Genomic DNA, 72,089 nt, shown 5'->3' on the forward strand with positions numbered 1-72,089 from the left:
AGTGGTGAATAATTTAATTTGTATAAGTTTTTTATGTCATTATCAACTCTTATACCTAAATATTTTATACCATTTGCCGGCCATCTAAATTGAGTTATTAATCGACATTGACTATAATCTCCTTTAGTAAGAGGTAAAATTTCACTTTTATCCCAATTTATTTTATGACCTGATATTTTCCCATATTCTTCTAATCTATAAGATAATTTGCATAATGAATGTAATAGATCTGTTAAATAAAGTAGAACATCATCAGCAAATAAGTTAATCTTGTATTCTTCCTGATTAACTCTGAAACCCTTAATATCTGGGTCCTATTTCTTTATTAAACACTGATTATAAAATAATAGCAAAAATCTTATCTAATAGATTATCTAAATGCTTACCAGAATTAGTGCATATGGATCAAACAGGATTTATCAAAAATAGACAATTGGCAGATAATGTAACCTGGTTATTTAGTATAATCCACAGCGCAAGAGAGGGAGGAAACGAGTGTGGCAGTTGCTTTAGATGCAGAAAAAGCATTTGATAGATTGGAATGGGATTTTTTATTTAAGGTATTGGAAAAATATGGATTAGGAACATCATTTATAAAATGGATTAAAACCTTAAATACTAATCCCAAAGCTAAAGTAGTGACAAATGGTCAAATTTCAACATCATTTCAGTTAACAAGATCAACTAGGCAAGGTTGTCCATTATCACCTGCTTTGTTTGTGTTGGCAATAGAGCCACTAGCTGAATTAATTAGAATGAACCCTTCCTATAGTAATCAAAAAGTGAACATATACTGTATTTCATAACCTGACTGATAGAGTGAAGACTCATTGAAACAGAACCTTTTTCTCCATGTGCATTGCTTTTGTAACCATTCATTCAACATCTTAAGCTGCAATAAATTCTCCATTGAAGAATTTCTTTGAACACTTTGATTGCCTCTACATTTTTTCTCCTGTTTCATAGAAGTTATAGATGAATGCTTAAATTCAGAACTAGGTTCAAAGCCAGAGTTAAGTCTACTAAAGCAGCTGCAATTGAATTTTCATCTGTATTCTGGAGATCAGTCTTTTATTGCAGAAGAATTCAAAGTAATCATGGAGCATTGACAATCCAGTGCTCGCTTTCTGCCAGTCAAATGTTCCAGATACTCAGCCTCCAGAAAGGATCAGATCTCCCACTAGGAATATTGAAGAGCCAGCTGGCCTGCTTCACTACCAGACTGGCTGCTCAGAGCCTGCTCGGTGCTAAATCTTTTCTCTGGTGTCAACATCAAGCACTCCCAAAGCAAGCAATAGAAAAAATTCTCACACTGGCCCTCCTTGTCCTGAATCTTGGATATATTTTGTGATTAGGTTATGTTTCTGGCTAGCACGGATAAAAGCAAGAATTTCAAGAAATGGATGCAAGAGCTTCTACTTAAGGTTTGACAGATGTTCAACAGCAAATTCTCATCTTTCATGATTAAGTACAAAGTACAAGCTGTTCTCTGCAGTTTTGATAGCAATATAGAGTTGCCTTTTCTGTTTTTTTCTGATGCGCTGCCTGATACAGAGGATGTTTTATTTCCAAAGAATTATGAGGCTGTTGAGAAGGTCCATGCAAGATCTGCAGACTTTACCACCAGTGGGTTGTTCGGAAAGTTCTGTGTTTCTCAAACCAATTTCCACTTGACCTCCACGTGTCAGCCTTCTCTGAGAGGTGATTCTTGGGACATGGAAAGTGATTCATGTTTTTCTTGGTATTATTATGAACCTTGGTTGTCAAAAAGCAGTGTGGTGTTAGAGGGAAGGTTATTTAACCCTGTACCAAAGATTCACTGGAAAGTTTAGCAAGGTCGTCACTTGTCACAGTGAAGGTGCAGCAACGATGAGATACTGCTATTTCTGAACAGGACAAATTACTATCAACATTGAACCATGCAAAGTAGTTACCAGGTATTCTGATAACTTTAATGAGTGACCCTCTCAACACCTATCAACACTATTAAAACTTAAAACTTAAGATAATGTGGATTACAGAAATTGAAGAAAAATACTTGCATTTATTGATTGCTTTAACACATGTATCGACAAAATTTAAAACTTTTTACTAAGAAATAGCCAAAATGGTGTTGCTTTCAGAAAGAGTTCAGTGATTGAGTTGATTATGCCTGATTTTCAAGTAAGCTAACATTTTACAATTCTGCACTCAATATTCAAAGCAAATAAGGATTAAATTAGTTAGAATCAGAATCAGGCTATTATCACTGACAAATGCTCTCACATATGTTGTTTTGAGGCAGCAGTACAGTACTGTACATGAAAAAATGTTACCAGTTACAATTGTCATGGATGAGGATTTAATTTCTTTTCTGAAGAACAGCAATGCATCTCTGCAGCACAATCATAAACCTATTTTCTTGCAGAGAAGTAGCTGGTCATCGGAAATGTTGCAGCATTACAAGCAGGACTAGATTTAATGTAGCCAGTGTTTCAATGTCTGGTATGACTATCTAAGGAGCTCTTTAGTTCGCCCCATCTCTGCAACCCCCCCCCCCAGAAAACTTCTTTCCACCCTGCCTCATTAACTCTTCCTTCCTATGCAGTACAATGTTTCCAGAAACAAGGCCACACCATAATCACAATTATTTTGTGATGTGATGCCATTGGCTTTTTGCAGTCACTATATATTCTGATCTAACATGCTTGTAATTGCAAATTCAAGAACTTTCTCCATTTAACGCAAACAAAAATGCTGCAGAATCTAGATTCATCACATCGATAAGGGAGCCAATGGGGTTCACTCATCTGCCTGCAGTCTTTAATGGATGTTGCAAAGACCATGAAAAGAAAGGAGGCTCCAAGCTTCTTTACACCGTGACTCGGAGAGATATGGCAGAACCTATTAGACATACCCGCTCTTTCTTTTCCATCCTACTGCAGAACAAGTCCCTGAAGAGCTTTCATGAGAGGGAAATCTCCTCCAAGGAAGTAATGTCCTGTTTCTTACCTTTCCCAAGTACCCGCATAGTAACATATTCCCTGGTTGGTGCACCTGTGAATTACAGCTAGCCAGTTTCAGTTTCTCAGCATAAATTACTAACAGCAGGTAATAGTGATGCTGGAAAATGCTAGAACTTAGCAATAAGCACAAGAAGCTGACTTCTAGCTTGCATATGCAACAATGCCTTCAAGTATACAAGCACCTCCCCTAGGACTTGGGAGACTGGAATAGAGGCCTGTTACATCAGTCAGAGTTGAAAGCAGCTCAGAAAGACTGCTATCCAAATCCTGGGCTTTCATATGCTATGAAATTACAGATGGCTTAGAAAAGTGCTAGAGACCAATATGGAACAGGTAGGTGGATGAAATCACTTCATTACAGTGTAATCTACAGAGACTATGTGTGGGAACTGTAACAAAGCAGTTATTATATCGTCTGCTGGGGAAACATTAATGGACATCCTCACAGAGAACAAGAATCTGAGAGGCATTGGTTAGCTAAAGGCTCTGAAGCTGTTTCCCTCATAGGAGAGCCTCATAACAGAAGCTGTTTCCCTCATAGGAGTGTAATAATTCTGTGATAAGGAATCAATAAATTATAATTTATACAGGCATTTTTCAACAATGTGTTGAGCAAAATTATTTTTTGCTTAATTCTGTTCACCTTCAATCTATATTTATGACCCTCAGGCCTCTACCCCTCCACCAAGAGAACAGCCTCGAGACCCCTCATAATTTTACACTATTTTACGAAGCCACTCCTCAGCCTTCTCTGAAGAAAACAATTCAGATTCTCTAGTCTATCCTAATCACAGCCTGGGAACCATCTTCATTGATTTTTTCTGTTTGGAGTCTTACATCCTTGCTGTAATGTGATGAACAAAATTGCACACAAATGCAAATTGAGTTGAACTTGCTTCTATTCCGTGTTCCTATGTTTTTATGAACCATCAGATTGTCCACTGTAAGGGGAAGCAAAGGGTAAAGGGGAGATGTAATCACATTCTGATATTTATCAATTTCTCATGTACATAGTTGTAGCGGGTAGAATGACATAACCACTTGTGCCTATTCACACCTACAGTCGGTGGCCACTTCATTAGGTACACCTGTACACCAGCTCGTTAATGCAAATATCAAATCATTGGCTGCAAATCAACACATAAAAGCATGCAGATATGGTCAAGAGATTCAGTTGTTGTTCAGATAATGCCTCATAATGGGGAGGAAATGTGATTGAAGTGACTTTGTGAAACGATTGTTGGCGCCAGGTGGGGTGGTTTGAGTATCTCAGAAACAGCTAATTTCCTGGGATTTTTACTTATAACAGTCTCTAGAGTTTACAGAGAACGGTGTGCAAAAAAAAACAAAAAAAAATCCAGTGAGCAGCAGTTCTGTGGGTGAAAATGCCTTGTTGGTGAGAGAGGTGAGAGGAGAATGGCCAGACTGGTTCCAGCTGACAGAAAGGCGACAGTAACTCAGAAAAACATACATTGCCACGATGGTGAGCAGAAGAGCATCTCTGAATGCACAACACCTTGAACCTTGAAGAGGGTGGGCTACAGCAGCAAAAGACAATGAACATACAGAAATATACTCATTGGCTACTTCATTAGGTACAGGAGGCATCTAATAAAGTGGCCACTTGGTGTATTAGCATGCACACAGATTTAAATAGCACCATATAGGGATGAGTTCAATCTGTCACTGATATTTTCTGAAGTGTTGTAACCTTCATATTTACTTTGATAAAATGTGACTTACCTTGAGCCCTGTAGACTTAGATCTTTTACTTCTGCAATACAACATGCAACCCTTCTTGTGATCTAGACTGGAAATATATCTTTTGTGAATCATTCTAAAGGCATTAAGACTTGTAACAAATCATTAAGCTCATTCAAGACACAGTGAATAACAGCATAACAGGCCTGTTAAATTCAAATTAAGAGAATGGATGCTGCAAGATTAAATGATCCTTTGAACACCAAACTGCTCTCATTATGCATTAGACATCATCATAGATGCTCTAAAATATAATTTACATTGCAATCTAGTTGAATTTATTACACTGTTTTAAAGCATTCCCCTACACGGCCGGTTGAACCTAAACCTTTAAATTGTTGGCGGTAAGTTTAAATATTTCTTTTTATTCCAGGCATACTATAGGTAGAGTTTCAGTATTTTGTTGTTATTTATGACCTGACTGTATTACCTCAGTTTTAAATCACAAAAAGACAGTTCTCTGAATGAACCTTATTCAATGCATTTACAGTTCTCCCTTTTGAAAAAGCCAGGAATCTGACCCAGATTTTAGTAAAGCTGTCCAGCACACCCATTTCAAAAGCTTTATTCCCAATTTAGCTTGGTAATCAGCTCTGCTGAATTCAAATGAAGAGTTGATGCAGCAAATCCAAAACTGGATGATCACTTGGATACCGAACTGCTCTTAATGTCTGCAACAAAAACTTTAATCAATATGTCCAAAGTATAATTTACATCTGTAAGCTGTGCAAAATTTCTATTTCAATTGGGAGCTGAATGTGCTCTTGAACACATTTTAATGCAGCTTCACTCTGAGGGAGCTAGACCCTGAAATTCTGAAATGTGACACACATTGAAAGACTTTGCATTGAAGTTAAGTTGTTCCCTTTTTATTCGAAGCACGTTTTAAGTGTAGAGGCGGGGCCAAGACATACACACATGCTGCACTCTTCTAACACTGTGGGGTTCAGAATCAGATTTAGAATCAGATTCAATATCATTGATGTTGTGATATTTGTTGTTTTACAGCAGAGTACAGTGCAATACATATACTATAAATTACAATAAGAAATATTTTATTTATTTATATATACAAAGTAATGCAAAAATAGAGAAGCAGTGTTTATGTGTTAGTTCATTCAATTCAATTCAGGTTTAATTGCTATTCAACCATGCATGAACACTCACCAATACAGCCCATGAGACAGCATTCCTCTGGAGCCAAGGTGCAGAACACATGTACCGATAGTGACACTGCACAAAGCACACATAGCACGTACAAAATAGCAAGCACGTAAAGGTATCAGTAAGATACAGCCACACAATAAGAAAGTCTAGACTCGATCCTCAGAAATCTGTAGTCGACCACAATAGAGCTTGTCTTCTGCCGAGTAATCACTGGGGGCAGCACCGAGTCTAGCCTGGACGCTGTGCCACACTGCCCCCGGTGGTGATCGCCAGCTCTGACGCCTCTCTCCGATGCTTGCAGCTGTAAGCAGGTGACACTGCAGCTTGAGGCCTTGTCTTTGCACGTACAAGATAGCAAACAATATAGGTTATCAGTAAAGTACAACCGCACAAACATATATATATATAGTCAGATATCTGATGTTGGTGGGGAAGAAGCTGTTCCTAAAACACTGAGTTTCAGTATGCAGGTTAATACAGATCTCGTATTGAATACAAATTAAGGCACATTTTACATCGGCCAGAAATACTGACTGAAACTGAAATCTTTCGTGAGATTGCCTACAAATGAAGTCCAAATTTCAAAGATTCTGCTTCTACTCTGTTGATTTCAATATCAGAGTAGGTGACTGGAAATATTTGGCCCTGTGGAATTCAGTAGAAGTCTCAGCTGGGTGACACACGCTCCAAATTTGCACAGAAGTTGACAATGGGACTGAAGCTGTACACCATTGACTTGAATAAGTATTTATTTTTAATCAAGCACACTTTGCATGTTAAGTAAATAAGACACAACAAAGCCAAACACTAACAGGACAGAAAGCACATGGGGATGAACTCTTTCTCCTTCTCACACAAATACACAGAACTTTTAACTTAAGAAGAATCTGACTTTAAATTTGGCACGTCAATTATGAACAAAACAATTCTCAATGTTTCAGTTTGTTGCTGCAGTAAGATCAGACACTACATAAAAGTAACATTTGGAGGGAGTGCCAGCTTTTTGGTGGAGCAATTATTCACTTAGAGAAATGCAAAACATTTTGGAAGGGGTTTCTTTATGTTGAAGCAACTACGATAAAAACCCCTGTATTTCTGATATTAAGTACTCTTCAGTCTCATTGAATCCAAACGGCCTGTAACGAATGCATTGTGCTGGAGTGAAAGCAATTCTTGTTTTCGAAGAATTCAAAACAGAATAGAAGTGATAAAGCATGTTTCCCAAATCCCAACCTCTCACAGGACTAATATGTGATGATGAGGGGTAAGATGAAGGAAGTATAAACACTGATTAAACATTTACCTATACCTACTGGTAACCAGATCAGCATTCAGAAATCAGAATATGGTTTTGCCCAAGGGTAGGGAAACATAATGCTACAACTAGAGAATAATGAATGAGGTTTCCTATAAGCCTCACAATAGCATTAGAAAGGGTAAGATGCCTCCCAACATAGAATATACATATAGGAAAAATAATTCAAAAGCCATCCCTCCAGAGTTATTTTGGTCTTCTGAGATCTCTACCACAATAAATCAAAAACATTTTCATTAATGATTCACAGCCCTGCTCAAAAGTTATTTTTCCATTTTCTAATGAGTTTGGTCATTTCTAGTCAAAATACTGCTCATATCAGTCATAGATTTCATACAGGAAAATATTTCTTCAACAGCAATCCAAAACAATAGGTACACTTGAGTGTTACCTTTCTAAATCAAGTTGCACATACAGTATCTCTTCACGCTTTGCTTACTGTCACGTTTTAACTCAATAAAAATTCTGATCTCATGACAGTATCTGCTCTCATTACAGGACAGCTGCAACAGCAATTATTGTTTTAAATGTCTTAATCTGGAGGCTGTTCAGGCATTACCTAGATCTGGTGTAATCTGCCAGAACAAGAACCTTGTTCATTTCAAAGACGCTGTTTCCCTTATTAACTTTTATGTTCCTTCAGAAACATTCTAAGTATGCGTCAATAATATTTGACTAGAGTGAGCTATCAAGGATAAAAGAGGAAACGTGAGGCCGGAGTTGGGGGAGGTAGCAGAGGTCCTTAATGAATACTTTGCTTCAGTATTCACCAATGAGAGGGACCATAATGAATGTGAGGACGGTATAAAGCAGGCTGATAGGCTGGAGGATGTGCTGGAACCTTTGAAAAGCATTAGGACAAGTAAGTCCCCAGGGCCAGAAGGGACATGGGTTCCATAGGAAGTGATAAAAAAGAGATTGTGGTGCCTTTGGCAATGATCTTTGTGTCCTCATTGGCTACAGGAGTTGTCCCAGAGGATTGAAGAATGGCAAATGATATTCCTTGCTTCAAGAAAGGTATTAGGGATAATCCTGGGAATTAACATAGAATAGTACAGCACATCATAGGCCCTTCAGCCCACAATGTTGTGGCGACCCTGAAACCCTGCCTCCCATATAACCCATAGAACATAGAATAGTACAAGAATTATAGATTCCTTAATCAGAGAGTCTTATATCAGTGCTGGGAAAACTGTTGGAGAGGATTCTTAGAAACAGAGAAACATAGAAACATAGAAAATAGGTGCAGGAGTTAGCCATTCGGTCCTTTGAGCCTGCACCGCCATGCAGTATGATCATGGCTGATCATCCAACTCAGAACCCTGTACCTGCTTTCTCTCCATACCACCCGATCCCTTTAGCCACAAGGGCCATATCTAACTTCCTCTTAATTATAGCCAATGAACCGGCCTCAACTGTTTCCTGTGGTAGAGAATTCCACAGATTCACCACTTTCTGTGTGAAGAAGTTTTTCCTCATCTCAGTCCTAAAAGGCTTCCCCTTTATCCTTAAACTGTGACCCCGCATTCTGGATTTCCCCAACATTTGAAAAAATCTTCCTGCATCTAGCCTGTTCAATCCCTTTAGAATTTTATACGTTTCAATAAGACCCCCCCTCAATCTTCTAAATTCCAGTGAGTATAAGCCTAGTCGATCCAGTCTTTCTTCATATGAAAGTCCTGCCATCCCAGGAATCAATCTGGTGAACCTTCTCTATACTCCCTCTATGGCAAGAATGTCTTTCCTCAGATTAGGGGACCAAAACTGCACACAATACTCTAGGCGTGGTCTCACCAAGGCCTTGTACAACTGCAGTAGAACTTCCCTGCTCCTGTACTCAAATCCTTTTGCTATGAATGCCAACATACCATTTGCCTTTTTCACCGCCTGCTGTACCTGCATGCCCACCTTCAATGACTGGTGTACAATGACACCCAGGCCTCGTTGGACCTCCCCTTTTCCTAATCGGCCACCATTCAGATAATAATCTGTTTTCCTGTTCTTGCAACCAAAGTGGATAACCTCACATTTATGCTCATTAAATTGCATCTGCCATGAATTTGCCCACTCGCCTAACCTATCCAAGTCACCCTGCATCCTCTTAGCATCCTCCTCACAGCTAACACCACCACCCAGTTTCGTGTCATCCACAAACTTGGAGATGCTGCATTTAATTCCCTTGTCTAAATCATTAATATATATTCTAAACAACTGGGGTCCCAGCACTGAGCCTTGCGGTACCCCACTAGTCAATGCCTGCCATCCTGAAAAGGTCCCATTTACTCCCACTCTTTGCTTCCTGTCTGCCAACCAATTCTCTATCCACATCAATACCATACCCCCAATACCGTGTGCTTTAAGTTTGCACACTAATCTCCTGTGTGGGACCTTGTCAAAAGCCTTTTGAAAATCTAAATATACCACATCCACTGGCTCTCCCCTATCCACTCTACTAGTTACATCTTCAAAAAATTCTATAAGATTCATCAGACATGATTTTCCTGTCACAAATCCATGCTGACTTTGTCCGATGATTTCACCTCTTTCCAAATGTGCTGTTATCACATCTTTGATAACTGACTCTAGCATTTTGCCCACCACCGATGTCAGACTAACAGGTCTATAATTCCCCGGTTTTTCTCTCCCTCCTTTTTTAAAAAGTGGGGTTACATTAGCCACCCTCCAATTCTCAGGAACTAATCCAGAATCTAAGGAGCTTTGAAAAATTATCACTAATGCATCCACTATTTCTTGGGCTACTTCCTTAAGCACTCTGGGATGCAGACCATCTGGCCCTGGGGATTTATCTGCCATTAATCCCTTCAATTTACCTAACACCACTTCCCTACTAACATGTATTTCCCTCAGTTCCTCCATCTCACTAGACCCTCAGTCCCTTACTATTTCCGGAAGATTATTTATGTCCTCCTTAGTGAAGAGAGAAGCAAAGTAGTTATTCAATTGGTCTTCCATGTCTTTGTTCCCTATGATCAATTCACCTGTTTGTAAGGGACCTACATTTGTCTTGACCAATCTTTTTCTTTTCACATTAGAGACAAGATTTATGAACATTTGGAGAAGCATACTCTGATTAGGGACAGTCAGCATGGCTTTGTGAGGGGAGGGTCATGACTCACAGCCCTGACTGATTTTTTTCTTGAGGAACTGACAAAACTAATCGATGAAAGTAGATCAGTGGATCAAAGTTTTAAAAAAAGGCTCAAAGATTAATTTATTATCAAAGTATGAAATTCTTCTCCGGATGATCATGAAACCAAGAAAGGCAGCACAATCCTCAACTATATGTGGCATACATGGCTTTTAATAAGATATTTGACAAAGCTGAATGGTGGGCTCATTCAGAAAGTGAGGAGGCATGGGATTCAGGGAAATTTGGCTGTGTGGATTTGGAATTGGCTTGCCCACAGAAAGCAGAGGGGGTAATAGGCGGAGTGTTTTCTGCCTGGAGGTCGTGACCAGTTGTGTTCCGCAGGAATCTGTTCTGAGACCCCTGATCTTTGTGATGTTTATAAATGACTAGTGGAAGGATAACTTAGTTAGTTTGCAGATGACACAAAGGTTGATGGTTTTGTGGATAATACACAAGCTTATTGTAGGTTACTACAGAACAGGCAGAACTAGGCTGAGAAATGGCAGGTGAGTTCAATCTGCAAAAGTGTGACATTATCATTTTGGAAGATTGAACTTGATGGCAGGGTACAGGGTTAATGACAGGATTCTTATAGCAATGGGGGGAGGGAGGAATCTTGGGGCCCTTGCCCATAGATTCCTCAAAGTTGTCACACAAGTTGGCAGAGTGTTTAAGAAGGTGTCTGGTGTGTTGGTCCTCATTAGTCAGGGCACTGAGTTCAAGAGCTGTGAGGTAATGTTGCAGCTTAGACTACGCTTTAAGTATTGTGTTCAATTCTGGTCCCTTATTATAGGAAGAATGTGGAAGCTATAGAGATGGTGCAGAGGAGATTTACCAGGATGCTTCTTGCATTAGAGAGCACATCTTATGAGGGCAAGTTGGGAGGGCTGGGGCTTTTCTCTTTGGAGTGACGGAGGATGAGCAGTGACTTGATAAAGGTGTATGAGATGATAAGAGGCATAAACAGAGTGGACAGCCAATGACATTCAAAGGCAGAAATGGCTCATACAAGAGGGCATAATACATGGTGGTAGATTCATCAGGGACTTTTAAGGGATGTTTCGACAGGCATGTGAATGTGTGGAAAATGGAGGGATGTGGACACTGTGGATTAGTTTAGTTGGCCATTTGATTATTAATTTATGTAGTTCAGCACAACACGATGGGCCAAACAGCCTATTCCTGTGCAGTCCTGTTACATGTTCTATGTTCTATAGTTGTAAGGTGCTTGCAGGAAAGTATAAGGGGAATATCAGAGGTAGGCTTTTTACACAGAGAGTGGGGGGTGTTCCACAGGAATATTCCAATACGGTAGTGAGACCAGGTCAATTGATTATGGCAGAAGTAGAAAGCCATTGAAAAGGTGCAATATTTCTCTTGACATCTGTCTTGAGGTCAGATTTCAGTTTATTTTTGTTGACTGAAATAAATAGAACTGCTGAGCATATCATCTCTGCTCCTTCAATCTGCCAAATATTTTATCAACGATTCCTCAATGCTTCCATCTTTTCGCCATTTTCTTTGTCTTCAAACTTCACTTCAGGGACAACAATTTATTTCCCTGCCCTAGGGAGCTCTGAAGTAAATTAGACTATTTTAGGGAAATAGATTCCTCAGAATTGGTGGAGCATGGAGTGGCAAACCACATAAAACAAATTTGTTCTTTTCAAAACGAAAGGATAGTTGAAACATGCTTTAATTTAGTTTTTTTTAATTTAGTGATACAGCACAGAACAGTCACGCTGCCCAGCAACCCAGTAAATTAACTCTACTTTAATCATGGGACAACTTACAATGACCAATTAGCCTCCTAACTGGTATGTCTTTGGACTGCCGGAGGAAACCAGAGCACCCGGATGACATCCACGCGCGCATGTTTGGACTTTTTCAAAGGAATAAACCTCAAACACAATAATAGAAATACAAAAGTAAATTAAATCACTTACGAAACTGCTCACAATTATATTTAGTCTATTTAATGGGATTTCAAGTGCCTATTAAAACATATGGAATATTGCAAAGTCTGGATAACTGTAACAATGCAGAATGAGGGACCCTCAGTTGAAGCTGTATTTGTAATTCAAACAGAACATTCAGGCACTAGGACCATAGGGGAATCCTTTCAAGCCCATCTTAGGGAAACTGTGATTTCAAATGCAAACTCCCACACAGCTAGCAAGGATCAAGTATTCCAACAAAGCTAGAGTTCACGAGCACAGAAATAGAGAGATTCCAGCAGTCTGGACCCAGCACAGTACGCCACATCTAGCTCCAGAGGCAGAGGACTTTTCCGGATGTCTTCACCGCAAGCAGTATTGGCTTTAAGACAGGAGAAATTTGATTTGTGAAATGGAAATTGTTTTGAATTTAAATCTTATCACACACAAACTGGAGTTAAGCAAAGAACAGTGATTCTGTTCCCTTTAAGTTTGAGGTAAGGAATTTTGATTTGTTGTGCTGTTGAATGCAGTGCATGCATTGAGGATCAAAATATGGATCACAGTCACTCGTTTGCAACATCTGTTGTTAATGCTTAACACAGCTGAATTCTGAGAACAATCAAAAACTATTTACTAAAAGAAAATGGCAATAGTATTCAGATTAATTTAAAAGTTGAGGAAGAAATTTCCACTTTTTGTTCCTGGAAATTATTAAGGTATGCTAACATGAAACCATTAATTAAGACAAAATTATCCACTTGAAAAGATCAGGTGAATAACCACAGTCCATTGAGGAAGGTATCTATGATAACTAAATATGTAGAACAGAAGATGATAACTGAAGTTGCTTTTAGATTGCAAAAAATATAAATAATATTGAGGAAAATATCAACTGAAGAGGAATGAATATTTTCTAAACATAAAATTACTGATTTTCTAAATTGTATTGTTGACTCCAGATGTCATTCTATATGGATCAAACATGTTTCAGTTATGTAAATGAAAAAAAAGCTGACTGATAGTTGAATACCAAGATAATACTTTTATTTTCTTTTAACAGTTTGGTTAGGAATTTGATCCATTTGAATTTGGAACCAAATGAGAGATTTAGACCTTTGATCCATCAAAATCCATACAACACAATTGAATGTAAAATGAGTTGCCTGAATCTCCAGATAATATTTGTGGTTGCAATGAATGTCATATTGCTTACAGTTCATGCCAATAATCATTACTCTCCATGAAGGGTGCTGGTTTCGTGGCTCTTTTCATTCTTTTAATTATGTATCAATATTGTGAGAGACTCTCTTTTTTTTTGTTACCCTGCGAGTTCTACTTTCTCTGATTAAAAAAAATTCTGGAGAAAGGAAATGCACATCTGCATCTGGAAAAAAAACTGGATTAACTCATTCAAAACTTCATCACAAATTCCACTGCTGAGCACAATCTAAAATGATAATGGTGCGCATCTCCCAGTTTTTCTGTGTTAGTTTACAAGAGAATTGATTGATAACATTCTGTCCAATTAGCTTATACTGAATGCTACTATTATTTCTTTCTGACTAAAGAAATAAAAAGAAGTTAATTCTCCCGTTAAAGAAAACTACTTGGTAAACATTTTGTTGATCACTTGGAGTCACGTTTGTTCAGCTTTTGCAAAAACTGACAAGTAGTAACTCTGACCTTTCCTCCTCGCATTAAGAAGGTTGTTGTCCCCTTCTCCGTGAGGAGGCTGCCCTTCACATTACAGGAGAACTGTTGACTTGTGGTTGAACTTGAGAGGAAGGAGCTTATATGTGGGAAATTTCAAGTTTCCAGACTATTTAAGTAACAGAATATCCTGAAACTTCAGAGTGTAACGTAGCCATGTTGGCACTATCCATATGCCTGCTTGTGACTGAGAACAGGGCTGGCTGGGTGAACATGCAGGATGAGGCTGCTGATTCTATCTCCTGTTCATTATTCTCCCCTCCCTTCTGATTACACTGATGCCAATAGCAATATAACGATGCCCAAATTTCCATTCTTTGTGTATAAGCCTAAATAACAAGCAATGGCGAGCCATTGGCAATGGAATGCAGTATAGTTTATATCATCCGACAGCCACAATCACGCACTATTCAGGCAGAGTCAGTTGAAGGTGACCTGAACTGACAACACAGGTAGATCTCTTCTCAGCGCAGGTACATTGAGCTCAGGTCATAGCTTCCTAGTGCTTCTCCAAACCAATATCAACTGATTCAGTGGAGACTGAAAGCATTTCTGTACAACATGACTCAGTATCCGGTGATGCTTTGACCTACTGAGACATCAGCTGTTGATAATTGCTTTCCAAGTATTATTTCCTGGATTTCTCTCTGGCCTCTGATTTTCATGTGCAACATGGTAACTGCAGCTGAGGATGCAGGAGGATGTCTTGTACCGGAGCTCTGTTGAGGCTCTCCTGCAGAGCTGTTTGGATGTGAGCAGTTCCAGCCTAGCGACAACTCTGACCAATCTACTTCCTCTCTCCTGCTGGGATAGGGCCTGGTGTGCACTGAGATCCTCCAGCTTGAATATAAACACATGACTCTGTTATCTGACAGCATAACAACCAGTTTCAAAGTAAGTTTATTATCAGAGTACATATATGTCACCATACACAACCCTGAAATTAATTTTCTTGCAGACATCTACAGTAAATCCAAAGAACACAATAGAATCAGTGAAAGACCACACTAAATAGGATGGACAAACAACCAATGTGCAAAAGACCACAAACTGTGCAAATACAGGTGAAATAAATAAATAAGCAATAAATATCGAGAATATGAGATGAAGGGTCTTGAAAGTAAGTCCACAGGTTGTGGGAACAGTTCAGTGATGGGGCAAGTGAAGCTGAGGGAAGTTATCCCTTCTACTTCAAAAACCTGATGGTTGAGGGGTAATAACTATTACTGAACCTGATGGTGTGAGTCCTGAGGCTCCTGTACCTTTTTCATGATGGCAGTGGTGAGAAGGGAGCTTGGCCTGGATAGTGGGAGTCCTTGATAATAGATGTTGGTCTCTTCTGCCAGTGCTCAATGTAGATGTGTGCAATGGTGGGGAGGGCTTTACCCATGATGGAATGGGCCATAGCTATTACTTTATGTAGTCTTTTCCATTCAAGGGCATTGGTGATTCCATACCAGGCCATGAAGCAACCAGCCATTATACTCTCCACCACAGAACGATAGAAGTTTTTCAAAGATTTAGATGTCATCTTCACAAGCCTCTAAAGATGTAGAGGCACTGCAGTGTTTTCTTCATAATAGCATTTAGGTGCTGGTCGCAGGAACAGATCCTCATTATGTGCTGTGTCATGATAGAATAACACCGAATAGTTTAAAGTTGCTGACCCTTCAACCAGATTTTTAATCTCCCTCTGATATGCTGTTTCGTCACCACATTTGATTCTCTCAGTGACAGTGGTGTCATCAGCAAACTTAAATATGGCATTGGAACTGTGCTTAGTCTCAGCCTCACAGTCATCAGTGTAAAGTGAGTATAGCAGGGGACTAAACACACAGCCTTCGTCCACAATGGACTAAGGATTGTGAAGATTCAATGGAGATTGTGGAGGAGATGTTGTTGACAATCCAAACCAAATGAGATATGCAAGTGAGGAAATAGTGGGTCTATTTGATAAGGATCTATAGAGGCCTAGGTCTTGAAGCTTATTGATTGGCTTTGAGGGAATGCTCAGCTGTAGTCGACGAAGAGCATCCTGATGTATGCACCTTCGCTGTCCAGATGCTCCATGGTTGAGTGGTGAACCAATGAGATGGCACTTGCTGTAGTCCTGTTGTGATGGTAGTCAAATTGAAGCAGATCCAAGTCACTTGCCAGGCAGGAGTTGATGTTGAGCAGGAGTTGAGCCTCTCAAAGCATTTCATCATGATGGATGTAAGAGATACTGGACATAAGGTTACCATGTTTCTCTTAGGCACCGGGGTAATTTCAACACAATTTGATTCCCTTTAAGCATCAAATGTATATGAATGTGATCATGCTATTATTAATACTCCCAAGCAAAATAATGAACTGCCAGGGGAAACCAGTGGGTCAGGCAGCATCTGTGAAAATAGAAGGATGCTCATGTTTCAGGTCAAGGTCCTGGTGGAGACAGAGGAATGTTGACCATCCTTCAGCCTCCACGGAAGCTCCTGACCTGCAAATTTCTATTGCAGTTTGCTTTCTTTGTTCCAGATTCTCTTGGATTCTACATTCTCTTGTGTCTCTGCAAATATTCTTGGATGTCAAATTAGACTGTGAGTTACCACACCATCATTGTAATTTTAACATACAAATTAATAAAGAAATGTCAAAAGTGGCATCAAAACTACAGGTAGAACCAGAAGGAAGTGGAAATATCCTAACAGGATTTAATTTTGGATTTCATCTTGTTAAAACCTAAGATTTCATTTACCATAAGGATTTTTAAATAGTAGCTGTACCTAGTAGTGTTTTCACAGTGAGTAGTTCAAGTCATTGGGTTTACTTTAAAATTGCGCTCATGTAATATTTCTTGTTACCCTACTTGAACCAAGAGTCCAGCTGCTGCTACCTTCAACAGAGCACTCTGTTGATTGATTAAAACTTCCCATTTGAGCCACTGGCCATTTCAATACAAACGTTGGGTTGCTTTGATATAGATCGTACCTTCTGGGACGGAGTTGCATTGCAAATGCCCTTTGGCTTTGATACCATTCTGGCCATCCTGTCGAATTTGTCACTTAGATGATGGAGTTAATTTTATTGTGGAAATATGACAATGTTAATTCAGACAGAAAATCTGGAATGATATCTGGAAAAGTGATCCTGAAATATCAGAATGTCAGAAGAACCTCAAAATTACTAACAATCAATGTCAGCAGATTATTGCCTTCACCAACCTGATCTTTGTATCGTATGATTCATTGAAAAGCAGTATGACTACTCTTGAAATCATCTTTAATCTATTAAAAAGCAACATGTCAAACTAATAAAACAGCTAGTTGGCTTCAACCTGTTAGGGGAGATCACAACAAAGCATTTAAGAAAAATAGACCGCTACGTGAGAGAAAAGGGTTAGATTGATCTTGGAGTGGGTTAAAATTTGGCATAACATCATGGGCCGAAGGACCTGTAATGTGCTGTACATCTAGCCAAGTGGACCCTGAAAATTATTCCTCCCTACAATCTTGAGAGCACTTGCAGAGTAAGAACTGTCTCGCTATCTCTTTTCTGTAGAGCACCTCTCTACAGACATGCACATGTTTACTCTGTCATTGCCATTTCCAAGTATGTCTACTTCCTCCAGCAGGATACACCCAGCAGAGTTCAGGCAACTGGAAATATTGTCAGGGTCCATATTTCCCTATGCTTCACATTAGAGCTTCATGAATTCAGGTCAGAACTGGAGAAGAAAATTGAATTACTATCTATCAACCATTCTCTGCCTGCTGATGATTCAGTAGTAAATGTTGATTATAACTGGGCAAAATAAGAATGCAGAATATATTATGTGTTGGTAACTCATTCCAGCTCCTCGTCTTCCTCCATCCCTCAGCCTGACATTACTTCAGCAAATTTTTATTTTTGAAAAGAGATTGGCTTACAGTTATCCTCTGTGGCACAACTCATCATTACCCTGAAACCCGAGCACACTGGGGTCACTGACATTTAAAGTGTAAAACATAATAATAAATGCAATGCAGAATGCATTTGTATCACCTGCCTCTAACAAGTAACAGTTGTCTGGATACACACTACCAAAAATAATTTCAGATCAAATTACTAATATGAAATCATGGTTGACTGAATGAATTTATAGCGATAAAATACTGAGATCGGCAATAAAAGCCAAATGCTGAAAATACCCAACAGGTCAGCTAGTATTTATGGAGAGAGAAACAGAATTACCATTTCAAGTCAATAGCCTAGTTACAACCAGTTTTGATGAAAGGGAATTAACTTGAGACATTGTTGATTTTGTAATTCTTTGTTCCTCCACCAACCCTGCTTTCAATAGACAATAGGTGCAGGTGTAGGCCATTCGGCCCTTCAAGCCATCACTGCCATTCAATGTGATCATTGAATCATCCACAATCAGTACCCTGTTCCTGCCTTCTCCCCATATCCCTTGACTCCGCTATCTTTAAGAGCTCTATCTAACTCTTTCTTGAAAGCATCCAGAGAATTGGCCTCCACTGCCTTCTGACGCAGAGCATTCCATAGTTCCACAACTCTCTGGGTGAAAAAGTTTTTCCTCAATTCCATTCTAAATGGCCTATAACTTATTCTTAAACTGTGGCCTCTCATTTTGGACTCTCCCAACATCGGGAACATGTTTCCTGCCTCTAGCGTGTCCAATCCCTTAATAATCTTATATGTTTCAATCAGATCCCCTCTCATCCTTCTAAATTCCAGTGTATTTCAGGGTTCTCCAACACTCTGAGTATCTGTACAATCTTATCAACCCTTAAGCTAGTTATTACCTTTGTTAAGTAGAGGGTGGTGCTGGGGTTTATGCTACCCTGCCAGGGCTACAGCTCACATAGAAGATAAAGCTGTCTCTGTTCATTGGTAGGTTTTAAATCCTTAGGCACAACAATCAGAGCAATCATTATCATTTATCTAACTCTCATTGAGCCAGTCATAACCTCAGGGTTAACAGAAGTCATACAGAAAATCATTTTCCCATCAAACAATAGAAAACAATGAAATAAAAAAACCTTTTGTTTGCACGTATGTGCCACAGGCATAGCTTTTGCGAAGGTTAGAGGCCTTGCCAGGCAGCTCAGATACCAGTTTAGGAACGTCGAGGATGGGAAAAAATATTTACTAGCTCCTCTGGAATACAGACATACAATAGAAGGCTCACCGTCTACATTCTTTTAAAATTTTCATCAAATACTCCCCTCTTTCAAAGTTGAAATATTCCCTGAATACAATTAACAACGGCTTCCCATATGAATTCAGTTAAGAAATTTCATCACAAAAGGACAGTGAGTCATCACTGTTATACTCAGGCAGAGGAAGAAAGATGTTTTTAGATATTAAACCAATCAAGGAAAATGGTATAATTGTAAGAAAGTGGGCCTGAGGTTAAAACGTTGGTTTGAATGGGAGAGTAAGCAGGAGGGGCCAAATGGCCTTCTCCTGTTTCCATTTCAAATGTTCTTGCATGTTTTGTTTCGAGTGAAGAACTTTTGAAGAGTCAATAAACCATTACCACTCTTCAGTCACTTCCCGACACGGTGATATCCACTTGTGCTGCTATAACAATAAGTTAGAGTCAGATGAAAAGATCAGCAAATGTTCAAAAGTTAATTTGAGATGATAAATACTGGTCTTTATAATGTAAGGAATAGCTTTTCAACAATTGAGGAATGGAAGGAATTTTTCGTATAAAAGATTATTAAATACAGTTTGCAATACTACAACAAATTTAATCTAACTCAGGTGGAGGATGAAATCATACTGAGGGGCATGATAAAAGAATGTGTGTTCAGGGTGAGAGTGGAGACCTCTGAAGGTGACAGCCACACTGACACTAGCTCTGAGGATCAAATAGCTCATTGAGCAATACCTACGGACACTGGCTGCATTAATATTTGTTCTGGTAACTGCCAGCTTAATGTCACATGAGTGATTGACAATGCAAAGTATAGGTAATACCTAATGCACAAAATTCCTCACTTCTCATACTGCAGTAGCAACTGCAGTTTGTCTCTCTTCTGTCTCAAGATTTGTTGGGAAATGTATATTATTGCAACGATATCAGCTAGTCAAAAGTCATCTATATAACTACTTAGCCACATGTCAGACCCAGGAATATACGAGAACTGAGAGAAACTGGGAACTAAAAAAAAATTCTTATAATACACTTAATTTTGAGCAGTGTTTCTGGTTGAAATGAACGGGTTTAACTTCTGTGGAATTTTTTCTTCACAAGTTTCCATAGGAAGACAGAATAGTCAGTTACATACTGGAAAATGGTGCCAGAGTCAAGGGCATCTCAAATCGCATCCATAGCATTTTGGAGAGGGAGAGAGAACAGTCAGATCTCTTGGTACATATTGGTACAAAAGACAGAGGAAGAAAAAGCAAAGAGGTCCTGAAAAGAGTATTTAGAAAGCTAGGTAGAAAGCTGAGCAGCAGGTCCTCGAGGTTAATAATTTCTGGATTGCTGCCTGTGCCATGCACCGGTGAGGGTAACCATATAACCATAGAACCATATAACAATCACAGCACGGAAACAGGCCATCTTGGCCCTCCTAGTCCGTGCCGAACCCTTAATCTCACCTAGTCCCACCTACCCGCACTCAGCCCATAACCCTCCACTCCTTTCCTGTCCATATACCTATCCAATTTTACCTTAAATGACACAATTGAACTGGCCTCTACTACTTCTACAGGAAGCTCATTCCACACAGCTATCACTCTTTGAGTAAAGAAATACCCCCTCGTGTTTCCCTTAAACTTCTGCCCCCTAACTCTCAAATCATGTCCTCTAGTTTGAATCTCCCCTACTCTCAATGGAAACAGCCTGTTCACGTCAACTCTATCTATCCCTCTCAAAATTTTAAATACCTCGATCAAATCCCCCCTCAACCTTCTACGCTCCAATGAATAGAGACCTAACTTGTTAAACCTTTCTCTGTAACTTAAGTGCTGAAACCCAGGTAACATCCTAGTAAATCGTCTCTGCACTCTCTCTAATTTATTGATATCTTTCCTATAATTCAGTGACCAGAACTGCACACAATATTCCAAATTTGGCCTTACCAATGCCTTGTACAACTTTAGCATTACATCCCAACTTCTGTACTCAATGCTTTGATTTATAAAGGCCAGCGTTCCAAAAGCCCTCTTCACCACCCTATCTACATGAGACTCCACTTTCAGGGAACTATGCACAGTTATTCCTAGATCTCTCTGTTCCTCTGCATTCCTCAATGCCCTACCATTTACTCTGTATGTTTTATTTGGATTATTCCTGCCAAAATGTAGAACCTCACACTTCTCAGCATTAAACTCCATCTGCCAACATTCAGCCCATTCTTCTAACCGGCATAAATCTCCCTGCAAGCTTTGAAAATCCACCTCATTATCCACAACACCTCCTACCTTAGTATCATCGGCATACTTACTAATCCAATTTATCACCCCATCATCCAGATCATTTATGTATATAGAAGCAGGGTAGAAGCAGGATGATCTGGCAAATTAATGCGTGGCTGAGAAGCTGGTTCAGAGGTCAAGGCTTCAGATTCTGGGAGCATTGGAATCTCTTCTAGAGGAGGTATAACCAGTACAAAAGCGATGGGTTGCACCTGAACCCGAGGGAGACCAATATTCTCATGGGCAGGTTTGTTAGAGCTGTTAGGGGGAGAGTTTAAATTAACTTGGCAGGGATGTGGGAAATGGAGTGAAGGGACTCAGGACAGGACAAATGGTATAAAAGCAAAGATAGCATGCAGTCAGACTGTCAGGAAGGGTAGGCAAGTGATAGGACAAAATTTCAGCCAGCAGGGTGAGTTTCAGTGCATTAGGGATGCAGAATTAAAAAGGATAGCAAATTCAGTACTCAAAGTGTTATGTCTCAATGCTCAAAGTGTTAAAAAATAAGGTGGATGATCTTGTTGCACTATTACAGATTGTCAGCAATGATGTCATGCACATCATGGCTGAAGGATGGTTGTAGTGGGGAGCTGAATGTCCAGGGTTACACATTGTATCAGAGGGATATGAAGGTAGGCAGAGGGGGTGGCATGGCTCCGCTGGTAAAGAATGGCAAAAAGTCAGTAGAAAGACGTGACATAGGATCGGAAGATGTTGAATCCTTGTGGGTTGAGTAAAGAAACTATAAGAGTAAAGGGACCCTTATATAAAAGCCTCCAAATAGTAGCTAGGATGTGGACGACAGGTTACAATGGGAAGTAGGAAAGACATGTCAAAAGGGGGATGTTATGATAGTTATGGGAGATTTCAACATGTGGGTCGATTGGGAAAATTAGGTTAGTAATAGATCTCAAGAGAGTGAGTTTGTTGACTGCCTATGAGATGGCTTTTGAGAGCAGTTTTATCAAGTCAAGTCGTCACTTTTATTGTCATTTTGACAATAAATGCCAGTACAGTACATAGTAAAAATGAGACAACTTTTTTTCAGGACCATCAGTCATGTGTCAATCACTCATGTGACACAGTAGAAAAACTAGACTGAATTACGTAAAAAACAACACAGAAAAAAAACTACACTAGACTACAGACCTACCCAGGACTGCATAAAGTGCACAAAACAGTGCAGGCATTACAATAAATAATAAACAAGACAATAGGGCAGTAAGGTGTCCATCCAGGCTTTGGGTATTGAGGAGTCTGATAGCTTGGGGGAAGAAACTGTTACATAGTCTGGTCGTGAGAGCCTGAATGCTTCAGAGCCTTTTCCCAGACAGCAGGAGGGAGAAGAGTTTGTACGAGGGGTGCATGGGGTCCTTCATAATGCTGTTTGCTTTGCAGATGCAGCGTGTAGTGTAAATGTCCATAATGGCGGGAAGAGAAACCCCGATGATCTTCTCAGCTGACCTCACTATCCGCTGCAGGGTCTTGCGATCCGAGGTGGTGCAATTTCCGAACCAGGCAGTGATGCAGCTGCTCAGGATGCTCTCAATACAACCCCTGTAGAATGTGATGAGGATGGAGGGTGGGAGATGGACTTTCCTCAGCCTTCGCAGAAATTTGTCTTTGAGCTCATGAGGGGATCAGCTATATGGTATTGGGTATTATGTAATTAACCAGAGGTGATTAGGGAGCTTAAGGTACAAGAACCCTTTTGGAGGCAGTGACTACAATATGATTGAGTTCAACTTGAAATTTGATAGGGAGAAAGTAAAGCCTGATATAGAAGTATTTCTGTGGAGTAAAGGAAATTTAGTGGTATGAGAGAGTGGCGTTGGCCAAAGTAAATTGGCAGGAGATGCTGGCAGGGATGACAGCGGAGCAGAATGGTGTAAGTTTCTGGGAAAAATGAGGAAGATAAAGGATTACAAAAACAAAGAAGTACTCAAATGGCAAAATAGTACAAGTGTGGCTGACAAGGGAAGTCAAAGCTGATTTAAAAGCAAAAGAGAGAGCATACAACAAAGCAAAAATTATCTGGAAGATAGAGAATTGGGAAGCTTTTAAAACTCTGCAGAGAGAAACTAAAATAATCATTATGTGGGAAAAGATGAAATGTGAAAGCAAGCTAGCAAACAATGTCAAAGTGGACAGAAAAAGCTTTTTCAAGTATGTTAAAACATAAAAGAAAGATGAAAGTGGATATAGGACCACTAGAAAATGAGTCTTGAGAAATATTAATGGGGGACAAGGAGATGCAGATGAACTAAATGAGTATTTTGCATCAGTCCTCAATGTTCTGAATGACATTCAGAAGGGTTGAAGGGTTTGAGGGAAGAGAAGTGCAGTTACTATTACAAGGGAGAAGGTGCTCAAAAAGTTGAAAGACCTAAAGGCACATAAGTCACAAGGACCAGATGAACCCTACACTAGGGTTCTGAAAGAAGTAGAGGTAGAATTGTAGAAGCATTAGTAATGATCTTTCAAAAATCATTGGACACTGGCAGATGTCACTTCATACTTTAAGAAAGGAGGAAGGTAGCAGAAAGGAAATTATAGACCAGTTAGCCTGGCTTCAGTGGCTGGGAAGATGTTGCAGTCCATTGTTAAGGTTGAAGTTATGGAGTACTTGGTGACACAGGACCAAATAGGACAAAGTCAGCATGATTTCCTTAAGGGAACAACTTGCCTGACAAACCTGTTGGAAATCTTTAGGCGATTACAAGTAGGAAAGGTAAAGGAGATGTAGTGGATGTTTTATATTTGAACTTTCAGAAGGCCTTTGATAAGGTGCCACACATGAGGCTGATTACCAAGTTAAGAGCTCATGGTATTACAGAAAAGTTACAGGCATAGTTAGAGCATTGGCTGATTGATAGGAGGCAGCCAGTGGGAATAAAAGGACCCTTTTCTGGTTGGCTGCCAGTGACTAGTGTCATTCTGCAGGTGTTGGTGTTGGGACCACTTCTTTTTATGCTGTACATCAATGATTTAGATGATGTTAAAGATGTCTTTGTTGCCAAATTTGCAGTTGATCTGAAGATTGGTGGAGGGGCATGTAGTGTTGAGGAACATATAGGCTGCAGAAGGACTTAAACAGATTAGGAGAATGGGCAAGGAAGTGGCAAATGAAATACAATGTTGAAAAATAAACACGAGGAAATTTGCAGATGCTGGAAATTCAAGCAACACACACAAAATGCTGGTGGAACACAGCAGGCCAGGCAGCATCTGTAGGGAGAAACACTGTCGACATTTCGGGCCCAGACCCTTCATCAGGACTAACTGAAAGGAAAGATAGTAAGAGATTTGAAAGTAGGAGGGGGAGGGGAAATGTGAAATGATAAGAGAAGACCGGAGGGGGTGGGGTGAAGCTGAGAGCTGGAAAGGTGATTGGCAAAAGGGATACAGAGCTAGAGAAGGGAAAGGATCATGGGACGGGAGGCCTAGGGAGAAAGGAAGGGGGAGGGGAGCACCAGAGGGAGATGGAGAACAGGCAGAGAGAAAAAAAACACTAAATATATCAGGGATGGGGTAAGAAGGGGAGGGGCAGTAATGGAAGTTAGAGAAGTCAATGTTCATGCCATCAGGTTGGAGGCTACCCAGCCGGTATATAAGGTGTTGTTGTTCCAACCTGAGTGTGGCTTCATCTTAGAGGAGGCCATGGATAGACATATCAGAATGGGAATGGGACTGGGACGTGGAATTAAAATGTATGGTCACTGGGAGATCCTGCTTTCTCTGGTGGACAGAGCGTAGGTGTTCAGCGAAATGGTCTCCCAGTCTGCGTCAGGTCTCACCAATATATAAAAGGTCACATCGGGAACACTGGACGCAGTATACCACACCAGCCGACTCACAGGTGAAGTGTCGCCTCACCTGGAAGGACTGTCTGGGGCCCTGAATGGTGTTGGGGGGGGGGGGGGAAGTGTAAGGGCAGGTGTAGCACTTGTTCCGTTTACAAGGATAAGTTCCAGGAGGAAGATCAGTGGGAAGGGATGGGGGGATGAATGGACAAGTGAGTCGCATAGGGAATCTTGATCTTTCTGTCTCCATCTCTGGAGACAGCCTATCGACTGATATCTACTATAAGCCTACAGACTCTCACAGCTACCTGGACTATTCCTCTTCCTACCCTGCCTCTTGCAAAAATGCCATCCCCTTCTCACAATTCCTCCGTCTCCACCGCATCTGCTCTCAGGATGAGGCTTTTCATTCCAGGATGAAGGAGATGTCTTCCTTTTTTAAACAAAGGGGCTTCCCTTCTTCCACCATCAACTCTGCTCTCAAACACATCTCTCCCATTTCCCTCACATCTGCCCTCACCCCATCCGCCCACCACCCCACTCGGGATAGGGTTCCCCTTGTCCTCACCTACCATCCCACCAGCCTCCGGATCCAACGTATAATTCTCCGTAACTTCCGCCACCTCCAACGGGATCCCGTTACCAAGCACATTTTTCCCTCCCCCCCCCCTTTCTGCTTTCCACAGGGATTGCTCCCTAGGCGACTCGCTTGTCCATTCATTCCCCCCCCCCCCCCCCATCCCTTCTCACCGATCTCCCTCCTGGCACTTATCCTTGCAAGCGGAACAAGTGCTACACCTGCCCTTACACCTCCTTCCTCACCACCATTCAGGGCCCCAGACAGTCCTTCCAGGTGAGGTGACACTTCACCTGTGAGTCGGCTGGTGCAGTGTACTGCGTCCAGTGTTCCCGGTGTGGCCTTTTATATATTGGTGAGACCCGACGCAGACTGGGAGACCGTTTCGCTGAACACCTACGCTCGGTCCGCCAGAGAAAGCAGGATCTCTCAGTGGCCTCAAATTTTAATTCTACGTCCCAGTCCCATTCCCATTCTGATATGTCTATCCATGGCCTCCTCTACAGTCAAGATGAAGCCGCACTCAGGTTGGAGGAACAACACCTTATATACCGGCTGGGTAGCCTCCAACCTGATGGCATGGACATCAACTTCTCTAACTTCCGTTAATGCCCCTCCTCCCCTTCTTACCCGATCCCTGATATATTTAGTTTCCCCCTCTTTTTTCCCCTCTCTTTCTGCCCATCACTCTGCCTGTTCTCCAACTCACTCTGGTGCTCCCCTCCCCTTTCTTTCTCCCTAGGCCTGCTGTCGCATGATCCTTTCCCTTCTCCAGCTCCCTTTTGCCAATCACCTGTCTGGCTCTCAGCTTCACCCCATCCCCTCTGGTATTCCCCTATCATTTTGCATTTTCCCCTCCCCCTCCTACTTTCAAATCCCTTACTATCTTTCCTTTCAGTTAGTCCTGATGAAGGGTCTTGGCCCGAAACATCAACAGTGCTTCTTCCTATAGATGCTGCCTGGCCTGCTGCATTTCACCAGCATTTTTTGTGTGTAAAATGTTGAAAAATGCATGGTTAGGCATTTGGTAGAAGAAATAAGTGTGCAGACTATTCTCTCAATGGGGAAAAAATCCAAAAATCAGACTCAGAGGGACTTGGGAGTCCTTGTGCAAGACACACTAAAAGTTAATCTGCTGGTAGAGTCAGTGGTGAGGAAGGCAAATGCAATGTTAGCATTCATTTCAAGAGGTCTAGAATACAAGAGCAGGGATGTGATGCTGAGGCTTTATAAGGCACTGCTGAGACCTCACCTTGAGTATTGTGAACAGTTTTGAGCTCCTCATCTAAGAAAAGATGTGCTGGCATTAAAGGGGGTCCAGAGGAAGTACACAAGGATGATTCTGGGAATGAAGGGGTTATCATATGAGGAACATTTAATAGCTCTGGATCTGTAGTTGCTGAGATTGAGAAGGATGAGAAGGAATCTCATTGAAACCTTTCAAATGTTGAAAGGCCTCGACAGAGTAGATGTGGAAAGGATATTTCCCATGGTGGGTGAGTCTAGGACAAGAGGGCACAGCCTCAGGATAGAGGGGTATACATTTAGAACAGAGGTGCAGAGAAATTTCTTTAGCCCAAGGGTGGTGCATTTGTGGAATTTATTACCACAGGCAGCTGTGGAGGCCAGGTCATTGGGTGTATTTAAGGCAGAGCTTGATGGGTTCTTGATTGGACATGGCAGCAAAGGTTCTGGGGAAAAGTCCAGGGACTGTGGTTGAGGAGGGATAAAAAAAGGATCATCCATGATTGAATGGTGGAGCAGACTTGATGGGCCAAATGACCTAATTATGCCCCTATGTCTTGTGGTCTTATGGTCTAAATGCATAATTATTACAATATGACAAATAATTCCAATGCAAACACTTGTCTTGAAGGATATTTAGAATTTCTTCTAAATCCTTCCCGGGGTTTGGTAGCACAACTCATAATGCACATCATTTATCCAGCACAAAGCCAAAATCAAATCTTTTAAATTATCAAAGAATTAAGAAAGCACTTAGACAACTTACCAGATTGACACTGGGTATAAAGCAATTGACCTCAGCAATCCATGTCTGGGTTTCTGTTCTATTGCTACAAAGAAAAGGAGGGTGTGGTACTCAGTGACAGATAGACAGAGACGGTGATGATTCTTGAGTGTTAGCTAAATTATTCACTAGTTTGACCTGTATGTGATTTACTTAATTTTGTAGCAGACAGATTGCCACTCAGAGGAGTTCTGGAGAGCTGGCAGTACCTGTGCAATTTTGCTCAAAGTTGGTGCATTTAATGTTCAAAGTTCAATGTAAATTTATTATTTGAGTACATATATGTCACCACATACAACACTGAGATTCATTTTCTTTGGGCACGCACAGTAAGTATAAGAAACACAATAGAATCAGTGAAAGACCACCCCCAACAGGAGGGGCAAGCCATCAGCATGAAAAAGACAAAAAATCTGTCCAAATCCAAAAAGAAAAGAAAGGAAATAATAATAATAATTAGTAGTAAATAAGCAATACATATTGAAAATATCAGATAAAGACTCCTTGAAAGTGAGTCCATAGATTCTGGGAACAGTCAGTAAGGAGGCAAGTGGTTAACCCCTCTGGTTTTAAAGCTGGATGACTGAGGGGTAATAATTGTTCCTGAACCTGGTGGTGTGCACCCTAAAGCTCCTGTGCCTTCTTCCTGATGACAGCAGTGAGAAGAGAGCATGGCATGGATGGTAGGGGTCCTTGGTGATGGATGTGCTTTCCTGCAACAGCACTACATGTAGATGTGCTCAATGGTGGGGAGGGCTTTACCCGTGGTGAACTGGGCCATATCCACTGTTTTTAGTAGGCTCTCCACTCAGGGGCATTGGTATTTCCATACCAGGCCCTGATGCAAGCTGTCAATATTCTCTCTGCTACATATCTATGAAGTTTTAGATGTCGAATCTTCACAAACTATTAAGAAAGTAGAGGCATGGAAGCATTTATGTGCTGGACCCATGACAAAACCTCTGAAATGATAACACTGAGGAGCTACAGTTGCTGACCCTCCACCTCTGAGCACCATTGTCTCGTGGGCCTCTGATCTCCTCCTCCTGAAGTCAATAATCAGCTCCGTGGTCTTGATGACATTGAGTAAGAGGTTGTTGTTATGGTACCACTCAGCCAGATTTTCAATCTATCTCCAATATGCTGATTCATCAACACCTTTGCTTCAGCTGATTACAGTGGTGTCATCAGCAAACTTGAATATGGAGTTGGAGCTGTGCTTAGCCTCACTGTCATTGGTATAAAGTGAGTAGAGCAGGGGGCTAAGCACACAGACTTGTGGCATGCCTGTGCTGATGGAGATTGTGGAGGAGATGTTGATGCCAATCTGATCTGATTGGGATATTGCAAGTAAGGAAATTGAGTATGTAGTTGCACAAGGAGACACAGATGCCTAGGACTTGAGGCTTACTGATTAGCTTTGAGGGGATGACAGTGTTGAATTCAGAGCTGTAGACAATGAAGAGCATTCTGATGTCTTTGCTGTCCAGATGTTCCAGGGTTGAGTGAAGAGCCAATGAAATGGCATCTGCTGTGGTCCTGTTGTAATGATAGGAGTGGATCCAAGTCACTTCTCAGGCAGAAGTTGATATGTTTCATGACCAACCTCTCAAAGCACTTCATCAGGAAAGAGCATATTAGTAATATTGTACAACAGTAAGTATTTTCTTTTCTAAACCTAATATAGTGTGTGCTATAGAAGCTAGTGAGGTATATTGTACCTATTAGTAATTTGTATGGCATGTTATATAGACACCTGGGATTTATAAGAATGTGCTACAGTACAGCTTAGGTTGAATAATGAAAGATGTTGTACGACCCTAGCAGCTGCTAGAATGGGCAGTGTAAAGCCACAATTATAGATTTATGTACATATATCAGACATATTTTGGCAATTTTTGAAAATGAACATTAGGACTGGGATCATTTTCCTGTTCTTCAAGAAATGTCGTGGAATATTATCGTTGTAGAAGGGACCTTTATTTAATATTTCATATGAAACACAGCACTGTGGAACTGCAGTGGTACTTCTTTGACACAATGCTAGTACACTGAACCAAAAACAGAAAGTGAAACTAGAGGCCCTGCTATCCCAGCTGACAATGTTTAGTTCATAAAACACCCAACACAATTATGAGGGGATTGCAGATTCATTCTGCATCACCAGATGGTTCGGAGTGGCTTGACTTGACTGACATTTGGACAACCCTCCATTTGCATTGATGGTAAAAATTTCAATGGCTCATTTACTGTGGAGCCTACTTCACTTTTCACTGATCTATTTCAACTCTACTTTTTAATCTAATCCTCACATCCTTTGATTTCCCTAAAGCCCAAATAGTTATTGATCTCGGTCTTAAATATACTTAGCAAATAATCATCCATAGCTCCCTGGGGTAGAAATTCCAAACGTATCAGCATTAATCACAGCCAGATCAAGTTAGCATGAAATAGCTGTTGTACAAAGTTCCTAAATGCTACGTCAGCCAAACCCACTTTTGATTATCCAATATAATAGATTGAGAAGAAAATTCTCTCAACACTCCCTCTAGCAAAGCAGCTAAAAATCATCTTCAGATGTGTAAAGAGAAAATGCTTAATACCAATTGCAAAAGTTGATTCCGATCCAGTTCCTAATAGTTCCAGTTCCATCATGACAGAATTTTTGGCTTCTTTCCCAAGATAATTTCAATCCAAACGATGAGATAGCACAGTTTATATGATAAATTAACAATTAAAATAAAAAGGTAATTGTGTCACTAATGAGGGCAACTCTGTAGGAGGGAAACTAATCAAGGAAAGGATATTTCATGCCCACATAAAGCACAGAGCCCAGGAATCCTGTGATAGCTTTTTGCATAAATGCAATCATGGGAAGTACCATTTCATTTCCTACTTCACCTTTCATTCTCTTGAAACAATGATTGTAAATTTTTTATTCACTGTATGACAAAGAAGTCCGCTTAAAATGCAATTGCAAATTAAACATTCAGAAAGATTCCCAAGATTAATAGTTAGATCATATAGAAACTAAAACAAAATCAGAGCTTTGAAATATGATATATTTCAAGTTCTATAATAATTTGTGTGTTTCAATATTTGTTAGAAATTTGAGAAAGAATAAGTTTCCAATTAATTTGTCTTTGTATAAGAAGTACAAGATTTGTTATTTTTGATCTTATTCCGGCTGATGAATGTTTTCCCTGTACATTCACAACTGAGTGGCCAGCGTCTGGTTGAACTTCATCTACAGGTTTGCAGATTAGACCACCATGGTGGGCTGGATCTCAAATAGTAATGAATTGGAGTACAGGAAGAAGATGGAGAACTTAGTAACGTGGTGTCATAACAACAGCCTTTTCCTCAATGTTCACAAAACAAAACAGCTAGACATAGACTTCAGGAAGGAGGGTGATGCAAGTGCTCCAGTGTACATCAACAGTGTAGAGATTGAGAGGTTTGAGAACTTCAAGCTCCTAGTAATGAACATCACAAACAACCTGCCCAGGCCCAAAAAAGCTCATCAATGCCTCTAATTCCTAAAGACATGAAAGAAATTTGGTATCCCCCACCGACCTTTACCAGTTTTTATTTGATATATCATTGATAGCATCCTATATGGATGCAGAATAGCTTGGTATGGCAACTGTTCTTCAACTGTGACCACAAGAGACTGCAGAGAGTTTTGGACACAGCTCAGCACATCATGGAAAACAGCCTTCACTCCATGGGCTCTGTCTATACTTGCTGCCTCGGTAAAGCAGCCCCCAACCACCCTGACACCTTCTCTTCTCCCTCACCCATTAGACAGAAAATTCAAAAGCCTGAAAGCATGTCCCACCAAGCTCAAGGACAGCTTCTACCTTGCTCTTACAAGACAATTAAAAGTTCCCTGGTATTATAAAGTAGACTCTTCACCTGTATGGTCTTGCACTTTGTCCACCTGCAGGGCACTTCCTCTATAGCCTTTATACTTTATTCTACAGTCAGTTATTGTTCTCCCTTGAGCTGCCTCAATGGCCTGTGTAATGATGTGATCTGAATGAATGGTGTACAGGAGAAGCTTTACACTGTACCGTGGTACATGTGACAATAATAAACCAATAATAAGCCACTTGTGTTGAAAAATCAATAAGAATAATAATATGCAAGATTGTCAAAATATCTGTCACAACAGCTTAATAGTAATGATCATATTTCAGAAAATCTATGATGCCTATTTTAACTTAAGGCTTTTGGCAAAACTTTGCCTGATTTGCAGTTTTTATACACTACAGAGTGCATGTCCTCCCACAGAATAATTTCAAGATTGTTATAAAGTGTATAACAAACACTTACTTCATCCAGAAACATACTAAGGAAGTAAGAATTGTCTAAAAAGAGACAAATGTTTAACAGTGTCCCCAAGTCCAACCCATAGAAAGGGGACTGAAAATTTCCTGACACTGAAGGAAATGAAGCAATAATATTTTGAATGATTTCATCTTTAATATATAGGCTCGAATGGCTCCTCAACAAGCTCAGTGCCTACACTTTCAAAGGCCCAAAAGTGTAGGGACTGAGTTTGTTGAGAAATAACTTAAGCAAGTTGCTGTGTTGCAAGTTAAATTGTTTATTCACACACAACTTTCTGAATTCTTGCTTATTGTTCTTTATAAACTTTTTTTCCTCCCATATCTTCCAAAGGCCGTTTCCACATTGGACTTCTTTTTACATCTTTATCTTTCCTTAGTTTCAAATGCAGGGATATTAACACCAGAGTGAGAAAAGATCATCTGTTCCATGAATTCTGCTTCCATTGAAGACTTTTTCTAGACTGGTATTTCAGAAGAAATGTTACAATACCAATCCTAAATTTTCATTTCACTACTGATCTGGAATACCTTTTGTTTCTTTCATGCTTTGATGGTTCATTTAATATCTTAGCATAAAATGTTAAATCGAGTCTGATGCATTAACAGCAATTTAAATACCCATAATTTTGTTGTAAAAGCATTTTTGAGTATGCACTTACTGATTTACCATGTTCCATTTGTATTTACCTAGCACATAATTTTTGTCATTCTAATCAGGTTATTTTAAAATGCTAATTAACTGTATTCTAAGTTATGATAGGAACTGACTGTGCCAATTCATATTGCTACAATTACATTTGTATTATTTGGCTAATTAATTGTAATGAAAATGAAACAGTTAGTATTTGATTACATTACTTTATGAAATTAACAGCAACTTCAGGGGTTCTATACATGAATTGTTAAAGAGCTGCTATCAGTGAGTGAGCGCCCCCTGTTTTACAGCCTCATCTGTCACCATCAAGGAAAAACAATGAATTGACAAGAACTTAAAATACTTATCGACTAGTGTAACACAGGGTACAGTGTGTGTTGATTTCCATGAGGGTTAAGTGAGATTTTAAAGGCACAGAGCCACAGTTGTTTATTAGCAAATGCTTCTAGCTTCTAGCATAAGTTTAACAATATGATTACATATCCCAGGTAAATATTATTAAGCACAAGTGATTAAGTTCTATAATTTTAAAGATTTTGACGTTTCTGCTTCTAACTTAATTTTTTTCTGTAAATTTATATAATTATAGAGTTGTAGAAAATGTTCAAATTATTCAATAAAAATCATTCTTTTCCCTTTCTGATTTCCTGCTGATGTTTTGTGTTGCTGCTTTATAAGGCATTGACCACACCTGCAGGAGTGTGAGCAGTTTTTGGCCCCTTATCTAAGAAAGGGTCCACACAGTTTCACGAGAATGATCCCAGGAATTAAAGGGTTAATGTATGAGGAGCGTTTGATGGTTCTGAGATTGTACTCATTAGTGTTTAGAAGAATGAGGGAGTATCTCATTGAAGGCTACTGAATATTGAAAGGCCTAAGTAGAGTGGATGTGGAGAGGACATTTCCTTTAGTGGGGAGTCTAGGACCAGAGGACACAGCCTCAGAGTACAAGGGCATCCCTTTAGAAGAGAGATGAAGAAGAATTTCTTCAGCCAGAGGGTGGTGAATCTTTGGAAATCATTGTCAGATGGCTATGGAGGCCAAGTCATTGGGTATACACTCAGTAGCCACTTTATTAGGTACACCCGGACATCAACCCATTAACATAAATATTTAATCAGCCAGTCATGTGATAGTAACTCAATGCATAAAAGCATGCCAACATGGTCAAGAAATTCAGTTGTTGTTCAGACCAAACATCAGAATGGGGAAGAAATGTGACCTAAGTGACTTTGACTGTGGAGTGATTGTTGATGCTAGATGAGGTGGTATGAATATCCCAAAAACTGCACAACAGTCTCTAGAGTTTAGAAAATGGTGTGAGAAACAAAAACACATCCAGTGAGCAGCAGCTCTCTGGATGAAAATGCCTTGTTAATGAGAGAGACCGGAGGAGAATGGCCAGGCTGGTTCCAGCTGACTGGAAGATAACAGTAACTCAGATAACCACACGTTATAACAGTTGTGTGCAGAAGAGCATTTCTGAATACACAACACTTCAAACCTTGAACTAGACGGGCAACAGCAGCAGAAGACCATGAACATATACTCAGTGGTCACCTTATTATGTATATGAGGTACCTAATAAAGCGGCAACTGAGTGTACACTGTGTGGAAAGATCACAGGAAAGCCTGCTTATCATTAGTTCTCCTAATAATGCAAACTTTAGCCATCTTCAGTTGGTGCAAAGCCATTCCCAGTACAGCAGACATTCACTTCAATTGTCAGACTTTACCCAAATGGTAAAATTTACTACAACATTTTATGGTTCATCGCATAAGACTGCAAAATAAAATAAAATCTGTGTCCATTATCCAGCTGAAACACATATCCTGCTTACAAACATTATTCACATCACTGTCTTAGCTCAGTTCAATTCTTCAATCACGTCAGATTAAGAAATTTCCATCATAAACTATAATCATTTTTATTGCAAAGCTAATCAAGAGGAAACATTCCTCAGTTAGTGCATCAATTAAAGTATTGATTTGGTTTTAAGATTGTAGTCAAGATTATAGCATTGTAAATATGATCGCTATGCCCTCTAAGCTTCACTGGTGTGCAGCCATGCAGTAACTGAAAAGTTCCGAAGCACATAGCTTTTGTTGTTCAGCAGCTGAATTTTCTTTTATATAATGTTAATATAATTTTGAAATTTATGTTAATATAATTATGACATACCCAGTAATTATGTGATAATGAATATAATCCATAAATAATTAACATATCCCAACCTTTACTTTGCAACATTTTAGAACTTCAAAGCATTTACATTGTCAGTGTTTCAGATTACAATACTGATACAAATTGTAACAATAAACACAGAATGGAAGTCAATAGCTCATTATTAAGAAACTGCCTGCCCGCTGAATGGCAACACCATGTGGGCAATATTCATAGGATGCATATAACAAAAAACATTAAGTGCTGTGCATTTTTAGGCCATATAAAAATCTCCCGCTCTGAGGAATGCTTGGTCCATGAAGCTGTGTAAAAAAAGAGGGAATGTTGAGTATGATCTACAGTATTTCAAACTTTTCTTACTAGAACACTACAGGAGTACAGGAGAACTGTGTCTCCCATTTAAAATGATTATTCTGAGGTCATTTGTAACTTGTTTTGCTTGCTGGAATAATTAACAGACAATAGTTCATTTATATATACGAGTTGAAGAATAACTTTAATACCTTTTTTTCCAGAGAAAGAAGAACACAACCATAGTAAGTTGTTCCTCACTCCATCTTGCTGACAATTGGCCAGATGGAATTCTTTAACTAGCTTAAGTAAAACCACCCAGAGAAGCAAAGAGGTGGCAAATTATTTCCATTGCACTGTACACCCTCTCAGACTCAAAAGCAGTCTTTAATCCGTGTAAACTGAAAAATGCATAGCAAGATCAAAGACTGTATGAAAATTAAAGGATGGGAACTAGAAAGTGAATTTTTCCCACATGTTTGAAACTGGATAATTCAAGTTAATAAAACAAATAATGCTTGACATGGTTCCAAATCTATCCTCTGATTGATGAGATGAAGGATATCCTTGTATCTGGGTCTAATGATTCCAAGTCCCAAGTGAAACAAGCATGAGTGATGTGAAACCAGTTCTCTGTAGGCCAGCAACCACAGGAGAACATTTGCCACAATTCAAAACTGCTGGATTTACTTTATCCCATTCACGTCAACTCTCCACACGTTGTCTTGCATGGCAGACAATTATTTTGGCTTAGTGAAGGGTGGCTCTACTGGAGACACAATGAAAAGAGAATCAACTGTTTCATTGGTTGTTTGTGATTAACTTTGTCAAGCATCAATATTTAGAAAACTAGCAGAATGTTCTGTAATACTAGATTTCCATCTATTTCATTCCCATTGTAAGCTTTTTGTTAGATTTTGCAAAGTCAAAAGAATTGCTTGACAGCTTGCAATTATACCAAAATGACATTTGCAAATGTCCAGACTATCTTTCCAAGTGTTTATGCCAATTTGGCACTTACTATCTACCCATCCCTGGAAACAGGGTATTAAAGTATCTACTTTTTCTAAGAAGAGTTTTTATATATCCCTTCTGTAAGACTGGTAATTGAATCTTGATGCCATGTTCAAATAACTTTCTTATTTTCTAATTTCATTTAATTAGCCAGATGGATGATTTGTATCAAGCTGTCTGATGAGGCTTCCTTTTAAAATACGCCAACATCAGTACAAGTGCCTCCCAATGGAAAATATCCTTTATTTGTCTTGGACTGATTCTCCTCCACCCGCCTCCAGCGGCTGCCCACCCACAACCACAGAACCTTTGTACATGTTAATGGTCATCCGGAACTAACAACACAATCACCATAATCAGCAGGTATTTTGATAAGATAAGATGTGTTTCTCCCCAGGATATTGGCAACTAACATACACATAGACTTAAGGACATCGCCCTGAGTTCCTCATCCAGCACTCTCTCTCAGACACTCTTTGTTTACTTGCAGGCTGAAGTGGTTTGTCTACGGATTTAATGACTACTTCTTAAAAGGCTGTTTATAGTTACTTTATATAAATCCCTCAATCCAGTTACTCACCCAGATCCCACACAGTCAGCATATCAATGGTGAGTCAAATGTTAATATTGCAGGATGTAAAAGCAAATTAGCAATCCAATGTGAATGCCTGCCCTCCAACACGCAACAATAAACATGTTATACATTCATCAAGTTACTCAGCAACTGCATTTTCTTCAGTATGCCATGTTGTTCCAAGTCAAGCTTCCAAAGAGCAAAGAGCCTTCTTAATGCAGGGACACTAATGGGAGATGAAACATGGATCAGAATGTAATTTCACTAAGTGTGAGCTATTCAGCAGAAGGTGTCTTGATCAGAAAATCTACATATAGTTAGTCCAGTTTTAGTCCAGTCTGTTTAGTCCAGTCTGTGGTATTTCCAGTTGTGATGTACGGCTGTGAGAGCTGGACTATTAGTAAGGCTGAATACATAAGAATCAGTGCCTTTGAACTTGGATGCTGGAGGAAAGTGTTAAGAGTTTGTTGGACAGCAAGACAATCCAAAAAGTCAGCCCTTGAAGAAGTACGGCCAGACTGCTCACTAGGAGGCTTGATTATGAGACAAAAGCTGAAATATTTTGGCCACATCATGAGAAATGAAGACTCCTTGGAGAATTTTCTCATGTTAGGTAAAAACAGAAGGTAAAAGAAGGAGGATGACAGAGGTTATGAAGGGTAGATAATATCACTCAGAGGAGTCCATGAGGTCATGAAGAGTTGGACTCAACTTAATGACTGAACAACAGATAGTTAGTGTATACTAGGGTTGCCTCATCTATGACCTTTTCAGTGATTATTCACTGTTAAACAACTTGGGGCCATAAACTGTACTTTAAGCCTCAAAAGTGGGCATATTTGTGCCATCTCTTAGTTCTTTAGAACTGCTGAGAGTGGCAAATAACAAAAAGTAAAATTACCAACAGGAAATTCTCAATTAACAGTAATGTTAGATACTACTATGTATCTAAAGCCACGTAATATGACACACAGTTCTTAATAAACACACTTACGTACACTGCACTGTTTCCCTTTGGAGTAACTTCAAATAATTATCACTACATACTCAACTGAAACTATGTCCATTCAGTTACTTGGTCTACACAATAAGTTGTAGAGCTTGTTGCAAGCCAAGTGAAATGTCCACAGATGAATTAGTTATTTCAGTGACTCCCCAGACACACTTCAACATAGAACATCTCACATCTTAATCTACAATAGTTCCTTCAACATAATTGTCTTCATTACTCCGAATGCATTGTATTATACATTTTTAAACACCATTTTTCTGGTGCACCAATTAAACTTCAAATAGTTCTTAAAAACTTAACACAGGGTTAGTAACTCCTACAGTATCTCTACAGTAATTCTACATTGTATTTGGTACTTAATATTACAGACTCAATTACAACACCTGCGTCTTTGGGTTGTCCAACTTCGTGACACTGCATTTCCTCTACCCTGCATTCTGGCTCCTACTCTGCCACTGTTTTTCCTCCCTATCATCATGTATTGCAATGTACTGCTGCCGCAAAGGCAACAGATTTCATGACATCTGCCGGTGATATTAAACCCGGTAAGGAACTTTTCCTGTTACTTGCTTTAAAGTTCTAAAGTTCTTTTTTTCTGACTTGCTCTCTTTGGAATGCTCCCAAAGCTTGCAATTTCAGCATGATTGCTTGCAGCATTCCTTGTTGCACTATGACCAAGCCAAATTTAGTAAGTCCATGCCTACTGTACCATCTCCCATAAGATCTTCAGAACTGCTTCCACATTGCACTGTGGTCTTCTCTGAAATATACAATCCAATCTGTGCCTGAATCAGGGGATTCAGTAATTCGGTAAATAAACAACCTTGTAGACCTCTCTCCTGAACTAAAACAATCTCATGTCCTCCCTCAATATCGTATCAAATGTGATTACCTCACCGCAGTACCAGTACTGAGCCTTTCTTTCACTCTGTGAATTCTTTAATAGCCAGGCCAATATACTGAACTTACGCAGACCAGCCGAAGAACAACAATAACAATAAAAGCCGCTGCAACAAACTGAATGTTGATGGTCATGAGGACTCTACAAAGATGAACTCTTCTCACATAGCCTGATGACCCCTAGAGAAAGGGAGCAGTGGAGAATCAATAGTGTGTGCACTATAAAGAGACCCTTGGATTCTCTGCCAGAAAACACCCAGTGGTTTGACAAGAATGACCACAATGGCCAAAAGCTAGTTAACTGCAAATGCAAGGCATTCTTGAATAGGGAACTACAACACATACTTAAAGACTGTTCAGTACCTCACTGAGATTCTTCAATGTTATCAAGGTCTTCTCAGCTTCAAATGCTCCAAGACTCACCCCACTAAATTCAAGAATGGAGGCAAAGATATCAAGGTCAGTTAGGGCTGCTGAAAGAAACACTTTGAAGAAATCTTTTTCCATGACTCTGTCCTGCACACAAATATTCTTGTTGACATTCCAAAATCAATCTATTGACACCTTATTACCAGCTCTGACTGACATGTTGAACAGTATTGAAGTCAGCTCAACATCTACTTTTGTAACACATAGCATCTCTGCTGATGTTCTGAAATATGGCAGAGCTAAATTTCAAATACTTATTTGCAATCTGATCTCCTACATCTGGGAGGACAAGGAAGACATTCCAGGGAATCTCATAAATGCTGTAATTTGGACCATCTTTAACAAGGGAGTCGAATTAGATTGAAGTAACTGCACAGTTTCCAGTTGCCTGCCAATAGCTAAACACATCTTCCTCTCTCAGAACATAATCTTGGCTTAATTCTCTCAAGTGTTTTGCAGGTCCTCTTTTTGGCTTCGAGGTGGCTTTCACAAGTGCCTCTGTAACAACACGGTCTGCTCTAGTATTTTATTGCAATTGTGATGCATCAGACATATCCCACTTGCTGCCTTACATTTGAAATCTGAAGATGCTGGAAATCCAAAGCAACACACACAAAATGCTGGAGAAACTCATCAAGTCAGGCAGCATCTACGGAAAAGCGTAAATAGTCGACATTTCAGGCCGAGACCCTTCTTCAGGACTAGTGTCCTGAAGTGTCCTGACATAGGGGCTCAGCCTGAAATATCAACTGTTTACTCTTTTCCATAGATGCTGCTTGACCTGCTGAGTTCCTCCAGCATTTTGTGTTTGAAATACTTTTGTCCAACTTTCACTGGCATATGATTAAACAGTTAACACTACAATTTTCTGTCTCTCGAAGGATGCCCTCGATGTTCCAATTGTCAGGAAGCTGAATTCTTTACGCCATAGATCATTCTCATTGGAAAGTCACAACCAGGATGTCACATTCACTTTTATACTAATGTAGTTTACCATGACACTTGGCTTTATGACTGCATGATTACCTTCTTAACCTTTCTAGTATACAGCTAGGATCCATTTAATAGTCTTTTACCATGCTGTTATAATACTATTAAATGGTTCCCTAGTAGAATAAGATGGAGTCTTGACCTCACATTCTACCTTACAATGATCTTGCACCTTACTGTTTGCCTTAACTGTACATCTCTCTAGCTTTTACACATTAATTGAGCTGTAATTGTTAAATGGTTATTATTCTGCATTCCATGAATGTTTGAATTGGTACTCCCTCAATGCCCCAAGTAATGGTTCCGTCTGCATGAATGGTGCACAAGCTTCTCAGTCTATCACGGTACATGCGACAATTAAAACATTCTAGTTCCAACATCTACAATACATTCTAGCCTAAATGCTACTTTACTTTCTTCTGATAATCCTTGTACTTAACTACTTCACTCTTCTTTCAGTCCAAGCTTCACATTCTTCATCAGATGGATTGTCGTTAAACTTGGTTCCAATGCACACCTGCCCTCGTGGTGTGAGTTACATACATTCACAGCCAGGTACCTTCTCTCAGGGCTGTAAAATAGCCATCTTCCATAAACATTTTGTTGGATCTGGAACGTAGACCCTGGCAGGTCAGGATTACACTTGCTGGAGATTTTCAGGTAGACCTCAAGTCCACGTGACAAGTTCTCCACACTGGGTGGGCCAGTATTACCCGAAGCAAGAATGCCTCTGCTGTCTATTAATCTTATTACATCTACAATTCTCTTATAAAAACAAAGAGGCAAAGTTCTTCAGACCAAGTGATTCTATCCAATCTATGCACACTATGGCTGATGCACAACTAAGGGCCCTCGCTAAGTAGACAGCTCACTTCCTACTCGTACATCAGAACCATGCCCAAGTGAAACCGCATTATCTCCAAGGCAGCTCCACCGTTGTGGCTGTTCAAGCTTCCTCCATTTTTCTTACCACCCTTCCAAGTGGCCTCACAGTGGGCACCTAAGAACATCTGGAAATTGCTCCTCTTTAGCCTGACTAAAGTCCTGTTGGTGTGTTAGGACACTTCCAATGGCACAGCAGCCAAGAGAGTGGTGGCAAAGATCTGGTTGCTGTTGCATAACTCACTTCAAGAAAATAAATAAATTCTTATTCTTCTTAGACGATGCATTTGCCACTATTTTGGCTCTGGACAGTCATTTGAACAATAGGGGGTGACGGGCAAAATAAGTGTTCAATACCCCCCCTCCCACCCCACCACCAGTGCCCCCCATTGGCTCTGTTAGTTACAAAGAAAGTTTACTTGGTCAGGCTCTACAAAAGTATTAAGTTTAGTTTCACTCTAATCTCTTACAAGCAACAGCCAAGTACCTGAAGGCAAAAATAATTAGGCTTCATAACAGGGAAATATTTCATTTTGTTTCATAACGGGCTGCCTTTGCAGGGTGCGTTTTCAGCTTCACTCCCAGAACTCTACTCCCTCCTACAGGAAAGCGAGCACATTACAGGTCACCAGGTCTTCGATTCAAATTCCATTTTGAAAATGAGCTCTGCTCTGGTTTGTTGGTCCGATTCAAACAACTGAGTCACTCCACCATTACATGGCTGTGAACTCATCAAATGTTCCATTAGCACAATTTATTTTGTACTATGTACAGTATGTGTCTTTCAACATCTTTCGGACAACCAGTTTGCTCAGTTTTTCTTCTTGCAACGGTGAATTTTCTCGCCAACTTACAAATCTATTTATTTAAGCATTTTTAGGCAACGAAGAAAGGCAGGAAAAATACTATCAAAGAGCAAGTTACAACGAGAATTCAGTTAAAAATATTTTTACTTTGATTGTTAAACTTCAAGAAAACCAGTAAGGTGTAATTAAACCAGATGTCAGTTCCCATAGTAAACATGTTTTTTATAGTGATCTCAGTGGCAGATTGTAACGTGTCATAATACAAGCACTAGCAACAACCGATTTTAGCAGAATAGTTACAAAATAAATTGTTAAAGATGTCATATCAATTATTTATGGTCAACCACTTTGTAAGTGTGGCCAAATGTGAAGTTGTGGATTATACAACTTGTATTGACAATGTGATTGCAGTTAATCCACTTGATAACATAGCCATAATCATAATGAAAACCTGCTTTCAGGGTTGCATTATATACTGCTTTTTGGACCTGATTTTTGATAAGAAATCAGTTAGGCTTTCCCCCTCTGCTTCACAAAGAAAGTTGAGAATTTACTTGCAAATGTTCCAATCATGTATAGAAACCGCATGTTATTAACTGACCTGAAAGTAAGTCTGCCACCTTTATTGTAAACTGTGATCCTTTGATTTTCTTGAAACCAAAAATACGTTTTCATTTTCAGTTTTGACGAGAGCTATCTTTCTTGTGTTTGAGCAGGACACCAGTCTTCACAATGGGGCAATTAAGGATTCTACTGGTTATGTTGTATTTCGCCAACCACTCCCGGGTATCTAACACGTACTCTAATACAACCTGGAACAGACAGAGGATCCCAATGCTCCTTCCTCAAGAAACAGTGAAGCTAGGCAAGCCGCGATTTTCTGCCAAAGCCAAACCGGACCTGATAACCCACTGCAATGCAGAGTGCCTGTGGAGAGAAGCTCACCCATCCTTAGAGGACTTGAAGGAAAATCTCTCTTTTGAAACAATTTACACCAATGGCACTCGAACCCTTACCAAGGTAGACATCTCTGGCTTTGGCTTCAACTCCCTACTCTCAGAAACGCGCCCCCCGCGGCAGTCACGGTCCCGGCGCAAGCGACAGATCTTTGGGGCGGATGGCAGGTTCGATATTCGTGGAAAGAAGTTCCTGCTCAACTTCCCATTTTCTACAACAGTGAAGATCTCCACAGGGTGCACGGGCATCCTGGTGTCAGAGAGACACGTGTTAACCGCAGCACATTGCATCCACGATGGGAAGGATTATGTCAAAGGAGCAAAAAAGTTAAAGGTTGGGTTTTTAATAGAGAATCTGAAAGCCCAGTTGCCAAAAAGCTCTAAGCTTCCACCAAAACTCTTGACAAGGTGGTCACGGGTCAAACGCACACAGGTTCCAAGGGGCTGGATACGATCTCAGAATGAACTCAGTATGGACTATGACTATGCGTTGTTGGAACTGAAGAGGCCACATAATAAACCATACATGGAGTTCACAGTTATGCCATCTTCAGCCCAAGTGGCTGGCAAGAGAATTCACTTTTCTGGATTTGATAGTGACAGACCTGGGCAACTGGTGTATCGATTTTGCTCCATAATCAATGAGACACCTCATCTTATTTACCAGCACTGTGATGCCCAACCGGGTTCTAGTGGTTCTGGTGTGTACGCCAAGTTGTGGTTGCCAGAGAAACACGAATGGGAAAGGAAAATCGTTGGAATATTTTCGGGCCACCAGTGGGTGGACCTCAACGGGGTGCAGCAAGATTACAACGTGGCAGTCCGAATCACACCGCTGAAGTATGCACAAATCTGTTATTGGATCAAAGGGAATTACAGCGAATGCTACTCCAATTGAATCCTTTCAAACAGCATTGCAAGGAAAAGCAAATGCCACTTTCATTTTAAACAGTTTCATTCCCTACACATTGGCTTGTTAAAGAGTACAAGAATACAGAGGGTTGGGCCTACCCTGAATTCATTCCTCGGTAAAGGAGGTTGCAGCTGAGGTTGGGGAATTTTACGAGTCTTGGTATGTCCAGGGGAAGGTTGCTAAGTTTAAAAATTAGCAGCTTAGGATGGAAGAAAATCCACAGTCAAGTTCTCATAGTATTTCCAGTTGGTAACAGCAATATATTGAAAACTGATGTTATATAATAAATACTAATTAAGTGAAATTCTTTTTAAATTTCAAACATTTGTTGGTGGTGAGTTTTTAAAACAAATATTTGAAAATCTTTTAAAACTTTTTCTAGAGTAACCAAGGTTGTCTGGTTAAAGATTCTAATTAATAGCAACGGTTGTCATAGAAAACCGTTTTGCTGAAGTTATCTTTTTCACCCCCCCCCATCCCCAATAGTTCATACACTGGTGGGGGCTGGTTACAGAGAACATCTCTTTTTCTAATTTGCACAGACTTTATGAAGTAAATCCACAAGGAAATGGAAAAAAGGAAAATACATGAAGGAAAATGTATACAGGTGTTTTTAGAAAATGCACCACCAGCTCACTTCCAAGACCATTTTCTCCAATGCCATTCATTAAGCCATTCCCCTTTTACCTCTTCCAATTCCCTTAAAAGAAATTGTCATTTTCCAACTATTCTATGGGGTAACAAGAGAAAGCTATCAAAGTTGACATTATTGTAGCTGAAAAGAGAACCTGCATCAATTTGGTCAAAATCCCCATTAGTTTTTAAAAGTCGCTTTGACAGTATTAATAGTTAGAGCTTCCAAACCTTCAGGCAATGCAGGATGATATACTGTAGAACTTCGAGTAACAACAGTTGAAAGCAGAACTTCAGAGATGTACTGAAATCCACAAGGTGAAGGTATTGTCGGGAGGAAGGAAAGGGGTGATTTCTGTATTTGACTCTTTTGAAATTCTGAAAATTAAGATCATGGAAACAAGCAGCAATAGCAAACTGGTGCTACCTGAAATTTTCAGCGGTCCTACCTGCTTCCCCGTAGGCACGTACTTTCATCTGAACAGGGTTCGTCAGATCCCTGAAGGCCAGATTCGTCCAGCAGCAAGTTGTGAGCGATGTCTGCTATTGGCTGAGTGGCCTTGTTGAAAAAAGGACTTTTTATTATCTCAAGTTTTTTTCAGACAACAATGGCTGACTGTGACTCTACTTAATTGGTTACCATTTGCATCCCTGATGATGTAAGATTATGAGTATCTTATTAGGTTGTCTGACCCAGCAATTCTCACTGATTCTGAACAAACACATCTCTAGTCTACCAACACTGCAGTGAAGAAGCTGTACAGAGGCAACTGAATTTCTTTGGTGCTTTCATTTTCCCACATGCAAACTCAAATGCAAGATTCAGGACAGCCTGAACCCTCACTGTACAATGCCCAGAGAAAGTGTGCCACTCTAATACTCACTCTCAGTGTGGAAGAGGGCCAGAGAGACACCATCTGAATTTCCTCCTCACTTTACCTACAGAGGGAAGGCTAAGTCTTGCAAAACATAATGAATAGGATTTTCTGCTCATCAATAGCTACTGCATAACAGTTTTTGTTTAACCCATATATTCAAAGTTCAGAGTAAATGGACATTTTCATAGAACAAAGAAATTCAATAGAATCAATGAAAAACTGCACCCAAAGACTGACAAACAACCAATTTGCAAAAGACAAACTGTGCAAATACAAATAAAAACAAATAGTAATAATTAATAGTTAACACTGAGAATGTTTATTGCAGAGTTCTCGAAAGTGAGTCCATAGGTTGTGTCCCGTGATCAGTTCAGTGTTGAGGTGAGTGAAGTTACTTGTACTGGTTCAGGAGCCTGATGGCTGACGGGTAATAACTATTACTGAACCTGGTACGTTGTAGTATATTGTCAGAGAAGGGGAAAGGAGAAATGAGAAAACTAGATTTCAACTAACAGGGCTACTGTTTTTAATTAATCTTAATTCAAGGATTAGACATTCTAAAATGTATGTCTCTTCATAATAATTGGACATATTTTTGGGTATTTATTATTGGTGTTCAACATAGTGTAACAGACTAAACCTTATTACTTCCTTTGAGACTAGGTGGTGCCAAACAGAGAGTCAAGTCATTAAGCAGGATATTACAAGGACATTTTTTCTTTTAAAAGCACATTCCTTCAGTAGTTCCACAACTCCTACTTTGGATAAAACATCTTACTTTTTGTCTGCAAATTAGCAAGAAGCTAGAGGACTTTTAAACACCCACAAAAGCGGTTGGGCAAAAGGGTAGTGCTTAGTGTAATGCTGTGACTGCACCAGTAACTCAGAGCAACACACACAAGGTGCTCCTGCAGGAACTTGGCAGCTCAGGAAGCATCTGTGGAAGGGAATAAACAGTCAGCTTGAGAACCTTCATCAGGACTGGAAAGGAAGGCGACAAGAAGCTAGAATAAGCAGGTGGAGGGAGGGGTAGGAGTACAAGCTAAAAGGTGATGAAGGGTGGTGGGGGAATGAAGTAAGAAGCTGGAAGGTGATAGGTGAAAAGGATAAAGGTCTGAAGAAGTATTCTGATAGGAGGAGAGAGTGGAGCAATGGGAGAAAGAGAAGGAGGAGGGCACCGGGGGAGGTAATAGGCAGGTGAGGAGAAGAGCAAGAGTGGGGAATGGAAGTTGTGGGAAAGGGGGAGGGGGAATGTTAATGGAAGTTAGAGAACCAATGACCCAGATTCAATTCCCTCTACAGTCTGTATGGAGTTTTACATTTTCCCTGTCGCTGCACGGGCTTCCTCCCACATTCAAAGGACATATGGGTTTGTAGGTCAATTGGTCACATGGGTGTTATTGGGCAGCAAGGATGCATTGGGCCAGAAGGGTCTGTCACCATGCCATGTCTCGAAAATAAAAAGGCAACGGAAAAAAGCAGCGAGGGGAGAATAGACGAACTATGAAGGCAAGCTATCAATAATGTCAAAGAGATTACCAAAAGCTTTTTCAGAAATATGAAGAGTAAAAGGGAGGTAAGAGCGAACATTGGACTGCTGGAAAACAGCAGACAAACTGAGTAAGTGTTTTGTGCAACACACACAAAATGCCAGAGGAATCGAGCAAGTCAGGCAACATCAGTGGAAATGAATAAACGGTCGATGTTTTGGGCTGTAGTCCTGATGAAGGTCCAGAGCTGAAACGCCTGACCTGCTAGGTTCCTCCAGCATTTTGTGTGCCTTGTTCTAGATTTCCAACATTTATGTCAGTCTTCACTATGGAAGACACCAGAAATTCTGGAGATATGCGATGGGGTGGGGTTGGGGGGGGGGGCAGATCTGAGTGCAGTCATTATTACTAAGGACAAAATCTTGGAAAAGTTGAAGTCTTAAGATTGAATAAGTTACCCGGATTGGGCAGACTCCACCACAGGGTTCTAAAAGAGGTATCTGAAGAGATTGTGGAGTTATTAGCTGTGATATCTCAACAATAACTGGAGACGGGAATGGTTCTAAAGGACTGGAAAATTGCAAAAGACAAAGTTATGGGACAGTGTGCCTGACTTGAGTGGTTGGTAAAGTCTTAGGGTCCGTTATTAAGGATGAGGATTTAAGTTAGTACAGTTTCCTTCAGGGAAAATCTTGTTTGACTAATCTGTTAAAAGTAACAGGCAGGATAGACAAGCGAGAAGCAGTGGATGTTGCGTACCTGGGTTTTCAGAAGGCCTTTGACAAGTTGCCGCACATAAGGAAAGGCACTCGCACGGACAGAACATTGGCTATCTGGCAGAAGGCAAAGATTGGGAATCAAGGAGGCCTTTTCTGACTGGCTGTCACAGAGGTCAGTGTTGGGTCTGCTACATTTCACGTTATATGTTAATGATTTGTATGATGTAATTGATGGCTTTGTGGCCAAGTTTGTGGATGATACAGGGATAGGTGAAAGGGCATGTAGTGCTGAGGAAGTGGGGAGTCTGCAGAAAGAGTTTGCAAAAATGGGTGAAGATGGAATATAGCAAAGGGAAGTGCATGGCCATGCACATTGGCAGAAGGAATAAAGGCATAGACACATCTAAATAAGAACATCAGAAAAAGGAGCAGGAGTCGACCATCTGGCCCATCGAGCCTGCTCCACCATTCAATGATCATGGCCGATCTGGCCATGGACTCATCTCCACCTCCCTGCCTCTTCCCCATAAACCCTTAATTCCCGTATGATGAAGAAATCTATCCAACCTTGTCTTAAATATATTTACTGAGGCAGCCTCCACTGCTTCATTGGGTGGAGAATTTCACAGATTCACCACTCTTTGGAAAAAGCAGTTCCTCCTCATTTCTGTCCTAAATCTAGTCCCCAAATCTGGAGACTATGTCCCCTAGTTTTATCTCACCTACCAGTGGAAACAACTTTCCTGCCTCTATCTAATCTATCCCTTTTATAATTCTATATGTTTCTATAAGATATCCTCTCATGGTTCTGAATTCCAGCGAATACAGACCCAGGTGACTCAATCTCTCCTCATACTCTAACCCCACTCATCTTTGGAATCGACCTGGTGAACCTCCTCTGCACCACCTCCAAAGCCAGTATATCCTTCCTCAAGTAAGGAGACCAGACTGCAAGTGCGGCCTCACCTGTACAGTTGTAGCATAACCTCCCTGCTCTTAAATTCAATCACTCTAGCAATGAAGGCCAATATTCCATTTGCCTTCTTGATAGCCTGCTGCACCTGCAAACCAACCTATTGTGATTCATGCACAAGCACTCCCAAGTCCCTCTGCGCAGCAGCATGCTCAAATTTTTACCAATTAAATGATAATCTGCTCTTTCATTTTTCCTCTAAGTGAATGTCCTCACATTTATGAACATTGCACTCCATCTGCCAGACGCTTGCCCACTCACTTCACCTATCTACGTCTCTCTGCAGACTCTCCATATCCTCTGCACAATGTTTTTTCGCTCAATTTAGTATCATCAGCAAACTTAGGTACACCACACTCGGTCCCCTCTTCCAAATTGTTAATGAATATCGTGAACAGCTGAGAGCCCAGCACCGACCCCTGCGGCACATCACACACCACTGAATGCCAATCAGAGTAACCCCATGTATCCCAACGCTCTGCTTTCTATTAGTTAACCAATCCTCCATCCATGCTAGTAGATTAGCCTCAACTCTATGCATCCTTACCTGATGGATAAATCTTTTATGTGCACCTTATCAAACACCATCAGGAACTGTAAGTAAATAACATTCATTTGTTCTCCTCTGTCCACTGTGCTCATGATATCCTCAAACAAATCCATTAAGTTTATCAAACAGGAGCTGCCTTTGCTGAATCCATGCTGCACCTGCCTGATGGATCCATTTCTTTCAGATGCCTCACTATTTCCTCTTTAATGATTGCTTCAAGCATTTTCCTAACTGGGACATGCCCAGAGTCCAGAGAGTTTTGGTAAATCATCACCAAAAAGCCTCTACTATAACCTCTGCCATTTCTATTAGTACCCTGGGATGCACCCCATCAGGATCAGGGGACTTGTCTATTTTCAGGTCCACAAGTTTGCTCAGCACTACCTCTTTAGTAATAGATATTGTAACGATAGGGAGAGAATTCAGAGTTGGAACAGAAAGAAAATTAGGAGTCCTAGCTCAGGATTCCTTAAGTGTTAATTAAATATTGAGTAAGGAAGGGAAATGCATCATTTCGAGAGGACTAGAATATAAAAGTAAGGATGTAATGCTGAGAATTTATAAGACATTTTGTCAGACCACATTTGGAGCATTGTGTGCAGTTTTGGGCCCCATACTCAAGGAAAGATATATTAGCATTAGAAAGGGTCCAAAGGAGGTTTACAAGAATGATCCCAGGGTGAAAGGGTTAATCTATGTGAATGTTTAATGGTTCTGGGCCTGTACAGTGTTTAGAAGGATGAGGAGGATCTTATTGAAATCTACTGAATATTGGAAGATCTCGATAGAGTGGACATTGAGAGGATGCTTCCAATAGTGGGAGAGTCTAGGTCCTGAGGGCACAGCCTCAGAATAAAAAGACCTCCCTTTAGAACAGAGAAGGAGAAATTTCTTTAACCAGAGGGTGGTGAATTTGTGAAATTTAATGCTACAGATGGATGCAGAGGCCAAATTATTGGGTATTTTTAAAGTGGAATTTGCTAGGTTCCTGATTAACTGGGATATCAAAGATTATGAGAAGGCAGGTAAATGCATTTGAGAGGAAAAGATAAATCAGCCATGTCAAGTGGTGCAGCAGACTTGATGGGCTGAATGCCTTAATCTGTGCCTGTGCTTTGTGGTCAAATTCTTTTTAGCTCCTAGGGCTCACTTAAGCCCTAAAATTTACTGGTTAAGGATATTGTACCCACCCAGCAAACAAGATCACCTCCCAAAATAGGCCATTTTAAGTCCTTGTCAACCAAAAAGAAAAAAGGCCCTTTCCTACCTAGGTTTCTATTTGCAATGACAGGAAAACCATGACTATGATGCCCTAACTATGAAGTGTTAGTGGGTGACTAAAGGGCTGCCTAAAATTTGTCTGTCAGAAGTTGATCTGCGGACTCAGTTTTAGCAGGTAGCTGGTGGGAGTAAACAATGCCACATAGAAGAGAATAGTAAGGGATGTGATGCTGAAGCTTCATAAGGCACTGGTGAGACCTCACCTTGAGTATTGTGAACAGTTTTGGGCTCCTCATCTAAAAAACGATGTGCAGTCATTGGAGAGGGTTCAGAGGAGGTTCATAAGGATGATTTTGGAAATGAAAAGGTTATAATACGAGAAGCGTTTGATGGCTTTGGGCCTTGTACTCACTTGGACTTAGAAGGATGGAGGGGGAAGAATCATACTGAAACCTTTCAAATTTTGAAAAGCCTAGCTAGAGTAGATGTAGAGAGGATGTTTCCCATGGTGGGGGAGTCTAGGATGACAGGACATGGCCTCAGGATAGAGGGGTATCCATTTAATACGGAGATGCAGAGAAATTTCTTTAGCCAGAGGGTGGTGAACTTGTGGAGTTTATTACCAAAGGCAGCTGTGGTGGTCAGATAGTTGGGTGTATTTAAGGCAGAGCTTGATAGGTTCTTGATTGGACATGGTGTCAAAGGTTATGGGGAGAAGGTCAGGGAATGGGGCTCTGAATGGGGAGAAAATGATCAGCCATGATTGAGTGGCAGAGCAAACTTGATGGGCCACATGGCTTAATTCTGCTCCTATGTTTTATGGTTAGGAATAGATGACCTTGCCCACCTGAAACCTATTCCCATTTAACAACCTCCACTTAAGAGAAATAGAAAATTCATTGTCGAGATGGGTGCTAGCTTAATCACTTACTTTCAATACTATGGAACACGTCAGCTAATTTAGAAATATTGCTAATTAAAGTATATTTTCTTCAACTATTTGGCCTGCTTTTTCACTTGATTTATCATGAACTTGTTAAAACTGTTTTGTTTGAGATGAAGCGAAGCAGCTGAGCATTCCAAACTTACTTCAAATAGTAAAGCTAGACTAAAGGAAAAAATATCACTTCTCCAAAATCTTGCACAGCATGTACTGTAGTGCTTGGTATTTTTCCAAAGAAATGATTGAATTATTTAATATTTTGTTTGTATACTTTCATATTCTTTCTGTGACTACATGCTTTCTAGTTTGCTACTGCCGTCTCAAAACTAAAAGACAATAATGCCTCAAAGGTGTTGCAAGTTACGAGATAAAAGTTCACTTATAAGCTAAACTGACTCGATCAATAACTTGGTTTTCCTTCAACTTCATGTTGTGGAGGTCATTTTGTTGAAATGGTGTGCTGTATTTTCAAGAAGCTTCCTTTTAACATTCCAGTTTTTCTCTGGAACAGAAACTTTGGAAAGTAAATATTGTAAATGCAGCTTTCATTAAAGGGTGGTAACAGTTCTGATCATGGAAAAGCAGCATGTGAATTTATATTTCTTGAAGTCAAAAGAAACTCATCAACACAAAAATGAACCAGGAACTGTACACAAAATGTAGACTGAACTCCAGGATTCAAAACTCATCAAAACAAGCAACTGACATTCAAAATTATCAAAACAACTTCTGATCAAGAACGGCAGATTATTGCGGAAGTTTAGCATTCTTTCTACTGTGCATTTTTTCCATGACTTTCAATTTTCATTGCCTTGAACTTTGGTAGTGATTTAAATTTTCAATTTATTTTCCAGGCAGAATGAGGCTTATTAAAATTCTGTTTAATTGTTAGCACAACAGACAAGATCTCACGTTTTGGACAGATATAAATATTTTAGAAATATATACACTCAACCCACCCTTGCCCACCACTGAAATAGAAAATTAATCAAATCCAAGGATGCTATTTGATGCACCATCAATAACTCACACTGAGACGTAGGCGAGATATCGGCTTTTATTGACTGGAAGAAGGAACCAGGAGTGAGTGTCTATCATACAAGGTCCTGGAGACTGAGGCCGATCTTCAGGCCGCAGGTCTCCTTTATACAGGGGCCTGTGGGAGGAGCCACAGGAGCAGTCAGCAGGGGCGTGTCCCGACAGGCACATAGTTCACCACACTATTAAATATTTTAATGGTGCTGGCCAGAGAGTTAACCTGCTTTCTAATCTGTGACTGGTACTGAAGTAGAATTAGCTCCACAGAGAAGGCAAATTTCTTCAGAGCATTCCTTGTGGATAAGGGAAGTATTTCTGCTCGGTTCACCCCAACACAAAGTCCCAGGGATGGGATCGGGCCCTGGGCTACCCATTAAAATATGAGTGCCAACAGATTGGCAAGGGGACTTTGACGTATTGTGTGGGCTCTTCCTTGGCCACTTAGGCACACCATCCTTAGTTTTCTGCTGAGGGTTTACTGGAGAATGCAGTCCAGAACTACAAATTGACTAAATTAGTATTTGGAAAGCTTTGCCTGATACTTTAGTTCTTATCTGGGAAGTGTATAATTACAAGGTACTGACGCTAACAATCGATTGTTAGTGAGTCCAGGATAGAGATATGGAAGAGCATAGTGACTATGATCAAGATTCAAGAATGGGTGTAAATTGTCAGTATAAAGAATGATCATAGTAATAAGGATCATTTTAAATCTTCCATCTTATCCAATTTTTAAAAAAAAACATTGTTCCCAAGTGCAAGTGACAAACATTAGATTTCCTGAATAAACAGCTTTGTAGAAAGCAAGTTAAACTAATTGTACCACTTCTCTGATTAAAATCCTAAAGAGAAACATCAGGAGAAACTAACGCTAAAAGACATTCATACAAAATTGGAGTAAATTTCCTACATTACCCCACATGATCTTAGCTTATACACTGTATGTAAAATAATCAGCTCTAATGGTATGGCTTTGGACGATAAGAGGAGAACGAGGAGGTGCTGGATAAAGTACAAGCTGCAATTACAACACCTGGGTGTAAAACTCTTCTGAAACAGGAGGGTACAAATTGTGCATCAGATTTCTCCATCCCAGAAATGGACTATTTCCAGTCTCAGGGTTATTGTGATAATTTACCAAGTTCCAAAGAATTTCTGCTGTTGCTCAATCCTTGACAATGCTCCCAGAAATTCAGCTTAAAAACCCCTTTATAAGTACAAAGTGATTCAAGAACAGAAACACATTAAAATCTCAGAAGGCATGACAAATTTTTTTTAAATATTATCTAATCCCCCACCAGGGCCTGGCATTAGAAAATATAGCCCCTTAACATTCAAATCCCTTCTTCCAGCCTTGGTACCAGGACATATGACAATCCAATGCCTAGTGTTACTAATAACAAGATTATGGGAGCTGCAGATATCGATACAATCCTAATGTATGTGTCTGATCATGGTATGTTTGTTAAATCACATTGTATGTCTAATAGGATTTTCAATGGGAACTTCCAGAGGTGTTGACAAACAATGCCGTCAATACTAATACACACAAGAGCCACAGTTATGACTGATTTCCGCTGCCAAGGAATCTTTGAAGGATGATGGGGAGCTGTGATGCCATGCACCATGTTGACATGCTTCCTGTGGAAGGAACCATATGCTAACTCACATCCTTACATTCTACGCCACTGAATTACAGAGTATCACCGTGCTAAAGAAACACTAAGCTAAACCATTATCCATACATTCACCAGGGATATCTACAGATTAAATGACTTTGTTGTAATATAATTGTCACATTGAAAATATTTGCAACCCGAGTTACTCCCATGTCTTTCTTCATTCCATCAATAAACAGAAACTGATTTCTGCATCCAGATATTCACATTCTTGCTCTATCAAAGTAGCTCAGCTTTCACCTGAAGTTAATATCATTTTTGGACTGTGCATTTACATTAGCAGGGTGTTAACTGCTCAACTCGTTTAACGTACATCCCCGAACCATCTTTTCAATTCTAGGCAAGCTTTGTAAGCGTAAGCTAACCATTTTCACAATGTGCTGATGAATTTGGAAGTTTGTTGCCCAAAATATCTGTCTGGCACCACAGAGGATGGGTAAGCTAACAAATGAATATTTCTAATCTATATTTACTGTGAGGTGGCCATGGAAAGTAAGGAATTCAGCAAAATAAATAAAGATATATTAGAACATACTGACAACAGGCTACTGTGGGAGGCGAGGGAGGAGATTGCTGAACCTCTGGCGGTAATCTTTGCAGCATCAAAGGGGATGGGAGAGGTTCCAGAGGATTGGAGGGTTGTGGATGTTGTTCCATTATTCAAGAAAGGGAGTAGAGATAGCCAGGAGATTATAGACCAGTGAGTCTTATTTCAGCAGTTGGTAAGTTGATGGAAAAGATCCTGAAAGGCAGGATTTATTATGCCTCTCCAAATATTCATATGATTAGGAATAGACAGCATGGCTTTGTGAAAGTCAGGTTACGCCTTGCAAGCCTGAGTGAATTTTTTGAGGATGTGACTAAACACATTGACGAAGGTAGAGCAGTAGATGTAGTGTATAACTATTTCAGCAAGGCATTTGACAAAGTACCCCATGCAAGGCTTATTGAGAAAGTGAGGCTGCATGGAATCCAAGGAGACATTGCTTTGTGGATCCAGAATGGCTTGCTGACAGAAGGCATAGAGTAGTTATAGATGGGTCATGTTCTGCACGGAGGTCGGCCACCAGTGGTGTGCCTCAGGGATCTGTTCTGGGACCCACTACTCTTCATGATTTTTATAAATGACCTGGATGAGGAAGTGGAGAGATGGATTAGTAAATTTGCTGATGACAAAGGTTGGGGGTGTTGTGGATAGTGTGGAGGGCTGTCAGAGGTTACAGTGGGACATCAATATGATGCAAAACTGGGCTGAGAAGTGGCAGATGGAGTTCAACCCAGATAAGTGTGAGGTGTTAATTTTGGTAGGTCAAATATGATGGCAGAATATAGCGTTAATAGTAAGACTCTTGGTAGTATGGAGAATCAGTGGGATCTTGGGGTCCAAGTCCATAGGACACTCAAAGCTGCTGCGTAGGTTGACTCTGTGGTTAAGAAAGCATATGATGCATTGGCCTTCATCAATCTTGGTATTGAGTTTAAGAGCAGAGAGGTAATGTAGCAGCTATATAGGATACTGGTCAGACCCCACTTGGAGCACTGTGCTCAGTTCTGGTCACGTCACTACAGGAAGGATGTGGAAGCCATTGAAAGGGTGCAGAGGAGATTTACAAGGATGTTGCCTGGATTGGGGAGCATGCCTTATGAGAATAGGTTGAGTGAACTCGTCCTTTTCTCCTTGGAGTGATAGAGGATGAGAGGTGACCTGATAGAGGTCTATAAGATGATGAGAGGCCTTGATCATGTGGATAGTCAGAGGCATTTTCCCAGGGATGAAATGGCTAGCATGAGAGGTCACAGTTTTAAGGTGCTTGGAAATAGGTACAGAGGAGATGTCAGGGTTAAGTGTTATTTTTTTAAAAAACACAGAGTGGTGAGTGTGTGGAATGGGCTGCCAGTGACAGTGGTGGAGGTGGATACAATGGGGTCTTTTAAAGAGACTCCTGGATAGGTACATGGAGCTTAGAAAAATAGAAGGCTATGGGTAACCCTAGGTAATCTCTGAGGTAAGGGCATGTTTGACACAGCTTACTGGACCAAAGGGCCTGTATTGTGCTGTAGGTTTTCTATGTTAACAAGGAGGGTGGTGGCATTCTTAAAGCAGAATAACGTGGATAAATTTCCAGGACTTGATCTAATGTATTGCAGGAAGGAAGAGAAGAAAGCGCAAGGGACCTTCCATCCTGTTTAGCTACAGGTGAGGTTCTAGAAGATGACCAATATTATATCTTTATTTAGGAAGGGCTGGAAGTTCAGGCCTGGGAATTACGAGGCAGCTGTGAGGTGCAACATTTTGGCAAGTTAAACCAAAGCAGGGCTTGCACAGCAAATGGCCGAGTGTTTGGGACAGAGACCCCAGGGCATAGGTACACTGCTCCATGAAAGTGGCAATATAGGTAGCCAGGGTGGTGACAGTGGCATTTGGCACATTTGCCTTATTCAGTTGGGACATAATGTTGCAACATTGCCAGTCATTGGCAAAATTACACTTGGAGTAGGGAGCTCAGTTCTGATCACCCCTATAGGAAGGATGTCATGAGAATGTCATTGGGACTAGAAGGTTTGAAAGATAAGGAGAGGTTGGACAGGTGGTGACCATTTAGAAAATAGTTTGCACAGCTACTCTCTTGCCCATTCCCCTAATCTGTCCATGTCCTTCTGCAGCCTACCTACTTCCACAACACTACCTGCCCCTCCACCAATCTTTGTATCATCAGCAAACATGGCAACAAAGCCATCTATTCCATCATCTAAATCATTGATATATACAGCATAAAAAGCAGTCCCAACACCAACCCCTGCAGAACACTTGTCACTGACAGCCAACAAGAAAATTATCCTTTTATTTCCACTCACTGCCTCCTAGCAATCAGACAATACTCTAACCATGCCAGTAACTCTCCTGTAATACCACAGGCTCTTAACTTGGTAAGCAACCTCATGTGAGGCACCTTGTCAAAGGCCTTCTGAAAGTCCAAATATACAATATCCACTGCATCCTCTATCCTATTTGTAATCTTCTCAAAGAATTCCAACAGGTTCGGCATTTCCCTCAAGACCGTGCGGACTTTGTCCTATGCCTCCATAACCTCATCCTTAACAATTGACTCCATCTTCCCAACCACTGGGGTCAGGCTAACTGGTCTACAATTTCTTTCTGCTGCCTTCCTCCTTTCTTCAAGAGTGGAGTGACATTTTCAATTTCCCAGTCCCATGGCACCATGCCAAAGTCCAATGACTTTTTAAAGTTTACAAATGCTTCCACAATCTCTACTGCTGCCTCTTTCATAACCCTAGGTTGCTGTTCATCTGGGTCCAGGTGATTTCTGTACCTTTAGGTCTTTCAGCTTTATGGGCCATTTTCCCCTTGTAATAGTAACTGCGTTCACTTCACTTCCCTCACACCCTTCAGCATCGGGCACACTGCTAGTGTCTTCACAGTGAAGACTGATGCAAAACACTCATTTAGTTCATCTCCTTGTCTCTCATTATTATTTCCCTGGCTTCATTTTCTAGCAGTCCTGTATCCACTATAGTGCTAATAATAGAAACAGAAAACTTACAGCACAATACAGGCCCTTCAGCCCACAAAACTGTACCAAACATGTCCCTACCTTAGAAATTACCTAGGGTTACCCATAGGCCTCTATTCTTCTGAGTTTAATGTACCTATCCAGGAGTCTCTTAAAAGACCCTATCATATCCGCCTTCACCACTATCACTGGTAGCCCATTCTATGCATATAACTATTTTATTTATTTTACTTACTTGAAAAATCTTTTACTATCCACTTTGATATTGTTTGCTAGGTTTTTTTTTCATATTTCATCTTTTCCCTCCTAATGATTCTTTTAGTTGCATTTTCAGTTTTCAAAAGCTTCTCAATTCTCTATCTTCCCACTATTTTTTGCATTGGTGTATGCCCCCTCTTTAGATTTTACAATAGCTTTGACTTCCCTTGTCAGCCATGGTTGTACTATTTTGCCATTCGAGTATTTCTTCTTCTTTGGAACACACCTACCCTACATCTTCATTTTTTTCCCCAGAAACTCACACCATTGCTGCTCTGCTGTCATCCCTGCTAGCATCTCTTTCCAAGATACATTGGTGAACTCTCTCTCAACCCACTCCTTTCCTTTACTCCACTGAAATACTGCTATATTAGACTTTACTTTCTCCCTATCAAGATTCAAGTTGAACTGAATCACATTGTGATCACTGCCTCCTAAGGGTTCTTTTACCTTAAGCTCCCTAATCACTTCCAGTTCCTTACATAACACCAAGTATAACTGATCCCCTAGTAGGCTCAATTACAAGCTACTCTGAAAGCAGGCTGGTAGGCATTCAACAAACTCACTCTTGAAATCCATTACCAACTCGATTTTTCTCAGTTGACCTGCATGTTGAAATCTCCATGACTATCATAACATTGCCTTTTTGACACATCTCTATATTCCATTGTAATTTGTGGTCCACATCCCAGCCACTGTACTGCCAAAGGTCCTTTTACCCTTGCAGTTTCTGAACTCAACCCACAAGGATTCAACATCTTCCGATCCTAAGTCACATCTTTCTACTGATTTGATGCCATCCCTTACCAGCAGAGCGACGCCATGCCCCCCCGCCCACCTTCCTAACCCTCCAATACCATGTGTAATCTTGGACATTCAGCTCCCAACTTGAACCATCCTTCAGCCATGATTCAGTGATGGCCACAACATCATACATGACGATCTGTAAACACACATCATCCATCTTATTTTTTTTAAAAATACTCCATGCACTGAGATACAACACTGTATTTGCTCCCCTTTTTGATTCTGCTTCCCTAAATGCACTGATGCTCACCCTGCTGGCTGCAATTTTGTCCCATTATTTGCCTGCCTTTCCTGACTGACTGCATGCTATCTTTCTTATACTGAGTCCCTTCACCCAGTTCCCAAATTTAAATCCTCCCCAACAGCTCCAACCAACCTCGGGTTCAGATGCAACCCATCCCTTTTGTACAGGTCATACCACCCCTGGAAGAGATCCCAATGACTCAAGAACCCTTCCCCTGCACCAACTTCTCAGCCATTCATTAATCTGCCAGATCATCCCGTTTCTACCCTCACTGAATGGCACAGGCAGCAATCCAGAAATGACTAGGCTGTTATGTGCTTGAAGATTTTGAGATAGGATGTTCTTGCACATTTCCAGAGTTAAATACACATTTGGCAACAAAAATAATGTTTTTTTCCTATTAGTTAAAAGAGATTTAACAGTTTAAAATCAGTCAGGATGGCAGCATTGCTGGAAAGCAGCCTTCATATCTTGGATTGGCTAAGAGCCAACTATAGTAGTCATGAGGCACTGATAATATTATACTACAGGAAATGTAAAAGTTTTAACAGAAGCCTTTTATCTGGCATCTTTTGGTTATAGAACAATTTTTTTTTCAAGTAAAAAAAAAACTCCCCAATGAATTACAGCTAAATTCTACATCAACTTTGTCTCCATACTAGAAATAGAAATGACAGGGCAAAAGACCAAAATCTGCTCCAAAACCAACTTGATCATAGACCATTTTAGACACAGGAAAGTCCTAAAGTAATTCAAGGGATTGACAAAATTTCACACAGAGTCAATAGCAAGATTGGAGCAGATCACCAGCCTAAATGGACATGGATACTAATTGAGTGAAGGGAGTAATAAATATTGGCTATGTATAATATCCTATATAGGAGAGATGGTCACATTCCTAGGCCTCCAGGGATGAAAGAAGAGGTAGGAGCTCCCAAAGATGACTTCATTTGTAAACATTCAGCTATGATGGATCAATTGAAGGGGAATTAATTTTAATAAGTGACAGTTTACCCATCAAATAGGCTACCCAGTCCTAAGGATCTCAGCCCAAAACATTGGCTGTATTTCTCCCCCCACCCCCATGGATGCTGCCTAGTCTGTTGAGTTCTTTCAGCAGTTTCTGTGTGTTGCTTTACTCCCAAATGATTTGCAACAGGGCCAGCAATGCTCAGCATTAGCAGAGTCACTGAAAAGATGTTTTACAATGTTGGTTAATAACAATTTCCGTCAGCCAGGTTGGTGCAAGTTCAGACAATGCCATAACTCAAGAGCTATGAATGCTAATAGTTGAAAAACATTACCTCAGGCCTTGAGCATGGAATTATTCATTATGAAACTTTAATCACAGACAGCACTCGACACAACTAGTCAAGCTACTGCCTCATTGCTCCAGCAGGTTATATTTCTTTGCATCATTTCTTTGTAATGTTTAGAGCAAGGCCAAATCCTGGTGTTCTTGCTGTGGCCAATGTATTGCTCATTCCTGACATCATTGAATTAAATTAGTTGTCTGCTTGAGGTGGTTGGGACCACAAGACTAAAAGTGGACCAAAAAATAAAAAACAGACAGCTCTTCTAATTAAAGATTGTTGCAAACTCTGTAGCGTGGAGCTCTGCACTCAGGCCTGAGAATACGGTCAGTCCATATCCTCCTGTTCATTGTTCAAATGCCCACCAGCATTCTTAATTGTTAGGACCGCACAGCTTTGCATCCAGCCTATAATGGCGATAGTGTACTGCTTTAATCTGGTTGCCAGTCCAATGCTCCCACACCTTAAACTTGCATTTGTTGATGTATTGTATTGAAAATTAAAACTAATGCTTAGCACATCAGAAGTGGAATCGACTCTACAGGTTTAACCAGAGCAAGTTTATTAATAAATAAGTTGTACTAATACAGTCAGTTTCCTGAAATATCAAATCAGAACAGTGTGGTAGGTAACAAAACAGAGACATTACGAAGTCCCAAATGATCCACGTTAGGATATGCCAATGACAGCTCAGTGGAGAAATTGGACCCTTCACATGCAATTCGATACCAGCAGTTAACTTGACAGTGAAGAGTGGGCAGGAGTGACAGGAAAAAACAGGAACACTTGGCTAGACCCTCATCTATAATAAATAGTAATTATACTTCAACACAACCAATTATTAAAGTTTGCAGAGAAGCAGCAGGACCAGTGAACCATAAAGAAAGTCAGTGTTCAGTTTTCACTATTGGGTGTGAATTCATAACCACTGAACTTCAAATTCTATTTGAGCGTCATCAGTACAGACGCAAACATCCTTTGCAAAATTGCACTGGATTGCCATTGCTGCTCACCCCTCTCTTCCACTTCATGGGCAAGAACAAATTGGGATGTAGCCAACGGACATAATACAAGTGTACGTACTATTTCTGAAACTGCCAACTGATCACGCTAACGAAAATAGGAAAGCTGTAGTTTGGTCACAGCACAAAAATGCGAATCTGGCAGAGGAGTAGATAATTTCAGAAAAACTTTGGGAAAGAAAAAGCAGGCTTCTTACTTTCCAAAAAAGCACCATTTCTTATTGTACGTGACTGAAAAAACAACACGATGCTACAGAAGCAGTGTATAAAAACCAAGATGCAATCAACATGTGAAGCTGAATGACTGTAGCTCAAATTCACAACAATGGCAAGAGTACTTCATTTGCAAAGAATTAGGATAAGTAGACCAGAAATTGAAATAGTTTCTTTTCTAGTAGTGCATGAGTGCCAAAGGTAGTTCTGACACTTACACTTGCTCAGGGGGAGAAAGGTAGGCAGCCAAAAAAAAAAGGCAGCAATATACATGTCATAAGACTAGATCTGGTAGACTGGGGAGGACAGCAAGTGGAGAAAAGGATCGAAGGAAAGTGCAGATCATTTAAAATAGATTTTCCTCCAATAAAATCAGTACCCAGAACCCTGATTCAGTAAAGTGTCTAGATTCAATTTGAAAACAAAAACTCATACTGCCTTCCATCTTCTGACCTGGTGTTACTGTCAATCCCAATAAAGCAAGAAAAAAGACATTTAGCTGAGACATCAATTAAGTGGTCCAGATGACATTAATAGAATGGGGATATGATCAATATAGACTTGCTTATGGAGGTAAAAAAAGACCAACCCAAATGTTCTTGTAGCTGGTACAAGGCATTAACTACGTGCAGTGACCACTCTCCAGTGCCTCACCGAGTAAGATGCTTTCCACTGAAGCTCTACATCGAATTCTCTGAAGTCCATCATTGCTCCACTAGCCCCTGCCCTCCCCCACGGCAGTGACCCAACCTTATTTTGAGCAAGCGGAACAGCCAGTGTTGTTACTCTGTGAGAGCTGTTGTGATGAAATGATTTCAGGATCTGCAGGAGGTGCATCACTTTCCGCATTAATAATGTTTTCCACCAGGAGCCGAGCAGATTCTTCAATGTGGATGTTGTCCTCAAAAACAAAGTGCAAATATTTCAGAGTAAACATTAAAAAACTCAAGCAGTTAGAAAATGCTTAACAAATTAACCCCTTCCCCCTCCAAAAAAACCCCACATCCATCTGCAATCCTTCGAATCAGCCTTTCAATTCCTGTAAAGAACCAAGGCTACTGCAGGTGATCTGGAGGTACTATTTTGAACAAAAGGGCGCCATTCACAATGATACAGTTTCCAATGACAGACTAATTTCACACTCTTCCCCCACTGCCCCCCAAGTTCATCATTTGAAGCATTTCCATTAAGTTTAGTTACTGCACTAACCATTAAAAAACCGTACAAGATCCTACAATTCCCCAGGGGTCCCAGATGGGGAGTGGCAAATCTTGGTAAAAAATTAATGTAAATAAACACACCAGCCATCCCAAGTATAAAGATTATTTATACATATGGACATCCTTTTGTGGAGGGTCATCTTCAGAGGCAATTGACCAAACACTAAATAAAGGAACTAGGTTGTGTGGTTTGGTGGGGGGGGAGGGGGTAAAAAAGAGAAGAACTGTACTGACATTTAAGAAATGGCCTAGTCTGTACTACAGAAGAATCATTGAAGTACTGAAGGAATACTCACTATGTTGAAATCGTGCACGCAGTTTAGAGTTTGGTAAAGCAGAAATGGATGCAGAGGAACCCATGAGCATCACAACCAAGACAAGTTATGCTGCTTTTCTTTCTCATAGAGTGTTAATTTATGCATGGATTGGTTTATTTTGTGATCCAATAGTACTTAACTGGAGCACCATCTCGTGACTTCATGAATTACTCACTGTGCAAAACATTAACTATTTCAATCAGTAAGATTTGTAATTAGGTCAAAGGTGATAATGCAATCATTTTCGTCCATTAACAGAGCAAAGATTTAGAAATCAAATTTCAAAACAATGGGCAAGTTCAAATTCTAAATGCCAATTACTCTTGAATTAGTTGACCACTGACTATCAAGCTGCAAAGGTCATAAACCACACCTCCCACAAGATAAACTTTAGAGGTCGGTTACTCGTTCCAGATTCCGAAAGCTTGTCAGGTATTTGATAATACTCTTGGACATTTATAATAAAAAGGTGCAATAAAAGATAAGTTAATAGTGGTTGGAGACATTAAAGTATCAATGGCAGGAAAACTTTGCATCAAACAGCTTATGGGAAGTTCACAGATCGGAGGTCGATGATCCTTCCTGGAGTATGGGTTTTATACTGAAGTTGTTTAATTAAAGCCTTGGATGTACATACAAGTTCACACTTAGAAAACAAAAGGATCAATGATGCCACCGTCAATGATAAAGAGGCTTTTCTCCAAGGAGGAGATTTACCTGGATGTTGCCTGGATTAGTGACCATGTCAAATGAGGAGGTGTTTGAAAGGAATAGATAGTGGACAGCCACCAACTTTTCCCCAGGGCAGAAATGGCCAATAAAAGAAAGCACAATTTTAAGGTGAATGAAAGAAAGTATGGGGGTGTGGAATATTGGTAGGATATTTTTGAAAAACATGCGTGTACAGAGAGTGGTGCGTGCATGGAATGCATTGTCAGGGTTGGTGGTAGAGGATGATACATTAGGGACATTGCTTCAATAGGCACACAGATGAAAGAAAAATAGAGGGCTATGTGGGAGGGAAGAGTTATGATTATTCCTATAAAGTTAAAAGGTCAACACAAGATCATGGGCCCAAGGGTCTGAACTGTTCCATGTTTAAGGACATAGAGGTGCATTTACTCCTTGTCATTTTCCAATAGCAAACTCTCAGCACAATATAATAGTGAACGGAAAATCAGGACCATCTCCGAGCAACACCACTGCAACCCGACACTCACCCCCCCCCCCCCCCCGACCCCTGACAAGCAAATAACCTGGTCTCTTCCCTTAAACCAGAAAAAAAAGTGAACTACAAAGTAGAATATTACTATACTAGATCTCTTTCCTGTTAGCCCAGCAAGATCGTGGAATTGCTGGGACATGCAGAGAGCATGCCTCACATCAGCACCACCACATTCCTAAAAACCCAGGCATTTAACCTGCGAGGACTCGTTCTTTAACAAACAATAGGATTCTTTCCACATTTCCTCAGGGTAGTCTAAAGTACAGCTCGTGACAGGAAGCACGACCTAACATGACGTCAAACTCAACGTGACCTAACCATTAAAACTTAAAAGCCCCAATCAGACCCTCTGGCTGAAGGTCACAGCTATGGAACACTTCAGCTGCATGAATGTCTTGAGAGCCAAATGCAGTGTTCTTCAGCTATTTCTGGAACAAAGATACATCAATTCAGTAAGTTATTTTTTAAAGATACCCCATTTCCACATTTAGCCACAGAAAAGTTTAGGACCTCAAGTTTGCTTGTTGAGTTTAGTCAGGTGGTTTGAACTCCAAAAACAAAGTGAAGGCCTTTTTAAACAATCCAAGGCAAATCAACTTCAGATTATTTCATTAATCTCATAAGTGTAAGTCGGAAGGTTTGAAAAAAAAAGAGTATGATTACAGTCAGAGAGGATAGATTCTGAATAGTTCATTGATTCAAGGGAAATTAAAGCAACCAACACATGATTTAAGACATCACGAGAGATGTTAGAAGACAGCAAGAACCCTGAACCCCCACCTCACGAGTTGAAGAATTTATGTATGGCCAAGACAACTCATCGTTGATCAACTGAGCTCCACTCCAGTGCCTGGTAGAGTTTGGAAAACCATTGCATCTACTGTGGGGGGAAACGGGCCCACTAAACTGTCCTTACATTGCCTCCAACAAAAGCTGTTGAGATCAGCTGACCCACCACCACCTCCTGGGCAAATAGATTCCAGGTTGGAGTCCCATGGCTATCTTGACTACACACCTCCCACCCTGTCTCCTCTTTTTAAAAAAAAAGCTACTCCCTCTTCCCAGTTCCTTTGTCTCTGCTGCATCCGTTCCCAGGATGAGGCTCTCCTTTCCAGGAAATCAGATGATCTCCTTCAATGAATAGGGTTTCCCTTCCTCCACCATCACCCACATCGCCTCCATTTCCCAAACATCAGCACTCACCCTGTCTGCCCGCTGCCTTAACAGTGAAAGGAGATTCCCGTCCTTACCTACCACCCCATGAAACTTTGCATTCAACACAACTTCCACCATCCTCAAAGGGATCCTACTAAACACATCTTAACCTCCCCCATCCCCAATTCTCCAGAGAATCTCTTCCTCCACGATTCCCTTGCCCCTTCATTCCTCCCCACTAGTCTCCCTCCCAGCAAGCAGCCAAAGTTCTACGTGGGTATCCTTCAACCTGATGGCATTTCTCATTTTAGTTTAAAAATATCCCTCCCCTCTTCTATTCCCCACTCTGGTCTCTTTGGGAAGCAGTGCACGGATCAATGCTGAGTTTGTTGCTGTTTGTCATCTATAGAATCAATGTATGATGTGGTTCATAATGTGGTTAAATGGATCAGCAGATCTGCAGACAACAACCTTGAGGTTTAGTAGATAGCAAGGAAGACCAAAGCTTGCAGTGGTATTTGGACCAGCTGGAAAAATGGGCTAAAAAAATAGCAGTTGGAATTTAATGCAGACCAAGTATGAGGTGTTGAGATGTAGGAGGACCAACCAGGTAGGGCTGGCAGAGTGAGCAGCAAGGCACTGAGGAATAGAGTAGAACGGAGGGCTCTGGGAACACAGAACCATAGCTTCTTGGAAGTTTTGCCACATGTAGTTAAGGTCATAAAGAACAGTTTGGCACATTGGCCTTTATAAATTGATGCTTTGAGTATACAAGTTGGATGTCATGTTGAAATGTTGACATTGCTGAGACCCACTTTGGAGTATTGCATGTAATTTTGGTCACCCATCTTTTTGAAAAGATGTAAATAAGTTCAAAATGAGCAGAGAAAATTGATGTGGATGTTGCTAGGATCCAAGTTATAGGAAAAGTTGAACATGACTTTATTCCCCAGAATGTAGAAGATTGAGAAGAGATTTGATATACAGGGTTAGAGGTAAATGCAAGCAGGCTTTTCTTTTTCTCCACTTGAGATTGGGTGAGACTACAATTTGAAGTCATAGGTTAAAGGCAAAAAATAAAATGTTTAGGGGAACATGAGGGGGAACTTCTTCACTCTGAAGGTGGTGAAAGTGTGGAATGTGCAAATGGTAGTTGCGGGATCAATTTCAGCATTTGAGAGAAGTTTGGATATGTACGTGGATGACAGGGTCATAGCCGGCTATGATGAGAGTACAGATCGAGGGGTTAGGCAGATTAGTGGGTAGACAAAAGGGTCTGTTTCTGTACAGTGGTGTTTTATGACAATGGTGAGACCCGATATAGATTGGGAGACCACTTTGTCAAACATCTCTCCATCCATAACAGAGGATTTGCCAGTGGCCAACCATTTTAATGCCACTCCACATTCCAACTCAATGGCCATGAGGAGGCCACCCTCAGTTTGAAGGAACAAAACTTCATGTTTGGTAGCCTCCAACCTGACAACATGAACATCAGTTTCTCTAACTTCAAGGAGAGAAGAGCACATGGCAGCAGCAGCCTTTCAGATCCGGTGCTACTTTAATTTAGACTTTTTAAATTTAATTTTAAGGCACAATTAGGGTGTAGGGCAATGGATAACAGAGCAACTATCTACCATCGCCAGATACTGCTACAATACAGAGATCGCCCAAAAACAAACCTTCATGTAAATCTGCTGGTTAGATTGCGCGACCTTGGTTTACTAAGGGAATCGGGCCTGCAGTCCTTGGAGTCGCCTGATGCCGGTGGCCAGAGGTGGGGACGTCGTAAGCAGTGTGCGAGGAAGCGGAAGCGAGGCGAGTGGGCAGGAGTTTGTGCCAGGAAAAAAATAAGCCCTAGCCAGCCGGCTCTCTCTTCCATTCTGCTCTCCAATGGACATTAAATTGGACTCCATCTGTGGCAACAAAATACTCGGCGGGAGTACAGAAATGGACGGAATCCTGTACGCCGCCATTTGGCTGTTTATTTATGCAACAGATTTTCCCCCAAGCCATTGGACTACCAACCTACTGCCCTCTGCTGTGCCTATTGTCTTGTTTATTATTTATTGTAATGCCTGCACTGTTCTGTATTCTTTACACAGTCCTGGGTAGGTCTGTAGTCTAGTGTAGTTTTTGTGTTGGTTTGCGTAGCTCAGTGTAGTTTTTGTATTGTTTATGTAGCACCATGGTCCTGAAAAACGTTGTCTCATTTTTACTGTGTACTGTACCAGCAGTTATGGTCAAAATGACAATAAAAAGTGACTTGACTTGAATTTCTCCCCTTTCCCCTTTTCCATTTCTGTTCTGGCTCCACTCCTCCTCACCTGCCCATCACCTCCCACTGGTGCCCATCTTTCATTACTTTCTCCGTGATCTAAGCTCCTATCATTTCTTCAATCCTCTACTTGCCCCAGCTTCTCACTTCATCACCCACCTTCCCCTTCAGCTTCCAGCTTGACATTCCTCCCCCCCTCACTTTCATTCTGGCTGCTTCCTCCTTCCTTTCGAGACCCGATGAAGCATCTCGGCACAAAATGTCAACTTTTATTCATCTCCATAGATGCTGCTTGACCTCCCGAGTTCCTCCAGCATTTTTGCATATGTTACTCTGCATTTCCAACACCTGCAGAATCCATTTTGCCTATAATGTATAGAGTACTGGTCGCCAACCTGTTGATCTTTGAGACTTTCCCAGTAGATCCCGAAAAAAATGAAAATAAATACACAAATGGTGTTGAGAGATTGTTTCCTGGTTGCAGGGTTTAGTTCTGTTCTTTCTGCCCAGTGCGCATGCATGTAGCTCCCCCACCACGCACTACACAGTGTACTTTAGTGTCCCCAACCACCGGGCCGTGAGGAAACGACATGAGTCAGCTGCACCTTCCCTCATTCCCTGTCACGCTCACTGTTCAACTTGAATACACACGAGGTTGTTATCCAAGAGTGTCAGGGATCTCTGGTTGGCCTCGGGTAACCAGCCGCTTTGTGCAGCTGACGAGAAGTGCCGTTGCCACTGGCCTGGAGCGCGGACAGACGGGCGCGGCCTCTAAAGTTGTTTAGCACACCGAATATTCGTGGGAACCCGGTGCTAAAATATTCGCAGACGACCTAATTCGGGCTCAGGGTTTCATAAGCCCGAGAGCAGCTACCTCGCTGTGATCTATTGAAACAAACTTTTGTCGGCCGATAGATCCTACAGGGGGGTGGGGGGGTGAACGTGCGCCCTGTCGCACTCCTCACTTGGTCGGTCGCTCTCTCCGGACTGCAATCGCCGCGGCCCCGGCATGAGAACAGCCGCACCTGGCCTTGGCATCTGGCAGCAGACAGGCAGGAGGCTGGAGTTCGGCCCCGGAGGCTGTCTAATGAGGCAATGAAGCCCTCAAAACTGCTTCGGTACCCTGAGTCCAAGCACCCTGCACTTAAAGACAAACCCACTGAGTTATTTTTCCAGTGGAAAAAACATGAGCAAGCGGGACAGCAGCTGAGAGCCATGTAAACTAAATTGCGGAATAGACTGGACATAAGGAACCTGCTTCGAGTATCGTTGTATTCTGGTCACGTTTAACACACCAACCACCGCCCCCCCGTCAGCCGGTCCATAAGAATATTGTCAATATTAAACCGGTCCACGGTGCAAGAAAAAGAAAAAGGTGGGTACCCCTGGTGTTCATACATTATTTCTACTTAAGGGTTACGGGGTTTTACTTCGGTCTTCTCTGCCCTGGTGCGCTTGCATGTAACTAATCGATTTGGAGTCAATCTTGCCTTTCACTAAGGCCGAAGTAGGGGATCTTGGGCTTCAAAAGGTTGGTGACCACTAGTATAGATGGATAAACTTCCTTTTTCAACAAATGGAGTGTTAGAGTGGAGAATCATAGGAAAATACAAAAACAGGCCCTTTTGTTCACTAGTCCAGGGGTTCCAAACAGCAGTTAATGGTAGGGGTCCTTGGCATAAGAAAAAGTTGGGAACCCTGATATAGCCCCTGCTGACCCATTTAGACTGCCTAGCCCCATCGACTTGCACCCAGAACAGTCAACCATACCCTACTATGTACCTATCCAAACTCGAGTAGAATATTGAGTTTGCATGCACCACTTGTGCTGGCAACTCATTCCACACTCGCAACCCTCTGTGCAAAGCTACCCCTCATGGTCCTCTTAAACTTGTCATTTTTTCACCCTAAACCCATTACCTAGTTATAGTCCCACCCAGCCTCAGTGGAAAAAGCCTTCATTTACCCTATCTATACCCCCTTATAATTCTGTATACCTCTATTCTCCCCTCAACCTTTGTTCCAAGGAATAAAGTCCTAATCTACTCCATCTTTCCTCATGACTTAGGTCCTCCAATCCCAGCAACATCCTCAAATTTTCTCTGTACTTTTTCAACCTCATCTACACCTTTCCTGTAGGAAGTGGCTAAATCTGTACATAATATTTCAGGTAGGGCCTCATCAACATCTTATACTATCTCAACATAACATCTCATTTCCTATGGTCATAGGAAAGTACAAAAACAGGCCCTTTTGTTCACTAGTCCAGGGGTTCCATTTATGAAGCAAATGTGCAAAATGTTTTCTTCATTATCTTGTCTACTTGTGAATGCACTTTCAATTATCCACCTGCATTCCCAGATCCCTTTGTCCTACCACGCTCCTCAGTGCCCTACCGTTCACTGTGTAAGACCTACCCTGGTGGTCCAACCGAAGTGCAACACCTCACTCTTGACTGAATTAAATTCCATCTGTCATCTTTGTCCATTTTTTCCAAACAAGCTCTGATGGTCTGCCTCACTGTCCACTACATCCTCAGTCTAGATGTCATCTACAAACTTGCTGATCCAGTTAACGTTATGATCCAGCTCATTGATATGGATGACAAACAGCAGACCCAGCACCGATCCCAGCAGCACTCCACTAGTCACTGACCTCAGGTCAGAGAGGCAACCATATATCTCTGCCTTCTCCCACAAAGCCAGTGCCTAATCCAATTTACTACCTCATCTTAAATGCCAAGCAGCTGAACCTTCCTGATCAATTTCCCATGCAGGGCCTTATCAAATGCCTTGCTAAAGTTCATGTAAACAACATTCACTGCCTTGCCTTGAACCTCCCTGGTAACTTCCTCCAAAAAAAAACTATTAGATAGGGTAGACACTACCCACCACATACAAAGCCTTCCTGACTATCCCCAATTAATCCCCGTCTATCCAAATGCACATATCTGGTCCTTCCAATAACATTCCCACCACTGACTGGCCTACAAGTTCCTGATTTTTATGCCTTTCTCAAACAGTGGAACAACAGTAATATTAACTGAGAGGCACAAATAGTGTAGACAGTCAGTGTCTTATTATTATTTGGTGGGACATAGTGCCAAGGACTAGACTGTAATCAAGATGAGAGGAGCAAGTTTGAGGAGATGTGTGTCATTTTTAAAACAGAGCGACAGGTTCCTGGAACTGTGGTGGAAGCAGCCATCATAAATGGCATTTAAGAGGCTATTAGACATATGAATATGCAGGGAACAGACAGGTGGATCATGAACAGGCAGAAGAGATAGTATAGTGCACAGATATCCTGGGGCAAAGGGTCTTCCTGTGCTACATTAACAAGGAGCTGAGGGTCCATATTTAAATGCCAAACACCAACACCCACCCCACCCTCCAACAAAATTAAATTTTCTTACTTTTGCTGATGTCTCAAACCAGGCAATGAAGCCATTCTCTTTACAGAACTGATCCAGTTTGGGCAAAGCGCTGGTCAGTCCCTCTTTGGCCTGGTCACATTTGTTTGCCAGTAAGACTGCAGGCACTGGCCTTCCGTTCTGCAGCCTCACTTTCGAGTCAAGATCACTTTTCCATTTTGAAACCGCCTCAAACGTTGATGCTCTGGATACATCAAAGACGATAAATGCTCCCACTGCTTCCCGGTAGTAAACTCTAGTCATGTTACCAAACCGCTCCTGCCCTGGAAAGAAGTTTTTAAAAAATTACTTTTTGTTTTCATCAAAAACACTAACCAACACCCAACAACAATATCAAGTTATGTTGCTAATAGAACTGCAAGCAATCCTTTGGATTTTGGATCCTTATTCAATTTGTCTGTTGGTGATCAATTATCAATTTAGCTATTGAGAGCATTAAATCAGTTGAACACAACAGCAAGGAGAAGCCAGCGTCAATTCAGGATTAACAATGATATGGAGAAACTGCAAGAAGTCAAAACAGCCAAGGTGTTTGGTGCATCGTGGCAAGCTCAAATCAACATTTCTGGAGACCAATGGACAAAATGTCAAGAATGCCGCCACCACCACGGGCAGAGATCTGGGCAGTTATCGGAGCTATGGCATTCACACAGGCTGCTAGCTGCCCAAACATCACCTCCCACCAGCTGATGGTATGTTGATCCACCTCAGCAGTAGTTATAAGCCTAGGATTTATTTTGTCATAATTCCAGGTGTGGAAAAGGGTAAATAGAAGTATTTCATGTAGCCATGGACCATGCCGGATGAGACTCTTCATCTGGTGAGCTAACAGAGGGGGCGAGGGGCAAGGGGAGAATTCAGCTGAAGGGCGATTGGCAGATGGATGTGGGAAAGGTAGAAATACAAGATGGTGGGAGGTGTTAAGTGGAGGCAAAAGGCTTCAGATGATGTCTGATAGGAGAGGAAGGTGAATAATGAAATAGAATTAGGTAGGGTGGGCACGGCAGAAAGTGATCCAGACGGGGTATTGGTGTGATGTGGACCCATATGCCAATTACACCTTGTCTGGACCCATCTATCATCTACCAGCTCTTCTTCCACCCCCTTCCCT

General features: G+C 40.9%; 2 protein-coding genes across 2 annotated transcripts in view; one reads left to right on the top strand and one right to left on the bottom strand.

The window, feature by feature from the left end:
* Window positions 1-12,620: 12,620 nt before the first annotated feature.
* LOC132397721 (serine protease 23-like) lies at window positions 12,621-44,182 on the top strand. The gene is made up of 2 exons (XM_059976489.1): window positions 12,621-12,833; window positions 42,684-44,182. Exon 2 carries the CDS (start codon window positions 42,700-42,702, stop codon window positions 43,819-43,821), a length of 1,122 nt encoding a protein of 373 aa, XP_059832472.1. The 5' UTR covers window positions 12,621-12,833; window positions 42,684-42,699; the 3' UTR covers window positions 43,822-44,182.
* Window positions 44,183-60,654: 16,472 nt separating this feature from the next.
* LOC132398075 (ras-related protein Rab-38-like) overlaps window positions 60,655-72,089 on the bottom strand; it is a 30,558-nt gene continuing 19,123 nt past the window's right edge. The window contains exons 2-3 of the mRNA XM_059977018.1: window positions 70,961-71,241; window positions 60,655-62,251 (exon numbers count right to left, since the gene is read on the bottom strand). Of these exons, the coding sequence (XP_059833001.1) occupies window positions 62,102-62,251; window positions 70,961-71,241 (431 nt within the window). The 3' untranslated portion in view covers window positions 60,655-62,101. The remainder of the gene's footprint in view (window positions 62,252-70,960; window positions 71,242-72,089) is intronic.

Source organism: Hypanus sabinus, chromosome 8 (genome assembly GCF_030144855.1).
Source record: "Hypanus sabinus isolate sHypSab1 chromosome 8, sHypSab1.hap1, whole genome shotgun sequence".
Classification (NCBI taxonomy): domain Eukaryota; kingdom Metazoa; phylum Chordata; class Chondrichthyes; order Myliobatiformes; family Dasyatidae; genus Hypanus; species Hypanus sabinus.

Bases quoted from the DNA above. Each gene is read 5' to 3' on its own strand.
- LOC132397721 (XM_059976489.1), top strand. From the start codon at position 42,700: ATGGGGCAATTAAGGATTCTACTGGTTATGTTGTATTTCGCCAACCAC.